General features: G+C 40.5%; 1 protein-coding gene and 1 long non-coding RNA gene across 6 annotated transcripts in view; both read left to right on the forward strand.

The window, feature by feature from the left end:
• The first annotated feature begins 8,613 nt into the window (after positions 1–8,613).
• Positions 8,614–43,977, forward strand: MPV17L (MPV17 mitochondrial inner membrane protein like). Of its 5 annotated transcripts, none has more exons than XM_039885400.1 (5): positions 8,614–8,989; positions 11,562–11,632; positions 14,501–14,530; positions 17,331–17,429; positions 38,557–43,977. In XM_039885400.1, the coding sequence occupies exons 1-5, from the start codon at positions 8,680–8,682 to the stop codon at positions 38,617–38,619; spliced, it is 573 nt and encodes a 190-aa protein (XP_039741334.1). In that variant the 5' UTR covers positions 8,614–8,679; the 3' UTR covers positions 38,620–43,977. The 5 variants fall into 5 exon arrangements, with proteins under 5 accessions (XP_039741334.1, XP_039741337.1, XP_039741336.1 ...); XM_039885403.1 differs by having other exon boundaries at positions 39,331–43,977; XM_039885402.1 differs by having other exon boundaries at positions 40,867–43,977.
• A 13,581-nt stretch (positions 43,978–57,558) lies between these two features.
• Positions 57,559–72,089, forward strand: part of LOC120620430 (uncharacterized) — a 69,383-nt gene continuing 54,852 nt past the window's right edge. The window contains exon 1 of the long non-coding RNA XR_005657862.1: positions 57,559–57,677. This is a non-coding gene — a long non-coding RNA (uncharacterized LOC120620430). The remainder of the gene's footprint in view (positions 57,678–72,089) is intronic.

The raw sequence follows: 72,089 nt of genomic DNA on the forward strand, positions 1-72,089 counted from the left end.
ATAAATCAGGAGGAAGAAGAAACCGAAGAATGAAAAATTATGAAAGAGAAATACAAGAACTAGCTGATTCCACCAGGAGAAGACACATAAGAATAATGGGCATTCTCAAAGGCAAGGAAAAGGAGAATTTCCCAAATCTAAGGAATGAGCTGGAGCTTGGAATTCAAGAAGTCAGCAGAACACCCAATTATCTCAACCCAAAAAGGCCTTCTCCAAGATACATTGTATTAAAATTATCAAAAATCAATGACAAAGAATTCTCAGGGCAGCCAGGGAAAAGAAGACGGTAACCTATAAAGGAAAACCCATTAGATTATCGTCGGACTTCTTGGTCTGGTAATGTTGACAAGTATTCTTATAGTACAGATACAGGTTCATTGCATAATAAACATAATGCTTTGCCATCTAATTTGATAATAAAATAATCCACACTTCATTATACCTTAAAAATGGAATATTCTAAGTCCACCTTTTTTTATTTGACAGGTATATTCTGGTAATAAAATAACAAAATGTCAAAAAAAAAAAAATAAATGAACATGTGCTAGTTATTTATCCTCTCCTGGCTCCAAAACCATTCTTTTTGCCTGCTCTGCGAAAATGGATCTGAGCCTTTAAAATATTTTTCCTATGCCAGGTGACAATGTTTTGTCAGTAGAGGGCGCGAGAGAGATTTCAGAAAGGATTTTGCTTCCAGCTTCTTGCTGGTGGGTTTCTCAAGTGCCCAGCTCCTGAAGCTTCCCCAGGATGTAAAGAAAAACTCACATTTCCTATGTGTCTCTTTTACTACCACAGTTTCACTCTGACACCAGATGTGTGGGTTTTCCACTCATCAAGTAATTCTGTGGCACTCGAGATACCATGATAACAAAACCTAGATGAATACCTGACCTAATTGCTGTTTCCACCTCCCCCAGAAACATATTTTAATCAACCAGTCTGGAATTTTATGGTCAAGCACCAGTAAAGTAATCTGGGCCCTTTCCATTCACCCCCGCTCCCCCACCATAGAAGAAGGGGCAATTTGCATAATAGAAACCCTCACCATTCCCTTCCCCCCAAAACAAGATTTCCTGGTCTGAAAATAATTCTTTTCTTTTAATAGCTTCCACACCCCACCTTTCTTCCTATAAAACCTTCCATTTGGTGCAGACCCTGGTAGGGCCCTTATAGTTGCTGGATGGGATGCTGCCCTATTCATGATCACTTACTAAACCCAATTAGATCTTCGAATTTCCTCAGTTGAATTTTGTTTTTTTAACACATCCACCTTGCACGTTCCCATCTGCAGTGGGACAAGGCAACACTGTCCTCTTGTTTCAGCTTTCATACTGTAAACAAGTAAGTATCTTTTTCACAGTCTATGTGCTGCCCCCCCTTTTCCACATTTTTGTGCCTTTTTTTTTTAGTGATATCACCGTTCAAAATGGCCCTCAAGCATTGTCCTATAGTGCTGCCTACATGCAAGAAGATTGTGATGTGCCTTATGTAGAAAATACCTGTGTTGGATAAGCTTTGGGCATAAGTTACAATGTTGGCTGAGAATGTGGTACCAGAGCAAAGGAGTCCATCTGCCCACGTGCCTCTCCTCTGTGCATGCTTCAGCGGCATGAGCTACGTTACAGGTTTTGCAGCAAAGGAAGTGAACGTTTATTTTAGAGAGCTGCAAGTCCTGGAGACACAGGTGAGATACTGCTCAACGGGATCGATCATACAAAGAAAAATCATTAGCCTTGGAAACTAAGGGATTTGGAGTCATGGGTGCTGCTGATTGGACAGGGCTGGGGCATTGGTCATTGGGTCCAATTCTGGAGTCAGCCATGGCCATCATTGCGTCTGGTCCTGTGGTCCGTCAGGCTGTTCAGGCTGTTCTGCCTCGATGGGGCTGGGGCTGAAACACCTAAAGCCAAGATATTGTCTTTAGTGTAACTGAAACTTGTTGTCCTCATGACCGATAGCCCTGAGGCTTAATTCTTTAAAGAGTTGACACTGGCTGGAACTTTATGTCCTAAGGCTTAATGATTAAGGGGCATAGGCATACAAAGACGGAAGGATAAGGCCAAAAAATGCAAGTGAGTCACAATGCCATTATGTTAGGCAAAGCTGGTTTGAATCAGAAAAACCTATCTTGACGAAGTCTGTGTGTAGTTACAAATGAAATGTTAATGAATCAACAGTATATATTTAATAAAGTATCCTTCTTTAGCAAACCAAAGTCTGTGTGCTTGACACTTCAAAAGGCCAAAACTCAAAATTGCAGAGTTTGGAGTAAGGGACGGTTTATTGGTCAAGAAGGTGTCAACTGAGAAGATGGGAGACCTAATGGTGCCTCAAATCCATCTTGCTCTCTGGAGTAGGTTAAGGGTTTTTAAGGGGTTGAGAGGACACTCATTCCAAAGTGCCACTTGGACAAGTTTTAATTGCAGGACTTTGGAACTTGGCCATTTGTGGTAAAGGGGAATCAACTCTGGATCTTCCTGGACAATGGACCCTTGGCTTCTGAAGGGGTTCCAGTGTTTACAGTACAGTTACATCCTGGTCTTTGGTTCTTTGGGAGTGGAGGTGGGGTGGATTTTGATTCCTGGTACAGCTGGAGGCCAAAGTTTTCTCCTGTGCATGCTTCAGCGTCGTGACGCACAGCCCTGGTTTGCTATCTTTGAAAAACTGCTCAGAACTTTGTCAAGCAGGATAGAACCATTTTGAGCTGACTCCATGCAAACACTTCACCAGAAACATCAAATAAGCTTATGCATTGAACCATTGATGAAAGTGTTGTGACCAAAAGCTCACAGGAATTTAACCCTGAATTTCCCCTAAAAGTAATGGTTCAATATTTGCTAATTCAGTGTTCACAGTGACTATATAGAACAGGACTGTTCAGAATAATAAGAATCAATTGTATTAAAACTTAGCCTGTTTCAAAGAAGCATAAATGAAAGAAAAAAAACCTCAGTGATTAATTCACTTTTTACATGGAAGTGTTCTTCACATTTGCATATTTGAATGTGCACTATTTTTAAAGCTACCGCTAATGTTGGGTTTTTCATAACTTCAGATTTAAAAATTTTATATCTTCTTTATGTATTTTAGTAGAATTTACAAAGGTATTTCTTTGCCCAAAGCTTAACAATGGAAAATGAATGAAATGAATTTATCTGACCGCTCTATCATCCCACAGCAATTGTGAGCAGACTAGTTACTTAAAGTTGGTGAAAACAGAGTTTCTGAACCAGAGAAAACTTCTGTTTCACATATTTCTTCCCAATTACACAATTTAAAAATACTATGTTGCAGGTAGAGTCTAAAGATCCCCTATTCCTGTTAAGAAATCTGTCGCCACATTTTAATATTCTATTGGGGGGCAACATGGAAGTATAGGGAATTCTTCCAAACCACTAACAAGAGCGAAGAACAGATAAAATGTTAGCCTCAGTACTTTATTTTGGCCCCAGCCAACATTAAAATGGTCTCAAAATGATCATATTAATCCAAGCACCTTAAGTTTGTTGTTGATGCCAAAGGTTTAAGAATTGCCTGGGTCCTAGAGGACCCAGACTTCTTGGGCGCGGTTTTTCCACATCAGAGCTGATTAATAGCATTTTTGCTCAAAGAAGAAATGAAGGTCCTGGTGGGAAGCAGGCTTATATCCCTCTTCCTTCTAACCTGCCCTTCTGACCATCTTCCCCAGCTAGAGCGCCTTCTGTTTTCTCTCTGTGTGCACATTCAAATAGGGAGCAAGCAGGGGCGGTACCCCATACTCCTATCCCAACCACCCACAGCCATCCAGATAAAAATAAGAATAATAAAATCATATCAATATCTACACAAAGCATAGCTATTTTTATTGATACGTATGCACAGTTTAAGCCAAGGCCTTCTGCTTCCCCAGTGTGCACCAGCTTCAAATCAAAGCATTCCCTTCCATTATAGATCACTGCTGGAGAAGTTAAGAATGGAGAGCTCTGGCATGTAGAGGCATTGGTGGGTGAGGATATCATGAAAGAGGATTAGACAAGATTTCTTTGCCAGCCTCCCTCGAGCCTCATTTCAGGTGACAAGAAAGAAGACAGTTGCTTCGAATTCTTGCTCTGTGCCCATACCCACAAATCCAACCCATGTCTCCAAAGTGATATTGGAGAGGTTTGAGGAACTTCAATGACCTTTTTTGAGGTGGTGGCCTTAGCTGATCTGCTTCACCATTCATTGGAAAACACACTTGTTGGTCTTGGAGCTTTGAAGCATAGTGGCCTTTTGTTTGTCAGTTGAAATTTCAGGATTAGCAAGAGAAGTTAGAAGGTTTTAGACACTGTGGCCCCCTTGGTGGTTCTTAAGCCCCAATTCATTTAAATAAGATGAAATAATAACAGTTACAATAAGCTTCATTGTAATTATCTTAATGTATTTTTAATGTGATCCTTCACTGTAAATTGAAGCTCAGTGCCTACATCAGTACTTATATCCTGCAGAGAGAGAGTTTCTAACAGAACTCCTCTTTTATGATTTAGCACAGCATTCAGTTCTCTAGTTATACCCTACCATTTAAGGTTATTAATGTCACACGCATGTGTTGCCTCATTATTGCTGGGGAGTGGGGCTCTAAATCCCAGCTTGCACAGATGATGACGCATCCATGTAATGAATTCATTTATCTCAGAGCATTTCCTCTTGTTTGAAGGCCATATGGGTTCTTACGTTTGCTTGAGTAATAGATTGTTTTTGTTTGTTTGTTTTGTTTTTGTTCTTTTTATTACTTTTAAGAGACCAGTATACAGTGTTAAATAGAAACTTCCATGGCTGGAAGCATGTCTGAAAGAAAGGGTTTATTGAGTCGCGTGCTAGCCAGCAAAGGACCAGGTCCTGGGACCTGCAGCCTGAACCTCCAGCAGTAGGGCAGAGGAGACAACAGGTCTGTTGTCTTGGAGCTGCGGGCTCTTTTGTGCATTATGTTCGAGGAAGAGAGATGAAAATTGTTCTGAAAGAATTCACTACTACAGACAAGGGGAAGGTGAAGGGAGGGCAGTTCTAGGATCGGGACACAGTCCGTAAGGGAGAAATATTTACTACTTTTGACTGGTTGTGGGTGACAGTCCTGAAAGTTCATGCGTAAGCAGGATGCGGTGGCCTCTGGTGGTCACGACAGAAGTTGATTCAAAGCTCCAACATAATGTTCAGGAATGTGAGCATTCTAGTTGGCCCACAGTAATTAACCAGTTAAATGGTTAATTACTCTCATCTCTCTCTTCCTCCACCTGCTGTAATTTAATTTAGGACATCTTGCAATTTTCTCTTGTCAACAACAATACATATAAATCCATCCAACCTTCCTAAGTATTTGTTTCTCTTTCTTTCAACTCCCATTAAATGAATAGATCCAGCTGCTTGGTAAAGATTACTATAGATTCTGGAGAAAATATGTCTCTACAGGTTGTTACCGATCCTTCACCTCCTTGGGTTTCTGTGAAGAGTATATGTGTTAGAGTGCCTAGGAGAGAACTGACATGCAGTGGGTTCTCCGCGAATGTCAGTCCCATGCCTTTGGGGTTGCCAGGTTTAGCAAAATAAATGTTAAAAATACAAGGTGTCCAGTTAACTTTGAATTTCAGATGAACAGTGAAAGGTTTTTAGTATAAGCATGTCCCAAACATTGCATGAGACATACGCTAAAAACATATTCATCATTCATCTGAATGATCAATCGGATGAATGAATGAAAGAGTGCCTGGACAAACAGATAGTTCTGTGCTGCCGGAGAGAAAATATTTTCTTCTACATTTCTAGGTTCTCCTGGCAGGTCTAATAATCAAATTGACATGAGACAGATTAGCAAGAGAAAAATGAATGAAAATTTATTAACGTGTAGACCCTGTATACATGGAGAGACTCTGGAAAATGGGCAGAAGCTGTCACTTTAAAATACCAGTTAGAGGAGATCAAAGGGATTACAGAGAAAGAAGACACAGAAGGAGGTGGTATAGTAGGCTGAGTAATGGCCCTCTGAAGGTGTCCACATCTTAATGACTAGAACCCATGACTATGTTATTTTACATAGCAAAGGGGGTTCTGTAGAGGATAAAAGAAACTTTGTAGGTGATCCTCAAAGTAAGGTCCTTGATATGTGGACATTATCCTGGATTATCCAGGTAGGCCAAATTGGGTCCTTCTAAGAGGAACACAGTGGGGTCAGAGTCTGAAAAAACTTTGCGACAATGGAATGACAGAGAGAGATTACAAGGTGCGATGCTGCTGACTTTGAAGATGGAGAAAGGGGTGAGACATACGGATGCTGAAAAGCTTTGCATTGTTCTTTTTTCATAAAGATTATGACTGAGACTTTAAGCTAACACAGGTCCATGGGAGGAGCCAGGGCTTGTGGGAGGAGTTCTCACACCCTATGTCATTATACAGGAAGAACTCTACACTTACAATAAAGCTCTATGATTGTAACTGTCCCTCCCCCTAACTTCCTTTTGTCTTCTATATATACTTTATCTCTGCACACTATGGTGTGTGCAGATGGCTCACCATGTTTGCATGCACTGGGCTGCAACTTTTTCTCTTTCCTGAACAAATCCTTTTGGGGACATAACACCTAGTCAATATTTTTCAGTTGACAGGGATCATCACAGGATTTAGGGAGCCTCTAGGAGCTGGAAAAGACGAGGAATTAGATTCTATTCTAGGGCTTATAGAGAGAATCCCTACCCAATTAGCGGTCACTTTGCCATTAGCAGCTCTGCAGACTCATTTTAGATTTCTGACCTCTGAAAGTCTAAGAAAACAATTTCATGTTGTTTTAAGTCACTAAATTTGTGGTAAGCGGTTACAGCAGCAATAGGAAAATAATAAGGGGGTCACAAATAATAAACAAAGAAACATGTTTCGGCGAGGTAGGAGCCTGCCTAACTGGGAGAAGTCTGATAGATTTGCATGGAACCATAAACAAGGACAAGGAGAGGAGGGGGATAGAAATAGAAAGGGTCGAAGAACACAGAAATTGGTGGATTCTCAAGAATTGAAGAGAATGGGTGTATTAGTCGGCTACAGCTGCCAGAACAAAATACTGCAGATTAGGTGGGTTAAAAAACATTTATTTTCTCACAGTTCTGGAGGCTAGAAATCCAAGATCAAGATGTCACCCAGATTGGTTTCTTCCGAAGCCTCTCTCCTTGGCTTGCAGGTGGCCACCTTCTCACTGTGTCCTCCCATGACCTTTTCTCTGTACATGCTCTGTCCAGGTGTCTCTGTGTCCAAATTTCCTCTGTTCAAAGGACCCCAGTCAGGTTGGATTAGGGTCCATCCTAAAGGCTTAGTTTTTAATTCAGTCACCTCTTTAAAGGCCCCATCTCCAAATAGTCACACTCTGAGGTACCAGGGATTAGGGCTTCAATATAGGAATTTTGTGGGGCCAGTTCAGCCCACAACAATGGGGTTGACAAATGGAGAAACATTCTACAAAATAACTGGTTAGTGAGTGACCCAGATTGGCGATTAAGGCGATATATGACAATTCAATGCAATAAAAAGTGATCCAGAATTGGATGCAAATTTGGAAAAAAGACTTTAGTGGGACAATTGGCAATTATTTGAATAAGGTATGTAGGTTAGGTAATAGTATTACATCAGTGCTTATTTCCTTGTTTTGATAATTGTACTATGGTTATGTAAGATGTCAGTACTCAAGGACACTTGAGTAAAGAGTATTTAAGAACTCTACTATTTTTGCAACTCTTTTCTAAGTCTGGAAATACTTCAAAATGAAAAGTTAAAAATTAAAAAATTAGGTAAAATAGGGAAACAAATAGGAGAGACAGAATGAGAATGGAATTGGAAGTTACAGTGAGGGAAGGAAAACAAGCAAGGAGAAACCGAGTTCCATGAGGTCAGAAGTCTGCTGTTTGGATCCCCAGTGACCTGCCTCTGGGACACTGCCCAGGAGCTTGGCACCTATACTGAGGCAACAGTCATTGAGTCATAAGCTCTGAAGAGAAGGCAGTAGGCCCATTGAGCCCCAGTTCCCACTCATGAAAATTTAAAAATTTGAATTTGTACCTGAAGTTAACAGTCAGTGCACTGCGTGTGTTGAAAGTGTGAATTCCCTGCATGTACCCATTTAAAATACACTGCCATCTTGGTAACTGAGTTTTGGTATCTATTCTCCGCTCCCGCTCACCCCCCGTAACTCCCCTTCCCGTTAACCTTTTTTGGAAGATATAATTCAGGTCCCATAGAAGTCGCCGTTTTAAAGTGTATTTAATGGTTTCGGTGCAACCATCACCACTATCTAATTACAGAACATTTTTTTGCCTCCTCCACACTCCCCACCCTGCCAAAAAAAATAGAATCCCTTTACTCAATTAGCAGTCACTTGCATTCCTCCCCCACCCCTACCCCGCTTCCCATCTCCCAGCCTCTGGCAACCACTAATCTGCTTTCCGTCTCCACGGCTTTTTCTATGTAGGACATCGCTTGCAAGTGGATAATGCATTCTGGAGACCAGCCACATTTCAAATGCTCAGCCCACACAGTGGCTGGTGGCTACAGGATTGGACGGCGCGGCTTGGGTGTGCAAGAGGCGCCCAATCGCTCTGGAGCATTTGGAGGAAGCAGGTGCAGGTATAGGGAGGAGGCGCCGGGAGCGCGGGGCATTGTTCGGTTGCAGGCGGGCGCCCACGGCGCGGTATGGCCAGCTGGTGGCGGGCGCTGGTACGCGCGGCACAGCGCCACCCATGGCCCACAAACGTGGTACTCTACACCACGCTCTTCTCTGCGGGAGACGCGCTGCAACAGCGGCTGCGGGGCGGCCCGGCCGACTGGCGGCAGACGGGGCGCGTGGCCACCGTGGCCGTGACCTTCCACGCCAACTTCAACTACGTGTGGCTGCGCCTGCTGGAGCGCGCGCTGCCTGGCCGCACGCCGCGCGCCATCCTGGCCAAGCTGGTGTGCGACCAGGCAGTCGGCGGGCCCGTGGCTGTCTCGGCCTTCTACACCGGTGAGGGGACCGGGCAGGGTCCAGGGGGCCAGAGGTGGGGGCCAGGGGCTGGACACGGTGAGGAGACCAGGGTTCAAGATTGGGGGACTGCGGGCAGGAGCCGGGGAGCGGGCTTGGTATTCATGGGGGGAAGGGCGGGATTCAGGGCTGGAGAGGGCGCGCTGCAGGTGCAAGGGCCAAGCAAGGGCCAAGATGTCTGGGGACCTGGGATTAAGTGGAGCTGAGGGAGAAAAGTTGAAGGGCAGTGAAGAGTCCAGGGCTTAGGGGCCAAAGTCAAGTGGTCACTTATGTGGATCCAGGGGAGGGCATGGGCAAACTCCAGGGGTTAGGACTCTGGGGCTGGTAATTAGTAATTGTTTGGGGGGGGTCAGTGCGGTGTGGAATTAAGCCAGAACTGGGGTGGAGGGAGCAAGGCTGGGAATCCATTTCCCCCAATAAAAGGTCCACAGGGATGCTAAGAGACCCCAGCTCGTTGCCATAGAAGCTATGACCCCTGTGACCTAGTTGCGGCATCCTGCTTCTGGGAAAATCACACCTGGGGACAAGGGGTCTCTTTTCCACTAGCGACATTACTTTCCAACACACCAACAAAATGTGAGGGACCGGGGATGTGAGAGCAGAGCTGATGGAACCTGAGGTCCGGTTTCCCTGAAAATTCACGCTCAGGGTCCTAGACCTGCTTTAGTAACCAGATTTTCAGCAAATGTGAGGGGACCTCAGACCCCTGCTGTAGAGGACTCTAACCTGTGAGGGTCTCTGGAGCCCCTCCTCAGACAATCCACCTTAGGGGTTGAGGGCCTGACTTTGGGAACCTTCTTCAGGGCCCTAAATATCAAAACCAATGGAAGAGGCCCCGTGGCCTCCATCCGCATTTCAACAGCTCGAAAGGGAGTGGGCTGGGGAGGGGCACCCATACCCTAAGAAAATCCAAGATTCCTGGGCCTGGCCTTGGTGTTGGGGATCACAGATCACCCCAAGAGGTTCTTGTTAGTGTCTGTCGGTACTGTATAAATGGGGTTGAGGTGGTCAAGTCACCACCTTGAAGAAACCTACACTGCCCCCATTGATCTTACTTTGGGGGACCAGATTTCGTTTCTTTTCTCACAAACCCCACAGGACACTTGAAGGACAGGTCTTTCTGATGCGGTCTCAGCCGCATAGGTCGGTGCATAGGTCGGTGAGACAAGGGGAAATAGGACCAGAGAGCAGGGCTGCCTGCTTTATCAGATCTGTGTCTGGTCCCTTGGGCATGACTTCCTGGCCAGATTTGCAAACTGGTTCAACAAGGCCTGTTACTACAGTGGCCTTGTACAGTGGGGCAGAGGCTAGGAGCTGGGGGCTGGGAGTTTGGGAATTAGATTCCCATTTAATTCTCAAACAACTCAGTGAGGCAGGTACTCTTATTATTCCCATGTTACAGATGAGACAACCGAGGCTCAGAGAGGTTTAAGTGATTTGCTGCCAGACAACACAACTCATGCCATGTTCTCAATGACTGTTGTCGATATGCCTGAAACCAGAAAGATGTTTCATAGAGGAGGCCTATGAAACAGAGGCCTGCCCAGTTGCTCCTTTGTTTTGCTTTTCATATTTCTGGCCCAGTGTCCTTCTCTTGTTAGAATGAAGGGGGAAGGCGGGAAGGGGTGGGTTGGGTGTTTTGTTCCACTTGGAAATTGCCAGTATCAGATGATGCTTTGTGCCTGGCCACCTTAGGGGATTAGAATAGTTGTAATTAAGAGGTCTGGCTCAGAATCCACACCTGGGTTGGTCTTGGACCCATACTAACCTCCCTGAGCTCTTTCCTCCTCCGAAACTCTTAACATCCTCAGCCAATGGTTAGGAGGGTCAAATGGAATAATGCATGTAAATTTGCACTTAATTAGTGCTGGGTAGGTGGACCAGGATACCAGTATTCTGGCTGAATTTTACTCTGAGTCCTGTTCTAAAAATCCCCTTCAGTTGGTTGAAAGGATCTTATTTCCCCTTCTCCCTAATTGGAGTTAAGATAGCATTTTTAAAGCACTCGTTCTTAAATCCTTCCTAAAATAGGAGGGTTCTGTCCTTGCTCCCTGAATATCCTTTCAGGGTTGTTGAACAATAGGCTGAATTGGTGTTCTGCTTTTCAATTCTGGTTAGAAAGCCTCTTTCTTTGATGGGAAACTTGTAGTCGCCAGAATACCCAGGCCGTCAGCCTTTATTAAAAAGGTAATTAAATTTAAGAAATTTTAAGCACATCACAAAAAGTTTGGAAGTGGGAGAAGATAAGTCACCAACAGTCTCACTATCTCAACACTGCTGTTTTTGTGAATTTTCTTAGTTTTTAAAGAAATGATCATTCCACTTTAACTTTTATACTCTGCTGGTCTCACTTCATGTTTATTATTCCTTTAAAATTTATCTAGTTTTAGAATAGAGGTTATATTCTATTTTCACTGTTGGGTCAGAAGGGACAGATGTAATGAGTGACAGTGGTGTTTACATGTTGAAATAGAAAACTTGAATACGAACTGTTATACAGTATTTTTCTTACTGAATCTTTTAAAATTGTTTTGGCGTGTGTTTTTGCAAATAGGTATGAGTATTCTCCAGAGAAAGGATGACATATTTGGGGACCTGAAAAAGAAATTCTGGAATACATACATGGTAAGACAGACTTTTGCAAATGCAACCAAGATCTTTTTGTACATTTTTAACATTAAAAACATTTTAATAAAAATATTTTCAAATAAGGGCTTCAGGTGGTTGGCACAAGGGTACAATATTTTGACAGATCTTAAATTTGTTTTGATAGATGAATAAAAAGAAGCTTTAGAGTGTCTATACATGTCTCTGAATTTTAGTCACAAAAATCACAGTGATTTTTGCAATATGGCAACTCAGATAGATATATTATTTCTTAGAAATATATCTAATATTACATCCTTGTCTTTGATATAGTTTTTAAAAACTTTAATATGGAAATAATTTCAAACTTACAGAAAAATAACAGGAACATTTCAAAAATACCCTTATACCCTTTGCCCAAGTTCACCTATTATTAACATTTTGCTCTATTTCTTTTATTATTTGCTTGCTCTATATGTCATCCCTCCATCTTTCTAATGTTTTTCTAAACCATTTTGGAGTTAGTTACACACAGAATTACGCTTTACGCTTAGATACTTAGCGATCTCTTTTTTTAGAATGAAGATGTTCTCATATAACCAGAGAATAGTTATCAACTTCGAAAAATATAACAGTGATGATAATCCTTTTTGCTCATCTACTACCCATATTTCATTTTTGTCATTTGACCATCTCATGGCCTTTATAGCGTTTCTTTACCTTCCAGTACAGGATCCAGTTCAAGATCAGGCAGTGCATTTAGTTCTCATGTATCTTTAGTGGCGATGTGTCCTCCTCAAGGTCATCACAGCAGAGGGGCGGGTGCAGGATATCCTTCTGCCTCTCATAGGTGACATCAATTTTCACCACCTGGTCAAGGTGTCTGATTTTTCCACTATGTAGTTACTGTTTTTTCTCTTGAAACTAATAAGCAGTCTGTAGGGAGGCTCTTTAAGACCATGCAAATAAATATCCTGCTCCCCATCAGAATATCTCCCCTCACCCTGGATTTGCTACTCACTGACGATTCTGCCTGAACCAGCCTTTGCTCTTGTAGTGGTTCCAAAAGATGGGTTTCCAGCTCCAGCACTGGTGCCACATTAACTGGATGGCTCTCAATGTTCTGTAAACAAGAGCCCGCTCTTCTCTCCCATTTATTTAGTTACTTATTTCTCTGTTTATTATCAGTATGGACTCAGGGATTCCCATGTTTTTCAATGGTTTACCATTCATTCCTGCGGTTAATTATTTTTGACGCTTAAGTGTCCTAGATTGGGCCAGTCGAGGGTCCCTTCGAGCTAGCTCCCACGTCCTTGTGACATCCCCCGTTATTTTAAAAATCACTCTTTCACAACAAGATGTTCCGGGCTCATCTTATACCTTGTGTTTGCCCTTCTCCAGGGCTGGAATCAGCCGTTTCTCTGAGGAGTCCTTTTTCCTTTTAGTGGGGAATAGTAGAGGAGACCAGGACCTGTGCATGATGTAATGATGTGTTTTGAAAGAAAAAAATTGCCATGAGAAGGAAAGCCATGTTTGCATGAGTTCACTCTCCTGATTGTTTTTCCTGAAGTGGTAATTTCTTAAATGAGTATATACTTTAAATAACTTTTATTGCAACAGTTTATTGTAGAAACTTTAAAAAATAAAGATTAGTAAAAACAAGAAAAGGAAATAATACCACCTTTATATTACTAGTGTAATACTCTTAAGGACTATTTTGAAATGATCTTCAATGAAGACATACAGGCTACCTTTTTTGGGTGTTCTGGACAAAACTGCCAGGATTTTTGGGGGGTGGGCTGGGAGGTATAATTTACATTACAAGACCTCTATCCGTGAGGAAAAAAATCCATAATGATGACCTTTTTGTGAGAATGTACAGGTTAAAGCCTGTTAAAATAAATCTATCTTGAAATATTTTGTAATGCACCAAAATGCCAGCTAAACTTAATTCTACAGCATGAAATAGCAGACTATATTATTAGCAAGTCATTCCACAAAGAATAGTTTAGTATATAGTTTCTAATTTTTATTGAGATATACCAGGATTTGATTAGCAGCTGCATCTCCCACCAGGTTGGGGCCGTGCCAGCTCCTCCCCGCCCCCAACCCCAACGCTGGTGCTGTCGGCCATCCCCTGCCCGGCCGTAACCACGTGCCACCGAGAAGCCGTGCTCAAAAATACCCATATGTCAGAGAAGAGGCAACAGGACCCAGGGGCAGGGGGTGGCTGCTGAGGAGTTGAGGAAATATAACATTGGGTCCCTTTCTTAAGAAGGAATTTGACAAGAAGTACACCTGATGCTGTGTCGTGGGGAGGAACTTCAGTAGTTATGTGACACGTGAAAGGGAACACTTCATCTACTTCCACCTGGGCCAAATGGCCTTCCTTCTGTTCAAATCTAGTTAAAAACAGATTAGCGATCCATCCAAAAACAAGGACTGCAGCCTAAATTCCAAATATCAGAGACTGAAATCTTCAGCCTCGCCTGAAGGGAACACCTTGATCTTGAACCTCTGCGTTGTTTTGTACAGGGCATTCTCTGTACCCATTTGTTGTGGATATTGAACGATTAGCAAAACCAAAACATTTTATTGATGATCCTTTTTATCAGTATGTTCCTGTATCATTTGCTTGGAGTAAACAGGAAAATTGCGATTGATATATGACTGCAAAGTCTGGATCTGTGAATATAACTACTAAAAATGTCTTGAACCCAAAAGGTTTTGTCACAACTCCCCACGACCTTAAGTGGTCTAATTTAATCGGCTTAGTCTGAAATATCATACCACGTCCGCATTCTTTCGGCCTGGTATTTTGCAATCTTTTGTAGAATAAACTGAAGGCTTGTGTTGTGTGATTAAAAAGGCATTCTAATAAAGCTTTCGTGTTTTGTCTAATTCCAGACTGGTCTGATGTACTGGCCTTTTGTACAGGTGAGTTTCAAACTACTCAGAATGCTCACTCCTGGCTTTGGTTTACGTGGAGCCCTAACGTATTTTCTTTCCGTTACAGCTGGTCAACTTTAGCTTTGTTCCTATTCAGTGGAGAACAGCTTGCTCTGGACTCTATGGTCTTCTGTGGGCCACCTTTCTGTGTTATTCACAACAGAGTGGTGATGGCACACTGAGGTCAGTTTTCACCTTTCTTCATTTAAAAGAGGCCAATGCAGTTGAAAGGCCCCGGGAGAAGTGAGACGTCAAGGACTCCCTGAAAGTGACAATTTTTTTTCTTAAATGCAGTTATGTGCTCTACTTGAGAGAATTGCTATTCCATAGACTCATTTGTTTCTTAATTATCAATAAGTAAAATAAGAGGAAAGTATAACCTTTCTAATATTTTCACTTCTTTAATACTTTGCTTAATACCAATAACAGTGCCAAAATGGCATTTTACGATTACTACTATTTCTATCCTAATATTTAAATGCCATTGAATTATATTTAATGCATTTAAATATTAATGCCATTTAAGTAACCTGTTTTGATTGTATACATCTCTCTTCTAATATCTCAGGTGATTCCTAAACACTTTTGAATCAGATTACCTTTCATACCAAAAATAGTTCTTATAGTGAATTTCTGTTTACTCAATCAAGGACAAGATTGAATAACCAGTTTCCCCACACACACACCAAAAAAAAAAAAAAAAAAATTCTATATAATCATTTTATGCTGATATTAAAGTTCTGTAAGTATATTTTATATATAAAAAATGGTGTGTGATCAGGGTGTCCTGTATAGAATATATTTTTTCGATGTCTTCTATTTTCATAGTTTCTAAGTTAGTACTTTTTAATGTTTTTTAGCTTTGGGCATATTCATTACCCCATTTCCCAGACATAGGAAATATACAAAATATTTGACTTCTTAAAGAAATATATTGAGTGAAGTTTCAGGAAAAAAAAAAGAACAATTTTTATTCCTTTGGAAAGAAGAACTCTATTCCACCGCTTTGCAGGGAAAATAGTGACCGCAAATTTCACACCGATGTCATATTTTTAAATATCAATGCTTTAAACTAAATTTTTTTATTTTTTATTTTTCATAGTAACATTGGTTAATGAAATCCAATAAGTTTCAGCTGTACACTTTAACAGCAAAGCACATATATGTTTACCCTGCGTGTTCACCTCCCATAGTTAGAGTTCTTTCCGTCACCACGTATTTGACCCCCTTTACCTCATCCCCTGACCCCCACGCCCTACCCTCTGGTAACCACTAGTCTATAGTCCATGTCCATGAGTCTCTGTTTGTTTGTCCTGTTCATCTGTTGCTTTTAGGTTTATATCCCATATATAAGTGATATCATGTGATTTTTCAACTTTTTTCTGTCTGGCTTATTTCGCTTAGCATAATTATCTCGAGGTCCATCCATGTTTAAACTAAATTTTTATAGGTAGTCTTTAAGGTAAACGTGAGAAACTTGATCCAGTCTTTCACATTTATTCAGTCTGTCTCAAAGTTAGCGGGTTTAAAAATTATATGACTCAAGAAGTTTCAGCAAATTTCACCTAAGAATTTTACCACAATTCTGTTGCTTCCAGTGGAGTATTGCACAAATTTAAAGATGTGAAGCACTGAAATGTTGATAAATTTATCTTGAGAATTTATATTTAAGATTAAGAATTTATTCTTTAAAATTTTAAAGCATATACTTTATGTAATTTGAAATACAAATTTATATAAGTCATAGTATATAACTTCTAAGTATACAATTTGAATTTTATTTTACATTATTGGGACAATGGTAAGGAAATTTCTAGATAGTTTAATTCTGAAATGATGTGTTATGTTCATCGCTTTAAAAGTAGTTAATACAACAGAAAAGCTATTTCACAATATTTAAAACACATTTTGTCATTAAAAAAGTATATTTAGAGTAAGTACTCCTTGATGAGCTTCAGCATTACTTTTATGATGAAAGAATAGTGTTTACATTTGTATAAAAGTAATTGAGGAAACAGACCTTGTTTATACTGTCAAGAGGAAAACTCATTATTCATGAAAAAGTATGATAATCTTTATTCAATAATGTATTACTATGTACCATAGAGGAAATATAGCATGTGTGCTCTGAATTTTTGCAAATAATACACTTTCAGTTTTTAATGCAAGAGTACTTCTGTGTTTCAGTGTGAGCTCACTCCAAATAATGCAATGTTTGTTTTAAAATGCTGCCATCCTGGGTCCAACATACTCTAGATCTCACAGGGTTTAGAACCAAGCAGGCGGCCTTTTTCCCCCAGACTTTCCTCCAACACTAAGGTGTTGCTGTACCATGTTCTTCTGGCCCTATTTTGCTCAGGCAAAGGTGAAATGTATAATTCATTTCCTTTAGCAGAGTTGAGGTAGACTGGATTTTCAAACAACTTTACCTAACGTGTCGAAAACAAAAGGGAAATTTGGAGGATGTCAAAATCATTTCTCAAAAAAGTCTACAGAATACCAATTTCTGATCCTTTCATGGTTAGCTTGAACTCCGGGATCACAGATCCTGTCCTTGGTCTAAGCATTTGGGGTATTTACCCTGTAGCTCTAATGACACCTTCCCAGCATTATTTTCTGACTTCCTGGTTGTCACCATATGATAATGCCATTGGCCACCACCACCAGGGAGCTTTATTCTTGGTCCTGCCACTATTAAAATCGAGAGTGTCTTTTTGGACTCCTAGTTTCCATTTCCAGTCTCAGAAGCTTCTTTGCCAAATAACTGAAAAATGACTTCTTAATTCAGGGGAGAAGTTTTCCTCCTATGCAAATGGATGCCATCACCCTTATAACAAATGCCATTAAGTGGCCAGTGTGGGGATGTAAAGAGATAAACAACATGGCGGTAAGTATTAAACGAAGTTCATGGTCTAGTTGAGAGTATAAGTAAAAAAAAAAAAAGATAATCTGATTCTCAGGACATCTATACCAATTCATCATTCAGTGCTCGAACAGCATCTGTGACAAGTGGTCAATATAAAGCTTGACTGTTACTCAAGGAATGCAGTAGGTTAGTGGCAGAAGCAGAAGGCACTTTGAAGACATGGTGCCCTGGGTAATCTGGGAAGGCTTCATGGGGGAGATGCCTGAGCTGGATCTTAAAGGATGGAAAGTCACAAGACTCTAACGGTCTGTGAACTGGGGTGGTAACGGTAGGATCAGATCGGATCAGATGAGATCTTGAGAATAGAGCAAAGAGAAAAGAAAGGCATTTAAGTTTTCACATAAGGGGGAATTTTTATAGCCCATTCCTCAACTTTAAATAATGGAGATGCTTCTATTCAGCTTAGTTGTAATTAAAAATGCATAATTTGCAACTTATCTGTCTTTTTCACTTGTAGGAAAATTAATAAAAGCTATTCTCTTTTATCTATATCGTAGTTGGTTTGGTAAGAGAATTAAAACAATGTGAGAGTTTGCATGTATTTAAAATTTTCTCATACCAACTTTGAGAGTGGCATGTGAAAATATTGTCATCAAAATTTGTTCAGTGAGGTGATTCAGTGTACAAAGTAATCGATTATTTACCCACTATGCAGTCAGTGAAATTTGGCATTTAGGGGTTCCTACAAATGAAGGATGATTTAGGAAAACTTTATCTTATAAAGTATTGATATTCCGTGTGCCAGAATAAGAAAACTAATGAATGAAAGTAATTTCAACTACTAAAAGATATAGTTCACAGAGGAAACCATTTTTACATTCTAGTACTCCATTAGCAGTTGTAATTTTGGTTTGTAATGCTTTGAAGAAAAATTTGTTTTATTACCTCACAATGAAGTCTATAAAGAGATTTAATTTTGGTATTTCAGGTTGTATCTAAATAGGGCCTCCAGATCAACTCTGTTAATCAAAGTAAATGTAGATAATCTCTTCAATTGAGGTAAATTACAGAACCACAATTTCTAACTCATCCACCATTACTGTATACTTTCTTAGTACTGTTTTTCTTCCGAGGAGTGTCTTTGTTTAGGATTTGAAGTTATTGAAAATATTTTTTGCTCTGTGGGCAATTTACTTTTAGTTCAGTGAAATTTTGTGTGAATTTTTACAGCATGTTTGCCAAAACGGATTGTATCCAGAACATGCTTAATGTATTCTGCAGGCAGCTTTCATTTGAAATTAAGTTCATCTTCTGAAAATATTAGAAAGTTAATGGATTTTTGTGCCTGAAGATTTTAGCCTTGCATTGGCTACGTTTAATCCAGTTTTACCCATAATGTTTAGAATTTAAAGAAACCAAATCACTCAAAATGCAATTAAACAATTGAAAAAATTTTCTTCTAACACTCTCGATGGCCAATAATAGAAAAGAGAAATCTGAAGTTTAAAGATAAGGAACGGATAAAGATCTGTGAATAGTGGCCAACCAAGTATCTAGAAGGAAATAGTAACTGAGTAACATTTTGGGCATGTATCAATTATAATTTATCCTTTTCTAGTTCTGTTTTCCTTCGTAACTCTGTTTTTCCTTAAATTAATCTTTATTCATCCATATCTTCCTTCTTCTTTTTCTGTCGAATGGCTCTATCAAACCCCCTTCTCCTGTTCTTTATCCCTCCTCCCGCAACCATGACCACCCAAACACTCCAGGAAAGCAGAATAATTGTGATGGGGTTACGAACCAGAGCATTTAAGTGATATGACAGCCATGCTTACAGAGATGGTGGCAGAGATCCCTCACTGGAGAGAAAAGGAGGAAGGATCAGAGAATTTTGAAGTGAGTAAACATTCTGGAGGCAGTTTCCATTTGAAATTAGGTTCATTTGGAAGTATTAGAATTCTAATGGATTCTTGTGCCTGAAAATTTCGAGTTTCTTTTTTCCTTTTCAGAGATCCTCTCCTTTCTCTATGTGCCCTTTCCCTGCATTCCCTCTGGTTATAATGTGCTGTCTTCCAAATTAGTTCTTGTTTCTTTTCCTCGCCTCTTAAAACTCCCATTCTTTCCATGTAGGTGATTTTTACTAGATGTAGAAAAGTAGGTTTATTAAGCTAATTTACTGAGATGTGGATGACAACCTTTCTAGCTGTTTTGGTTTTTTTAAAATTTTTTTAATTGTTAACACAAATCTGGATGGAATTTCAGGAACTCTTGCTGTTGCAGGAGGGGGTTGAGAGAACAGGGTATATTTTAGGAAGAAGACTCTGATATACTTCACGGCGTGCTTTCCATGCTCCTTGGCATTCAAACTAGCTTGGCAAAGATCATTGCCATGTGTTGTGAACTTTCCACCTTGGGCGGTCGTTATCTGTTTGCATATTTTTATTTCCTACCACACTGTGACCTTCTAGAGGGAAGAATATATTTCTAATTTATATTTGTACCTGAAACATCCAGCACTGTGTCCAACACATGGCAGAAACTCTGCAACACTGTCGAATGAATTATGTAGTTAGTGAATGTTTTACCTATTGCTTTTTACCTATTAACTGGTGCTGAGAAGTCTGGACTGATTGCTCTTCCATTTTCATGCCCACATGCAGACAGCTGTCCTGGGCACAGTCTAGAACTTCACCTATTCCAGCCCTAGGCTCAGAAAATTATGTTTTCTTGGGGGGTGGTTATGATCTGTGGGCTTCGATTCCCCTGGCCCAACTTGCACATATCCCTCAGAAAACCATCTGTTCACACCTCTCCCCAACTCTACAAGACTGGATTGTTTGTCTTTGAGAACTAGGTAAAATCATGGTAGTTGGGCCTTTGATGGTTAATTTTATGTGACAACCTGACTGGGCCATGAAGTGCCTAGATATTCAGTCAGACATTATAGGTGTTTCTCAGAAGTCGTTTTTGGATGAGATTAACATTTGAATGGATAGACTGAGTCAAGCAGATTGCTCTCCCTGCTGTGGGTGGGCCACATCCAATCAGTTGAAGGCTTAAATAGAACAAAAAGGCCAACCCTCTCCCAAGGAAGAGGATTCTTTCTGCTCCCAAACTGGGATATTGGCTTTTTTTCTCCCTTCAGACTTGAACTGAAACATCGGCTTTTTCTGAGTCTCAGATGGGAACTACACTGTCAGCTCCCCTGGATCTCAGGCCTTCAGACACAGGCTGGAAATAAACCATTGGCTCTCCTGGGTCTCTAGCTTGCAATTCACCCTGCAGATCTTGGGATTTGCCTTCATAGTCACATGAGCCAATTCCTTACTATAAATCTCCTATATATGCATCCTCTTGGTTCTCTTTCTCTGGAGAACTAATAAACCCTTGTTCATTCATGTATGTTAATATTTCATAGTTTGTGGTTCATGCAGTGTGGTTGTCTGTGGGCAGTGACCACCAGCTCACAACCATCAACAGATCATTACTTTCTAGTACCCCTGTAGGCTGTCACCCACTCCTACTCCACAGCCTCTCTGTGGGACCACAAATCTATCTAACTGGAAAATGGAAATTCAGCCAGGTAGCCAGATAATTGCCACATAACAAAAGTGACTACATTCTCACTTTAGGTCGACAGTGGATGGGATATGTATGTTGTGAATTCTGTGCATGTTAAGGGTTGAGGATTGATTCCGGTTAGATTGCAAACCTTGTTGGAGCTGAGATATTACAGTGCTTGATTATGCTTCTTAGTGAAGGATATGATCAATGTGATTGATACTCGACCTCTATACAGAGGTCAAATAGTTGGTCAGACAGCTGCCATGTTAAATATTGCCTTTTTAGTGACGAAAAGCTGTATTGGTTCATTTTCTTATATTTACGTCAAGGTCCTATTTTTCGGAGCCATGGGGCCCAAATGATCTTTTCATATTTGGAGGTGGAAAGTGTTGTAAGAGCAACACTAGTTGGTTCATTTTCAAGTTTAAATTTTATGTATAAAATATGTATATTAAATTTTTGATAAAATGTGATTTAGTGTATATGAAAAATAAATGAGTTTTAGTTAAGTACATCAAATGACTGTCTGTTTGTGTTGGTGGTGGTATGAATATTCTGAGAAATGTGTAAAGGAAATGAGTTTTGCATCCTGTAATCTTTTCTAATCATCTTTATTGCAAGTACAAGATTTATGCCTTTACTTTGGATTGAGATAAAAGTTGTCCTTATCTGTTTATACATGTTCTTTGTTACTTATTGAATTCTTCCCAATGTTTGGCCTATTTCCTATGTCTCTATGTACTCATAGAGCTGAAAATTTAGAACTGAAATTGTTCCCAAGTGATTTCCCAAGAAAACATTCTTTTTGAGCATAAACAGGAAAAAGATGCAGCGTTAAGATCCTCTTATTAATACCGAAGAGGCAAACTTGAACTTCAGCTTCAAGTCACAGAATCTGCTCTTTCCACCGTCTTGTGTCCACGTGGCTCCTTTGGTCTGGAGTCCACTAATTTCTTCATTCACGATTTAAGTTCTTTTCTACTGTATAGACTGGAATAGATTTCCCCAAATGTATGCAATGAAAGAACTGAGGTTATATACTCGAAAGGCATGTTGGATTGTTCTGGAGCTGAGTTCAGCGAACATTCATACATTTATCCTGCTTAGGAATGTATACATACACGGGCCTCAAGGTCTCCTTAGATCTTTCCGTGGTTATCTTCTCCCTACAGCATCTTCATTTTAGGTCTCTCTCTGTTGTTTCAACATTATAATCAAACTATTGTGGAGGTAATGAGAATAGTAAGTAGGGGTCAGAAAGTTAATTTGGAGTGTGAGAAATGGGATTCCCTTCCTTGTACAGAACACTTCGCTTTTAGTTTTCTAATTTGACAGGGATAGAACAGATGAAATAAATTATGTGTAGGGCTCAGGTTTCGAGTTTGTTAAACTTTCACGCATCATTCTGAGTGTCTTCTGTGTAAGGATTGCAAATTAGAAAATTAAAATCGAAACTACTAAACCAAAGTGAAAAGATTCTCCGTTCACGTGATTTCTTCAACGGCATGCCTCTAAATTGAAGATTAGGAGAATGCTTTTAGGGGGAAAATGTGTGTCAGTAAAGGTTCTTGTATATTTGGGCCATTTTATTTTATTGCTACTAAAAGTGGGAAAAATTAGTTTGTGCATGGGTTGAATGCCGGTGAGAATGCTTAATAATATTTAGAGGACTTAGTAAAGGGACGCAAAGATATAAACCCACCAGATAGAAACGATAATCTGTCGAATTTTTGCAGACAGACTGTTTTTGCTCCTTAGTGATAAATAATACTAAAGTGAATCATAATTTCCAGGCCTTTGGCCAATAAAGAATAGTATTAGAGAATTTCCTGCAGGTGATGTGTGAAATTTTTGCATAGAGTTAATGATTGCGAGCAGTTTATTTTTCCCTCTGGGAGAAATTATAAAGAGCAATATATATATATATATATATATATATATATATATATATATATATATATATATATATCTTGAGTCACTTCTCAACAGTTTGGAGCAATTAGGCTTTTACCTGAAGAAATGAAAACTTTGCACTATTTTAAAACAAAGTATATAAAAGTCAATTGTAAGGCTAAGGCTAACAAAAAGTGTAGAAAGAATGATGAAAGGTACAGACAGATGGTAAAAATGAAAATCACCAATTTATTAATTACTCCTCACTATGCTTCTTCTGCCGTAGACTGGTTTCTTCGTTGTCCCTTCAGAGTCTGACATTTGCTAGTGTGTCCCCTTCTAAGATATTGTGACCTTTCCTCCTTTTTATTCAAATTTTACTCTTTCAACTTTTGTTGGGGATATAGGGCTAGGTTAGTATTTCATCCCTGTGCTGGGTCCAGTTTGTATGGGCTCCAACCTTCCCCCCAGGGGTTAAGGAAAATAGGATTTATCTACACAGGGCAATCTAGAGGGCTGGGTTGCGCCTGAGCCACAGATGTGTGTCTGTCTTGCTGGGAAGTGAACATGCAGGCAATGAGAACTGTCATCCACGAAGCTTTTGGACATAGACCGAGGCTGGTGTTGGCTTAGGCAGTGACTCAGGAGATCAGTGAGCCTTGACCTAGCTCCCCATTTCAGGAGAGGTCCAGTGTTCACTCTGCAGAAACTGGGGGGCCTTTAGGTGCCGACTCATCTCTTTGTCCAGGTGATCCCTTGCTTGCATTTCACCTCCCTCTGTTAAAGAATCTATGTCCCAGGGCAAGATAATCTGACTCTTCATTTATTTTTATCAAATCTAGTAATCATTGCAGAAATTTTATGCCCGGAGCCCTATGGGACTTGACTTTAGATACTCAGAACTAAGTTTCTGGACTGTCAGAACTATTTATAAGTCATTCTTCTTTGGTAGGTTTCCAAAGCCTGTTTTGAAATCCAAAAAGCTAATAATTGACTGACTTCTGGGTTATCTTTTTTTTTTTTTTTTAACTGTATCTTACTTACCATGAGCCACTGGGGCTGGGAAAGGGCCATGTATACAATAGATGGTGGTGGGAAACTCAAGTTACTAATTCACTATAAGACCTACTGCTCATTCATTCATTTACTCATTTATTCAACAAAAATTTATCAAATCGAGGACCTACTCTATATTTTAAAGTTGGCTTGCAAAGCCCAGCATCAGCCCCTTTGCCATTAAGCCATTCCTTCCTGCTCTGGTTTTTATTACAGTTCTTTCCTCCTGATTCTTAGAGCATTTGTAATCTGTACCACACAATTTAGCCGTTAATTATATATTATTTGGCATTGTAAGCCATCTCATTTATGTTATCTTTCCTCCTGCTAAATTGAAGGTCATTGAAATGAAGGACTATGTTTTATATTTCTTCTCTATCCCTCCTACCCAACGCCTTGCTCAAAGGAATTCAAGAAATACTTGTCGGTTGATTTCTCTGTAAATGACTACTGACATTGGCATGAATTGCATTCATGCATAGAAACCTCTGGAAACTGAAGAAAGTAGGTTTCTTTGACTTTGCTAGCTAGTGAAATCAGTGATATGCCATTAAACTTCAAGTTTATGGAGAGAGAAAGGGGAGGGGAGGTAGAGGGGTGACTAAGATTGAAGGCAGAGGTTCTCAACTGAGATGCCCTCTGGGTAGGCTTGCCAGATTTAGTAAATAAAAATACAGGACACCAACAATGAGTAACTTCTTAGTATAAGTCCATTCCAAATATTGCATTTGGAGCATGTGAATAAAATTTATTTGTTGTTTATATGAAATTCAAATTTAACTGAAAGTTCTATATTTTTTCTAACAGCCCTACACCCAGGAGATATTCAGCAGTATCTGGAGACGTTTTTGGTTGTCACAGCCTTGTGGGGAGGTGCTACTGGCAACTAGTAGGTAGAGGCTATGGATGCTGCTAAACACTCTACAGTGCATAGGACAGCCCCCACAACAGAGAACGATCTGTTCCAAAATGTCAATCATACCAAGTTGAGAAACTCTGTTCTATAGGATCTAAAGAACCTAGTTCTAGGATATCTTACATTTTGGGCACCATGAGTACACTGCTTACGGTGACCTTTCTAAGGATTTATAAAATCATTTGAAGCTTTAAGTGTTTATACACACATACACACACAGAAGTATAGCTTCGAAATACCAAAAAAAAAAAAAAATCTCAGGAAATCAAAACGAATAAGTTTAAATGCCTTTAGAACAGAATATAATGTTGGCCAGTCATCTACAGCTCAATGCATATAATTACATCATCTATATTAAATATAATGTGGGATGTGGGTGCATTTTAATATGTTTGATACTATGTAGGGTAATCCTTTAAAAGAAAGAGTGTCTGGGTTTTGCAAAGGTTTAAAAATAGTCCTGCTGAAGTCAGTCAGCATCTGAAGTATTGTTTCTGGATTAGTGCACGGAGGGAGAGGGTGAGGTTTCAAGATATGGAGGATGCAAGAATGTAAAAATTTCTCAAAGATCATAGTTGAAATATCCAAGGAAGACTTGGGCGGAAACACAAGGCTAACAGGGTAACTGAGGACAGAAATTAGAGGCAAGGGAGAAAAAAAGAAAAAGTGTTTTTGAATGATCATGAATACAAAATAATTTGTTATAAAGTGCTAAAAATCTTCCCTTCTTTTTCAGTTGTCAGATCTGTAAGTCATCTCATGTCAGTGCTCTGAGAATAAACCCTTGCAATAGCTCTCCATCTCACTCCAAGGAAAAGCCGAGATTCTTACGGTGGTCTAAAGGTCCCATCTACTGCCTTGACCTTTGGCCCTGAGTTCCTACCACTTCCAAGCATACTCTTGCTTTAGGGTCTGTATTAGTTATCTATTGCCGAATAACAAGTTATCCCAAAATGTTATTAAAACAGCAAGCATTTTTTTATCTCAAAAGAGTTTCTATCGGTCAGAAATCCAGGAGCAGCTTAGCTGGGTGGTTCTCACTCGGGGTCTCTCAAGAGGTTACAGTCAAGATGGCAGCTGGGGAGGATCTGCTTCCAGACTCCCCTACGTGGCTGTTGGCTGACGGCCTCAGTTTTTTAGCACGTTGAACTGTTCCATAGGGCAGCTCTCAGCATGGCTTCCCCAGAGTGAGAGATCCAAGAGAGAGAAAGAGCACTCGAGAGAACACCAACACATGCCTTTTTTGCCCTAGTCTTCAAGTCACATATTTTCACTTCTGTCACATTTACTCTATTCTCTTCTGAATCCAGCCCTCGAGGGCATGGATTCCAGGAGGCAGGATCATTAGGGGCCATCTTAGAGGCTGGGTACCACAGGATCTTTGCACTGTCTCTTCCCTGTGATACCCTCATGGCCAACTCCCTCAACATTTATTATCTCCTTCAATTCTTTGCTCGAATGTATCTTCTCAATCAGGTTTACCCCTACAGCTAAAATTGTCATCAGCTCCCATTCCCTGTAAACTCCACCAGGCCCCTTTGCTCTATTTTATTTTTCTATAACACATCTTTTACTATCCCAGTTTACTTATTACATTAAGTGCTTACTTTATGTCTCTACCATTCTCTTCCCCCGAGCTCCAGGAGGGCAGGAGTCTTTGTTTTGCTCACTGATATATCCCAAACTCCCAGAAAAGCATCTGGCATATAATAGGTACTCAATAGGTATTTTTGATTGATTGACTGAATGAAGGAATGAACGAAGACTGTGAAGCAAAACTAGTTTATTTAAAAATTGCTTGAAAAATTTCTGACATCTCAAATAGACAACTATTGCATGTATCGGAGGCCCTTGTCTCAAAAGGAAAACTAGAACCTAAACTAAGCAAGTTCAGCCTTCCACAGGATGGAAGGTAGATAGAAGAGACAAAGCAGAAGTCTTTAACAGATGCATGCGGGTGAGAATGTGGTGAGACTAATATACTTACATGCTGCTGATGGGCGAATAAACTGAATCATCCCCTTTTGGGAAAGTAGTACATGTCACCAGCTATAAAGTGAGTATAGCTTCTAGCACAGTAATTAGTCTCCTGGGAATTTATTCCAAAGAAATAAAAAGAAAAAAGGCACAAAGAGAAGTTTATTATATTATAACAATGAAAATATGAAGATAACATGTCCAGATCTAGGCAAATGGTACATTAACCCAATGAAATGTCATGTCCCATAGAAAATGACAAGTAGGAAGGATTAAAGAACCGTGGGAGGGAAAGCCTACCTGGTCATATAAAATGTTGCCAAACTAGACCTAAGCCTAGGAATGAGAATGGAGCTTTGTCCTTTTCCATCCTCAGCTGTAAGACATTCAGTGGCCTATGCCCAATTCTTCTCCAGCAGGAATTATTTGGACAGGTGGGAGAGGTGGGGTGGGACACCAGGACCTGGAAAGTGAAGTTGGCGGGTAGCAGAAAGGAGTGTGTTCATCTTTCATTACAGTAGTCTTTGATTTGGGTTATCTTTGACTTTTTTCCCCCCTAGTTTCATGCTATTGTGGTGGGAAAAGATGCTTGATACAATTTTAATCTTCTTGAATTTATTGAGGCTTGTTGTGTGGCCTAATGTGTGATCTACCCTGGAGAATGTTCCATGTGCACTTGAAAAAAAAAATGCGTATGCTGCAGTTTCTGAATGAAATGTTCTTTAAATGTCTATTTTATTATTTTTTGTATTTTTATTTTTTTTCTGGTGTGTTGATATTGTGCCTGCCTCCTTACCAGGCTTTCTCATTAGTTGCAATAGCATATAAATATCTATTAAGTAGATCTCGTCTAATGTGACATTTAAGGCCATTATTTCCTTATTAATTTTCTGTCTGGATGATCTGTGCATTGATGTAAGTGGGGTATTAAAAATCCCCTATTATTTATTGTATTACTGTGGAATTCTTCTTTTATGTCCATTAGTAACTGCTTTATATATTTAAGGTGCTCCAATGTTGGGTGCTTAGGTATTTACAATTGGATTGACCCCTTTATAATGATATAACGCCCTTGTCTTTTTTTTACATTTTTTGTTTTGGAGTCTATTTTGTCTGATATGAGTATGGCTACTCCAGCTTTCTTTTCATTTCCATTTGCATGGTATATCTTTTTCTATACCTTCACTTTCAGTCTATATGTGTCCTTTGATTTGAAGTGAGTCTCTTGTAAGGAGCCTATAGGTGGGTCATGTATTTTAAACCATTTAGCCACCCTTTGTCTTTTATTGGAGCATTTAATCCACTTATATTTAAGGTAATTATTGATAAGTATGTACTTATTGACATTTTGTTAATTGTTTTTATAGCTGTCCTTGTTTTGAGGTTTATGTATGTTATTCTTTATCTATCGTGGTCCTTTTTAATCTGATAGGTGTTTAAGTTCGAAAGTATTCTGTAAGGACTATATTTTTACTGACCCCTCCACACTTTGTTACTGATACCATGTTTTAGATCTTTTTGTGTTGTACATCCTCTGCTTATTACAGTTTGAGTTTGATACTTCTTAATAACCTTTGTAGTAGCTTTTCACATGTCTGATTTGCTGTATTTATTGAATATTTGATTTTTCCCGTTCTCATATTTTCTTATTTCTGGTTATGGCCTTTCCGTTTCCTTTTAAAGACCCTTTAACATTTTTTGTAAAGCTGATTTAATGGTGATGAACTCCTTTAGTTTCAGCTCGTCTGGGGAAACTCTTTGTCCCCTTCATTTCTGAATGATAGTCTTGCTGGGTAATTATTCTAAGTTGTGGATTTCTTTCTTTCAACACTTTAAAAATGTCTTTCCACTCCCTTCTGGTCTGTAAAGTTGCTGATGAGACGTCAGCTGATAGCCTTAAAGGGTTTCTTTTGTATGAAACTCTTATTTTCTTCAAGATGGTCTCTTTAACTTTTGCCATTTTAATTACAGTATATCTTGGTGTGGGTCTCTTTGGGTTCACCTTATTTGAAACTCTTTGTGCTTCCTGGACCTGGATGTCTGTTTCCCTTCCCAGGTTAGGAAAACTTTCAGCTATTATTTCTTTAAATAAAGTATCTGTTCCTTTCTCTTTCTTCTCTTTCTGGGGTTCCTATAATGAGAATGTTTGATAGTTTGATGTTATCCCAGAGAGGTTCATTAAACTATCCTCATTTTTTCAAACTCCTTTTTTCTTTCTGCTGTTCTGATTAATAGATTTCTACTAGGCTCTTTCAAGACATTGTTCTTTGTTAACTACTCTGTTGATTCCTTATAGTGTTTTTTTTTTAATCTCAGTTGTATTCTTCAGTTCTGCTTGGTTCTTTCTTATACTTTCTCTTCGTTGAAGTTCTCTCTCAGGTCTTGTATTCCACTCTTAAGTTTGGTGAGCATCCTTGTCAGGCAAATTACTCATTTCCGTTTCCCCAGGGTGTTTTTTTCCCCCGCCTCTGGGGATCTTTCTTTTTCCTTCATTTGAGATATTCTTCTGTCTTCATTTTATGTGACTTTATGTGTTTATTTATATAAATTAGACAAAATAGCTGTCTCTTTCAGTCTTGGAAAAGCGGGCTCTGTGCCGGCGGTGTGTGCCCTCTGGTTTTGGAGGGCCAGTAGGAGTAGAGCAGGTATCTAAAGTGTCCAGGGCACTGGCCTACCCAGCTACAGCATTTCCAGGCGGGGAGGCCACATGCATGTAGTAATGCCCCCTTAACCTCCCCTTGTTCCCTTTATTCTGGCTGAAATGGGCTTGGGCAGTGTGTCCAGAAATGCACTATGGTGACCTTGCAGATAGGCCAGAGCACTTGGGTGGAGTTCCCACCCACCCTATGGAGGTGGAGGGTGATGTAAACAATGATGCTCACCGGCCGCTCCCATCCTGGGGGGGTTCCCGCAGACCCCAGCGAGCTCCCAGGGCTCCCCCAGCCTTCTCGGTACAGTCTCTCTTTCGTTTGTTGTGCCAAAAGTGGTCCTGCGTAGAAGCGACCTCTGTGCAGACTCCGTGTGCGCGTGGTTTGGGGTAGCGCCTTGGAGCCGAGCATGCGCTCAAAGCACCTGGCGCACTGCCTGCCGGGAAGAGCTGCTCTGGCCAGGGCGCCCAGGTGTGTGCGGTGACGCTCTGCTGTTCCTGCTTGCTCCCTTCGTTCGGAGGCACAAGGTTCCAGGAATTATAGCTGGGGATGTGCAGCAGTGAGCCCACAGGTAGGCTAAAGCTCCCCCGTGAAGCTCCCGCCCGCCCTGTGGAAGTGAAGGGGGCTGTGGACCAAGACGGTCACCCCCTCCTCCGGCCTGGAAAGAAGCTCCCAGAGGGCTTCCCCGACTCCCCAGCCTTCGCTCTGCAATCTCTTTCTCTTGTTAGTTGTCATACGCTGTTCACTGGGCTCAGTTGTCTCTCAGGAGTAATTGCCCTCCATATACGTATATATTTGAGTTTCCTCATGGGAGGAGGCTCCTTCAGCATCCTCCTATGCTGCTGCCACCTTGGGCCTCTCTCTGACCTTTAAAAAAAAATTTTTAAGTAAGACTCCAGAATATTCCAGCATAAAGCGAGACGGATATTTTTGTCATTGCCTAGTTAAACTGGTTGATATAGACAACACATCTGGGGAATCCCAGTTGTAAAGTAAAATTTTGGACATGAAGCAATCGTTTGTCATAATTGTGATGTTTGTTCTTTCACTATAGGTTGTGTTGGCAGGGTGGCCTTTCAGAACCTGTCGATTTTCTTCCAGATTCTACATCTTCCATAGAGGTCACATTAGCAAATTTTATGCTAAGTATAAACATCAGAGAAATGTGGCAGGGGTGGAAGCAGAGAGTTAAAAGTCTACACAAATGATAGTAGTCAGGGAGATTCTGAGCTGGGAGGGTAAGGTGTCTGGAGAGAACATGGAAACTCCATGCCCCTGACCCCATGCTTTACCCTATGCCTCTCTTGCATCTGGCTGTTCCTGAGTTGTATCTTTTATAATGAACTGGTAACAGTAAGTAAAGTGCCTTCCTGAGTTCCATGAGCCATTCTAACAAATTATCAAATTTGAGGAGGAAGTCATGGGAATCCTTGATTGATAGCCAATTGGTCAGAAATATAGGTGGACAGGGACTTGTAATTAGAATCTGAAGTGGGGGTGGCTTATAAGACTGAGCTTGTGGGGTCTGTGCGAACTCCAGGTAGTCAGTGTCAGAATTGAACTGAATTGTTGAACACTCAATTGGTGTCTGAGTTGAAGAAATGGTCTCAGGAAGAAAAAAAAAATCCTTCTCATTTGATGTCAGACGTGTTATCAGGGAAAAAAAACCCCTCAGATATCATTTACCATTTCACATTAAAAATATCAAATACTTAGGAGTAAATCTAATCAAAGGTTTGTATAATGAAAAGTACAAAACAAAGATAGTAAAGAATGTTCATAAATTGGAAAAAAAAGTCTATACAGTCGTAGAACAAGTGACAGGTGATAGTGGCTTGGACTAAATATTTGTTGAATAGTTAGTTAAATAATAAGCACTCCCAAAATTTGTGTTGAAGAAGTAAGTGAGTGACATTTCCAGGCTTTTAGGAGGTTTTTAAAGAAATAGTCATGCTGGGTCTGCCATATTTTCAGCATTGCATAGTAAACATTTATAATGTGCCCCCACAAGCTTTCAGCCAAAGAAACGCAGATCGTATTTCTTGCCTTAGTTTGATTAGTTAAGTATTAGGTAAGTATTACTTAACACATGCAATAGGGAGACAAGTCTTTCAAAACAGGCCTTTCATTGGGTAAAATGGCAAAAGCAGTCCAAGGATTGGAAACTCCTGGGCTAAGAAGATGCTACTCAAATTAACTTTTTTAAAGATGTCGTTTATTTTTTTCCATATAGACTCAAGGAGCAGGTGCTATTTAAAAAGTGTTTTTCTCTACTATGCTGGGTGTGAGGCCATAAGCGGTGTGAGGATAAACACTTTCATAAAGTCTAATGTCGTTCTGGATATAATTTTAGATGCCAGTTAGAATGAAGATCTCAGTATCCAGATGAAGTTAACAGTTGCTTATTCAATAATAAACTAGGTGTGGTTCCTTTCCTTTTTTTAATCACATCCTCCCCTCAGCCCCCAACCCCAGTGACAAAAATGATGAAATTGCTTTGACTTTCTGGATTGGCATTTACAAACTAATGGCCAAATCTTGCCCACAGAGTGCTTTTGATAGCATCCACAAGGTTCAAAGACTTGGGAAATTTTATATTAAAAATCTGGCTTTCTGGCCTCTATTGAAAAGGCAGATGATCTGGTCACATGGTTGCTACCCATTAAGCAGCGTACTGCAGTCATGTGCCTCCATCAGATAGTTCACTATAGGCTTCACTCCCTGCCATCTTACAACCTGCCCAGTGTACTCATTTCCATTTCTTGCCTGGCTTCCATAGGCATTTGAGTTTGCAACCCCTGTTTCTGATGGTACACTGTGCTTGTGACATTGACCAGGTGGCCACACTTTAATTATAAACTTAGTGGATAATGAAAATAATACGAGGAAGTAACATAGCACCGTGACAATATTTCTTGCGTCTGCCTGTTGGTGTAATGATGACAGAGATGGTCTAATTCCATCCTGCTCACTATTTAGCTCGTTATGTTAATAGCGGTAACATTTTATGTGGTACAGTGTGATTCAGCCTTTCTGTTCCACTCCTCGTGGTGACAACAAATATCCTTCTGAGTCAGCATTACCTAGATGCTACTGCTGACCAAAATTAGACCATATATTTTCAACCCCATGAATATGAGCAGTTAAAATTTTTCTTAATATCGATCGCGTAGGTAGGCCATATAATTAGCCCATGCTTTTAGTTCTGTGATCTGTGTGTGGCTGCTACAGAGCCCGAGGGGGAAACACAACAGCATATTCTTTGTATGCAAGAATCATTACATTGTAATGAATAGGTAATATTAAATTGGGCTGATGAGTCATATTACAGTAACCCAATATTTCCCTTGTGAAGTCTCTGAGGTTTATACAAGGAAATCTTTTCTAATAACAAGAAGAGTGATTCTGAGGCATATGCCTCTCAGCATCTCAGTTTTTATTTACTAGCTCTGTGATCCCGGATAAAGAGCTTAACCTTTCATGACCTCATTTATTCAGGATTAAAGGATCACATATGTGTGAGTGTGAAAGACAGTGCCTGGCACATAGTGGGATCAATCAATGTTAGTATCTTTTTAATTGAGGTTGATTCTTAAGGTCCACAAGATGATAGATCAGCCTTTCTCTTGGAATTTATTTTTCCATATAATAAGGGATCACATAGTGTATGCACAGCTGATACTTCTTGAATAAATTTAAGGATGGGGGAAGATTGATCATCTTCCCTTCCACTCTGAAGCCAGACAAAGCAGACCATGGCGCTTTATTTAGCATTTCTTTTCTGAATTGACCAAATATAGCAGACCCCTAAAATATGCCCTGGATTAGATCTCGATTTTAACCCCAGTCTATAATTCAGCTATTTCCAGCTTGTTTATCATATTAATGCTGTGGACCAGCAACAGTTTGTTTTCATGTTCCATTATGTCATGCAATCCTTTTTTGTTCTTGTTGAAATAATTTCTATAACTTTATCACTGTACGTTTCATTCTAATCATTAACATTAATTCAATGAATATTTCAGCTTTGTCCTGGGTGTTATGCTAGGCACAAAGAATGCCCGGGGGTGAGTAAGAGAAGGACCCTGCTCTCAGTTGGTTTATAGTCTAGTAGACAGATGGGCCGACTTATAAGCAGATTTCAGCTGTCGCTTATTGTGCACCCACAAACAGCAGACAAGGTTTGCACTATGTATGCCAGGTCTGTGCTATGCCCTTTACAGCATGTGATGCACTAATGGGCATGGTGTAGTGAATAGCTGTTGGATCCATTCCACCCTTCTTTCCGAGGGCTCTCAGCTTCTGTTCGGGGAACCTCAGGGAAGGGATTCCACTCCTCCCTCAAGTGCAAAGGCACATGACCAAGGTTCACCCAATCAGTGCATTTCCTGCCCCTGGCTGCAGTGATTGGTTCAGAGATGGCCATGTGACATGTGGCGGTCCAATCAGAGTGAATCTCCTAACTTTTGCTGAGCAAACCAGGACAAAGGCATTCTCTCATTTTATGTTTGGGGTGACCAATCTATGCCCAAAGCCTGCCTTCCCTCTTACCTTACAGTAGCTGGTAGATTATTGCTTAAATTGCTGTGAGTTAGTTTTCCTGTTACTTGAAGGAAAGCATCTTAAAGGATACACGTGACCTCACAGTAGATGTCAACCTCGTTTTCATAGCAGTGGAAACAAAGGTGCTAGTCCCTTATCATCAAGCCACTACATGGCAGAGCTATGATTTGAACCAAAGTTCAATTGACTCCAAACCCCACACTCTTTCTATGACTGTGCTTTCAGCAATTCCAATGCAGTATGATAAGAGGTATATGAAAGATACAATAGTGACTCAAAGGAAGGCGTGTGTGTGGTGTGGGCACGGAGATATTCCAGGAGAAGGAATAACGTACAGATGCATGGAGTGACAGGCTCATGGTATATACCAAATAAATGTTTTCTATTCCATTTTACCTTATGCTTCTGTAAAATTTATATCGTCACAAAATCTTAACCAGAGAGTCCCAATAATTCTCTGGGTCCTTGAAAATAACATAGAGACTGGAGTTACTTTCAAAAGCTACCATTCTTTTCTTTCCCTACTGTATTCCAGCACTTTGTTTGCTTTGCCTTTTTTAAAATTAAGGTATAATTGACATATAACATTGTATTAGTTTCAAGTGTACAACATAATGATTCGAGATTTGTATATATTGTGAAATGATCATGTTAAGTCTAGTTAACATCCATCACCACAGTTATAATTTTTTTTCTTGTGTTGAGGACTTTTAAAAGCTACTCTCTTAGTAACTTTCAAATATGAAAAACAGTATTAACAAGTCACCATTACATCCCCAGGACTTATTTATTTTAGAACTGAAAGTTTGTACCTTGCGACCCCCCCTTTATTGATTTCCTTATCCCTCACCCCCCACCTCTGGCAACTGTCAATCTGCTCTGTGTAGCTAAGAGAAAAAGCTATCATTCTAAAGCAGAGTTGCACAGGTTAATTCAAACATCCCATCTTCAGCATTCACAGGACCGGTGTCAACTCAATGTGACTATGTCATGATGCATGATCAATAAGGTCTGTTTCTTCAATATTTCTTTAGTCTGTCCCCTCCTTTTGATTCCACTGCCATTGCTTATTTCAAGCCTTCATTGATTCTCATGTAAAAGCCTTGCTACTCAAAATGTGGTCCGTGGACCAGTGGCCTTGACATTACTTGGGAACATCTAAGGATCTCAGCTCCTCTTTCCCCAGATCATCTGGATCAGAATGTCTGTTTAACACATTAAACTTTAAGAAACCTGTATTTCACCACTAGAGCCTCCCAACGAATGTCCCTGTCTCTAGTTTTATGTCACTTCCACCCCTCCACTCTGTTCTCTCCCATCCATCGTACACTCTTTCAGAATTACTGACTGTATCTCTTCCCTGCTTAAAAGTCAGTGATTAAAATCAGTGGCTCCTTCAGTGGTTCTCTGTGGCATTCTGGATAATGTCCAAATTCCTTTGACCTAAAAGGCGTGTGTGGCTCTGTCTGCCTAGCCTGCCTCATCTCTTGCTGGCCTTTGACTTGCACCTATATTGCAGCTTAATTGTAGAATACTCAGTGGTGGGCCTTAGTGTCCTATAGACTTGTGTTCAGCATCCAGCACCAATATGACTTTGGAAATTTTACTTAACCTCACTGAGACTGTGTATCTTCACCTGTTAAGAAAAAAAGAGTTTGTGTTTGAGGAAGTGGATAATAGAAGCTGTCTCATAGGCTTGTGATGTGCAGAGACCTTAGCACAGAACCTGGCATGGAGCTAGCTCTCAATGTAATAGCCATTTTTACTGGATTTCCCCAAACTTATTAAACTCACACATTCGTGCCTTTGCACCTGCTATTCCACCTGCCTGGAAACCTCTCATGCTTCACCTGATTATCTCTTATTTATCCCTCAAAATTTAGCCCAGATGTCACCTCTTTCAGGAAGTCTCATTTGTCACCTCTTCATCTAAATCAGTGCTTCTTGGCATTTGTTGCTTAACTCAATCACAGCACTATTCGCCAATGTTGAATTACATACATACTTGATTAATAAAATGAGAAAATCACATATTAACAAATGTGGCTTCTTTATAGACAGAACCTAGCAAAACAGGGTATCCTGGAGAAATAAGCAAAACAAGTTCTTGGTTGAACGCTTTATATTCCTTCTCATGAGGATTTCCCAATCCTTTCCCAATGCTTTGTGAGATAAAGTTTTGAGAACCTAATAGCTGTTATCTGACAAGATGGTTCTTTGTTTAAAGAAGTGTGGGAAACATGGATACACAAAGCTGAACAGTCCTCAGAGCTTCTAAGATGCTAATATTCATAACGAATCTCCAAGAGGGTGATATATTATGCAGTGACTACCTGCATCAGTCTACAGTTTCTGCCAGCTACTGAACATGCTTCTTCATGGCTGAGCCCTGGCATCTAGCACAGATAACCCATACATACCTGGAACAGAATAGGTGCTAACAAATATCTTTTGAAAGAGTAAATGTTAAATGAGTGTTGCATTGTCTAGAGGAGAGATCATTTAAGCCCCAGTTAGTTCAATGGTAGTAGAAATAGAGAGATAGATGATAGGTTAATAAATTTAGATTTACCTAGGTGATATCAGTAAGATTTGTAAGTTGAAATACAGGTTTTCTGTCTTGAATGGCCGACTGAAGCAAAAGTGTCAACAGCCGTGGTAGGGAATACAGAAGACAGGTTTTGGAAGGAAGATATTGAATCTGAGGTACCTCTGAGACCTTTACTTTTGTGGAGCTGTCCAACAGAGAGCTGCCTATACACATCTGGAAATAGAGATTTGTGAACATTTAGCACCTCTTTGCTCATTTTACTATTTAGTTTGGCGAGCCCTTTTACAGAGAGGCCCTGACTTGTACAGGTGATGATAGAAAATTGAAGAGTCTAAGACTGAGTCTGTTTATACATAGTAAATCTGGATAAGATGTGAGGGTTTTGCTCCCTGGATGGAGCATCCAGAAATCTTGCCCTGTGTGTAAAGGGATTCTATTAAATCAATTCCACATGAAACAGTTGGGTGATATAGACATAGCATATAGCAGTTGTGCTATGTGATTATTTAAGTTAGGTGCAAATCAGGGATCATTTACTGAACTTCTGTTTTCTCGGTTCATTCATTCATTCATTCGTTCAGCAAACATTACTGAGTCTCTACCATGTGCCATTTGATATTCCAGCTCCGATGATTTGAAAGTGTATAGAACACCTTTCTACTCCACAGGTATACTCCAGTCAATATGTAAATTACAGTAATAAGTTGTAGTGCACACTTCTGGTGAGTATAACTTGGCATGACATTTCTGGAGAATGGCTTAGTAATAGGCACCAAATGCCTTTAACAATGTGCATAGCCTTTGATTCAGCTCTACTAAGGAATTTATCCTAATGAAATAAAGGACATCTCCAAAGCTTTAACTGCAAGACATTCCTCACCGTTTTGTTTGTTTGTTTGTTTGTTTGTTTGTTTTTGATAATCTCAACAAGTTGGTGGTAATCTGATTGTCCCTCGAACCAAGAAGATTGGTTATGTAAATTATTCTGCCGGCAGCAGGAAAGTAGAGAGTATTTTTTTTTTTTTTTTTTAGCACAAAAGTGGCATTGGATGTGCATGTGTGTGTAATTTTAGAAATAGTGTGGAGAATTGTCTCTAGTGGGGTAAAAACTAGAAAATACGTTTTTTGCAATACTCCAGAACAAAGATGATGCAATCTAGCGAGGGCAAGGTAGTGGGAATGGGAGAGATTTCCAAGGTCGAATCAATAGGATTTGCTGACTGACTATGTGTGGGGGAGAATGTGAAATATTGGAGAGTAAGGTACTGAGGATAAATCTGAGATTTTGAACTTAAGAGGAGCAGATTTGGGGAGAAATACAAGGAGTCTGATTTTGAGCATGTTCAGCCTGAGGTTATAAATCCTCATGGCGATTGCCATGGTGATCCTGCGAAGAAAGGAAAGCTTTGAGAAGAGATGTGGATTGTGGTTAAGTGTTTGGGCTGTGAGACTGGCTGGTTGAGACTCAATGCAGGTTCTGCCACTTAGGAGCAAACAATTTACTCAACCTCTCTCAGCTACAAGCCCAGATCTCATAGGATATTATTTATTTAGAGTATAAAGTTAAGTAGGATGAGTCTTGCAAAGTGCCTGGTACATAGTAACCACTCAGTAAATGTCAGCTTTAAGAAACAGAAAGCACCATAATAGAGGGAGATCCCCACATGCTTTGGAGATTTTTCTCAGACTCCCTTCCCACCCTGTGCAGGCACATATGCTTGGCTCCACTCAAAATAACATCTTCTCCAGCACGACCAAAGCATCTGATCCCACTCCTTGAGGACTTTGTGCAGAAGTACCAGCTCCCCGCTCTTACAGATGCAGGATTTCAAGTCCTAAGGCTTGAGCATATATTTTCTCAGCTTCGTTTCTCTCTCCCTAAGCCTTCTTGAAGAGCAATATGCAGTGTGCTTTCTGAAACTCTCTTTAACTTTATTTTGTCCTCTTAATCCATTTCCCTCTTTTGTCAATTTTCCCAAGGCTGCTGGATATTTCCAAGAAGTAGGTGGAAATACACAGGAGAGGGACCGGGCGTGGAGATGAAAAACCATTGATGCTGAGACCACAACAAAAGATAGGCTTAATTAAGAAGGGGTGATGCATGAGAAGAGAAGATGAAAGGGTATAAACACTAGAGAAACATAACTGAACGGGGAGTGAGCGATGGAGAACGAGCTCACGGAGGAGATGAAGAAGGGAGGGCTGGAGCAACAGGTGTAAAAACCAGCAGAACCGGAGGAGAGGGCACTGTCCTGGAGTCGAGCTGGGGTAGGAGTTTAGAGTAGGGTCTGGCCCACAATGTTATATCACTACGGAGAAATTAAAGAGGATGCCAACTGAAAAGAAGCTATAGAATATGGCGGTAAATAGGCCATCAGCGATGTGAGAGCAGTTTTAGTAGAATGGAAAGAAATGACTTGTCCGAGGTCATGCCACTAATGTAAGTGGCAGAGCTAGGGCAACAAAGCTAGAGAGCCCCTGTCCTCCGTCACTCTGCTCTGCAGGTGGCAGCTTTTGCATGCCTACTAAAATGTTAATAGTGCATCTTGTGTGTTTGCGGGGTTGGAAACAAATGCTATGTCATTTCACTGTGACAGAAATGAAACACTAAAACCCAAACTTCATACTTAACATGCTAAATTCCATGCTCAAGTCTCCCGCAGGCAGGAGGTTTATCGACACGTTTGGTCTGTGGTACCCGTCCATATTTATTCGAGGTGCTTAAGAAACCCATTCGTATTTGTTTTACGAAAGCTGGGCCCTCCTTGAGACACTGATCACAAGCTTTACAAACAGAGAAGACGAAGAACAGACCCCAGTTCTGATGGAAGAAGAGAGCTGTGGAAATCCCAGCTCTGCACGATCATGGTGTATGGTTCTACTTCAGTGTCCGCCTTGCTTACGTAAAGGACAGCTACTTTGCAAACACAGCTGACATGGGGTAGGCTCCTGGACCGTGCATGACCCATGCTACCTGGTCCAATTCTTGAGTTTTCTAGCCCTTTGTGAGTCGCCTTCACTGCTCCCAGAGACTCATCATCTGTAAAACTACAAGACAGCTGCTAACCGTCAGCTTAGGAAAGTGTTAATGCTGAATGACCTCCGTCTGCATCAGAGGAGCCTGTAAAAAATCGGAATATTATCATGACAAATGCCATGACTACACAGAGTTAAATATTTTAGAATTTACGTAAGGCTGATCTTGATATTTTGGTGATTACAGCACAGCACTTAAGCCAACTTTTGAATTCAAGTTTTGATGACAATTATAATAATAAATGACATTTGTTGAATATGTGTTCTGTGCTAAGCATGTTACACATGGATGACCCCATTTCACAGGAAAGGACACTGCTCCATGGAAGGCTCTAGTAGTTGATGTTTAGTGCTGCAGCTACTGAGCATGGAGTCAAGACCTTCCCTGAGGCAGCCTGGCTGAGCACGCTGGTCCTACCCTCCAGAACTTTATCTTCCAAATCTTAAAATTAATATTTCTGCTTATACAAATCATGGTTTCCAGAATTCTCCCTTTCTAACAGCAATACATCTTATGTTTCTTTTGAGTCACTGGAAGAAACGCAGATAAATTTTCATTGCAACGCAGGTAAATTCCTCTTTGGAGGCTCCACTTTTTCTGTAATCACCATGCCTGACTGACAGGCTGTGATTCAGCCAAAATGCAAGGCATCGCACTATACCGATTGTGGGGGGAAGTTCATTTACATGGCTAGCCACTTTGTTCCCTCAAACGTTTTTGAGTTTCTAAATGTTTCCCAGGAATCAAAGAGTGACAAAACCAATAAATGATATGCTTTTATGAAAGAATGATCTATTAGGAGAAATTGGAGTTATTAGGAGAGAAGCCCATTTTATGAGCATAAAAAGAGTTTGGACAATATGAATGCATATCTACGCCGTCATTTTTTCCTTTCCCCATAATTTAAAACAGAACAAAAGACACACCATGGGAACAGGAAATGGTCTTTCTGATATTTTTTTCATGAGTACATTTGTATAATTTAAACCTTTACTATCACTGCCAGATACAGAAGTATAAATATAGTCCTACAACAGATAGTCTATTTGCTAGTCACAAAATGGCTAATTCAGTAAAACTCCATGATAATGCTGGACAAAGTACATATTCAGTGGGAGACAGAGGGTGGGTGAGGTGGGATGATGGGTGGAAGGTGTTCTCCCAGCCTAATTTTTTTTCTGAATTGGGACAATGCAATGGAGCAACTAATTGGGGGATTCCTGGAATCACTGTCACTTTTCTGGAAATTCCAGTCAGCCATAGACCTTGAATGATCCACATCAACACACAAGCTTGAATGGACCACCAGCGTCAGGTGGCACCAGACCACGGCCAAGACCAAGACAAGTTTGGATTATGTGGCCAGACTTCTGAGATTTCCTGTGGGCTAGCTGCACGGGTTGGCCCCAGTCACTTCGTTAACCTCATGATAATGTGTTGTGATTTAAATGTTTAAACTCCACTCAATGTCATTGGTTTTTTTTTTTTTTATAACAGCTTTATTGAGATATAATTCACATGCCATACAAATCACCCTTTTAAAGGGTACAATTCAATGGTTTTTAGTATATTCCTAGAGCTTAGACAACCATCATTGCAATCAATTTTAGAACATCTTCACCATCCCCAAAAGAAATCCTGTACCTGTCACCCCCTTTCCCACACCTTCCATCACCCCCAGCCAACCACTAACCTTTATAGATACAGATTCTAGGCATTTCATATGAATGGAATCGTATCATATTTGGTCTATGACCAGCATCTTTCACTTGTAGCATTTTCAAGATTTATCCATGTTGTAGCATGTACTGGTACGTCATTCCTTTTTATTACTAAATATCAGTTCTTTGTAAGGATGCACCACATTTTATTTGTTCATTCATCAGTTAACGGACATTTAGGTTGTTTCCACTTTTCTGGCTATTGTGAATAATGCTGCTACGAACATTTTGTGTGAATGTATTTTTCATTTCTCTTGGATAGATACCCAGGAGTGGAATTGCTTGACTGTCTCCCAAAGTGGGTGAACCATTATACATTTCCATCAGCAGAGTATGAGGATTCCAGTTTCTCTACTCAGTGTTATTTCCATAGGCTTCTGTTTTTGTTTTGGAGACTTCATTTGGTATATTTCTGAAAGGTCAGAACTCATAAAACATCAGCCAGAATAACGTAATCATCATCATCATCATCATCATCATCATCATCATCATCATCATCTTGTATATCCTGTTGAGGCCTTTTATGTGCTATCACGCATTATCTCATTTAATCAACATTCCTCTGGGATAGGTAGTGCCATTCAAATTTTAGGGATGAAAAAGGTGAGGCTTAGAGAGAGAGTGACATGTCACACAGCTGACAGGTAGCAGAGTCAGGACTCGAACTCAAGTCCTCCAGATTTCAAAGCCTGTATATTTGAAAACCGTGCTATTCTGATGAGCTCAGTGTCAGGTACATTTGAAATTATCTACATGCTGGATGAAGTAGGAAATTATCAAGATGTTATTGCATTATTTTCCCTTTCAGTCAACCAAAATGACAGTTATAAACGTGTCTTATGTTGGCCCCTGCTGTCCTGGCTCTTTGTGATCGTCCAGCATCCCTCTGAGTCCTTGGCATTCCCAGCAGAGCGAGGCACTGAGCCAGGATGAGAAGCCAGGGTTGGAAGAGCCACTTAATCATTCCACACAGACGATTACTTTAGCCGATTATTGAATGTGAAGCATTTTCACCCTCAACTAATGCAAACAGATAGGGTTCTCGGCACCACTGTAGCAGGAATGGTTTTGTCCTCCAAGATTACAGAATTGTATTACTCACACATCATTTTTAGAAACCAAATTTATTCATTTTTGAAAGATAAAGCAACATGCGCTTGGTATAGATGTTGGAAAGTTTAGAAAACTTAAAAAGTTCCCCCTCAAATCTCAACTCTTAGAAACAACCAGTTAATATTTTCATGTACTTACTCCTTCCTAGTCTTTTCCATGCATTAAAAATGTTGATTTTTTTTTCCCGACTACAAAAGTAATACATATACCTTGTAGGAACATTGGAGAATTCAAATAAAACATTACTTATTATCTCAACATTCATAGATAGTCAATATCAATATTTTGGTGTATGTCACTTCAGTGTTTTATTGGATATGTGTACATATGTAAACATACAATGAAAAATGGATCACAGTATTTTTTATTTAATTTCATTATCATTCTATGAAGTCATTAATATGACTGAGGTTACAGTGTACACTTGACCTTAACCAGAAGATCAAGAACAATAGCCCATACTTTATATTACAATTTGTATCCTACTTTTCCTCTTATGTTTTGATTAACATTGTGTTACAATGTTTTTCCATGGCATTTCCAACTCTTTGGAAACATTTTAAATAATCATACAGTGTTATATTGTATGCATACCATAATTTAGCCATTTACCTTTTGCAAGATAGTAGATTTTTCCTAGTTGCCCCACACTTAACATAAATTATAGGAAATACTTTGTGTGTAAGTATTTTTTAGTATTTCAAATATATCTTAGGATAGATTCCCAAGAGTTGAATTATTAGATCCAATAGATCAGGCTATTTTTTCTTTTATTCCTTATTTTGAAATCACCAAATATTTCAAATATACAGGAAAGTAAAGAGAATAACATGACAAAGACCTCTGAATCCAGCAACCATCTTTTATTTTTTGGGTTATACACAATTTTATTTAGTTTTTTAAATACAATTTCTATATGGTAAAAGGCATACATCTTAAGTGGCTATCTCAATGAATAATTATATATATACCTATATGTCTCTTTCCATATATATATTTATATATTTATATATATTTATATATAATATATATCTATACAAACACATATCCCAGTATGTCATCAATCAGACTATACATTTCTAGCATTTCAATAACCAACCCCTATGCTGTTTTGCATTCAGTAACCCCCTAATAGTAATAATAATTCTGACATTTATCGCAGATAAGTTTTACCTGTTTTTGAACTTTATATGAACAGAATTATTATGTACTCTTCTGCATCTGGCTGCATCTGTTTAAGACTCTGTAAGATTCATCCATTTTGTCGGTCTTTTCCATTACTGTGGCTGTAATCCCAGAAACAAAATACATCAAGTGTTAGAGACGATGTGGAGAAATTGGATCTCTTGTACATTGCTGATAGGAATGTAAAATGGAAAACAGTTTGATGGGTTCTCAAAAAGTTAAACATAGAATTGCCCTATGACCCAGCAACTTTACGCTTAGGTGTGTACGCCAAAGAATTTAAAACAGGCACTCAAACAAATACTTGCATACAAATGTTCACAGCAGCACTCTTCACAATAGCTAAAAGGTAGAAATGACCCACATGTCTATAAATGGATGAATGAGTAAACAAAATGTAGTGTATTTACACAATGGAATCATATTCAGCCATGAAAAGGAGTGAAGTACTGATACATGCTACAGAGTGGGCGAACCTTGAAAACAGTATACTAGGCGAACCTTAAAACAGTATACTATGTGACCGCAAAAGGTCACATACTGTATGATTCCATTTATGTGAAATAGCCAGAATAGGTAACTCCATAGAGAAAAGATGGGTGGTTGCCAAGGGCTTGAGGGAGTGGGGAATGTGGGAGGACTGCTTAAGGGGTCTGGGGTTTTCCTAAATGGGTGAGGAAGTGTTTTGGAACTAGATAGAGGTGATGGTTGTACAACTTTGTGAAAGTATAGTGCCACCAAGCCATCTGCTTTAAAACAGTTCATTTTATGTTGTATGAATTTCGCCTCAATAAAAAATTTAATGTAGTCACACACATTAATATTTTTCTTTTAATATTTTGTATTTTCTGGGTCTTAACCTTCCACCGCAAAACAACAAAGGTGTTTTTCCATATTATCTTACAAATTTTTTAAATTTCGCTTTTCTCATTTACATCTTTAATCCACCTGGAATTTGTATGTATGTGTATGATAGAAAGTATAAAGGTGTAATTTTTATTTTGGTTTTCCATTTGGTTAGGCAAATATCTTAGCACCATTTATTGAATAGTCCATCCTTTCTGTACTGATTTGCAATGCTTCCTTTGTCATACATCAACTTTCCAAATGTGTGTGGGTCTTATTTTGGGGCTCTCATTTTTTCCTCATGTCTTAAGGTTTTAATATCTGGTAGTTAAGTTCTCCCTATATTGTTTATTTTCTTCACCACTGTCTTGTGTATTCCTAGCCTTTGTTCTTCCACATAATTTTAGGATCAGTTTGTTAAAAAAAAAATTGTTTAAGTTGTTTACATTTTGATATTTATTAAGAAAAATGGTCTGGAAAAGGATTGGGTCAAAATTACAAAGTGATAGAGGTTAAAATAAAACAAGTTTTTCATTGTATTGTTTCTAGGACACTGTAGACAGTCTAGAAGGCAAAGTTTATTTGAAAATCCTGTCCTCTACTGAGATTTCAACTGAAATTACACTGAAGAGCGCTGTAATCTTTATGATACTGATTCTTTTTACCCTTGAACATGGCATATTTATCTCTTTATTTCTTCAGTTCAGTTTTTGTATTTCAGTTATTTTTTATTTCTTCAAATTTATTATTAGGAGTGACTGAAATAAAAAATATAATTGAGTCCCACAATTCATTTTTTATGTTGCATAATAGTACAACATAAAAAATAATTAATTCATTGTCCCAGATGACAGAAAATTTCTCCTCCAAGTTTTTTTTTTTCTTTTTTTGCCGTTATATTTTAAATTTAATCATGTACTATTTAAATCTAGTTTTGATATCAAGGTCACACTGTCCTTATAAAATGAGCTCTGAAACAATTTTTATAAAATAAGAATTGTCTGTTTTTTGGTTAGACTCGCCTATAAAACTGTTTGGGCCTGTTGCCTCTGTGGGACTGAGGAGGAAAATAAACTTCTATATTAACAGTTCAGTTTTTGTGATGGTTATTCGGTTTGCTTTTTTATTTCTTAAATATATTTTAATAGTTTACTTTTTAAAGAAAATGATTCAATTCCACTAAATTTTAAAAATCTTCCAGTATTTGTATTGTCTCCTTTCCATTCTCAGTTTCACTCATGACTGCCTATTTTGATGAGTTTTGAGAGGTTTGCCTTCTTTATTAGTTTTTTCCCCACCAAGCCATCAGCTTCTGGTTTTGTTGATCTTCTCTGTTGCTTCTTGGTTTTTTATTTTCTTAATTTATGCTTTTAATGTTATTGTTTTTTTCTACTTTACTTAGGTTTTATTCTTCTGTTCTTAAAGTCTTTTGAGTTGAACACTGAACCCATTTTAAACTATTTTAACCATTTTTAAATATACATTTTAAGTATAAATTCACATTGTCATGCAGCCATCACCACCATGCACCCCCATAACTCTTTTCATCTTGTAAAACTACAAACAATAACTCTCCATTCTCCTTCCAGCCCCCGGCAACCACCATTCCACTTTCTGTCTCTATGAATTTAACTACTCTAAATACCTCATATAAGTGGAATCATACAGTATTTACCCTTTTATTACTGGCTTATTTCACTTAGCATATTGTCTTCAAGTTTCATTCATGTGGTAGCATATTGCAGAATTTCCTTCTTTTTAAAGGCTGAATAATACTCCATTGTATGATTAGACCACATTTTTCTTATCCATTCATCCTAACCCATTTATTTTGTCTTACAATATTTTTTTAACACATGCGTTTAAGACTATACATTTACTTACATTAAAACTTACAAGGTTTGGTATATAATACTCTCATGGTTCTCCAGGTCTAAATATTTTATGATTTTCATTGTTATTTCCTTTTTCTCTCATGAGCTATTTAGAAGTTCATTATTGATAATAACTTTTAAGACTCTTGCTACCAGTTGCTAAATCACTTACTTAAAGTGCTGGGCCATTTTACACTTCACAAGCCATGTGGATACCAAAAATTGCCCCAGCTGACATCTTAAAAACAACAAATGAACAACACATGACCTATAGAAGCTCCTACCACCCCCACTCCACATACAAAATACCATACCTGTCCAGTCTAAGGAGTCAATATAATAAAGAGATTAAGTCTGGATTCAAGTGCTGAACAGGCCACTTGGTAACTGTGGAAATTTAGGTAACTACTTCTTTTGTGCCCTCTGTAAAACAAGGCCAACAAAACAGTACCTGTTTCACAGTTATTCAAAAATGTTTAGTGCCTAGCTGTCATGCAATAAATGTTACTAATTTTTATCAATTAAGCTTCTGATTTTACTTTGTATTTTTAATGCTGCCATGCTTCGTTAGTAAGATAAACCCCTGGGTTCCTGGACAGTAAAGACCCAAGTTCCAATCAACTTTGTTATACTTGTGTCCAAAATATTTTCATGTTTCTCTTAAGTTCATTCAAACACATACAGTGTTGACAAAGGCAACCGCAGACAAGACTGTTCCATTTCATATTTAAAGTACACAGATAGACGCAAATGACAGAGCTGCTCACAAAAAAGCACTCAGCCAAGCACAGAACCTAGAGATCCGGGGTCCGCATTCATGCTTTTGCACACTCCCCACAAAGATGGATCCATCGCCCACAGATTGAGATGTGCTCACAATTCCCACTCAAAACGTAGCAGCCCGTTGACATATCACAAGCTACACGCAGTGCCATTGCCATGCACAATAGCGACACCAGTTCTGGTATGGGTAGGGACCTTGTTCTTACTTCCTTTGGGTTGGTTCTATTTTAGTTGTTGTTTTTGTTTTTCTTAGAGTTATCATCTGCCCTCTATTCTATCTACCCAGGCCCCCCCCACGCCTCCTTTGCGCATGCGCTCTGCATCCCTCCCCTCCCCACTCCTGGGTACCAGTTGGTACTCCCTGGCCCAGGCGGCGGAAGAGATGGAGCAGCGTCACGAGCGCCCAGCCCCTTAAAACACTGCTGGCTGGAGCCGCCTCCCTCCCTGCAGCCCGCGGCGGGGATGGAGTAAGGGGAGACCTGTAGACCTGCCCGCGAGGACCAGCGATGGAGTTAAAACAATCTTTGTCTACCCATCTGGAAGCCGAGAAGCCTCTGAGGCGCTATGGGGCGGTGGAGGAGACGGCGTGGAAAGCGGAGGGACTGGGGAGAAGTGAGTACTTCCGAGGAGGGAGGATACAGTCGGGGATCCGTGCGCTGGAGCCGGGAGTCTCGGGAACGGGTGATCCTAGAGAGCGGACGGAGGGAAGCGCCCCCGCGCCGGGGCTTTCAGCGCGGGGGGATGCGCAGGGCCGCGACGCGCTCTCCCGCGAACAAAAGGGGGACTTCGGGCTGGGCTGCACCCAGAGGCTCCGGAAACCTCAGGCCGGGAGCCTGGGTGAACTCGGGAGTCCGGATCCGCACACTGGCACCTGGTGCTGGAAGAAAGTAGGGTCTTTCTCTCAGCAGCGGGGAGAGGAGGGTCCATTCTCCGCCGGTGATGGGCTAGGACGCTGGAGCCGTTGGACCATCCTGGAAAGCACGCACGTCCCCGGAGAAAGGGGAGTGTCCGCTGGGCTTCCGCTGTGTCTCTCTCCCTGCACGAGGTTCAGGGCACACCTGAAATGGCCAGTGTTTCTTCTCTGCCTTCTGCTGGGGCGCAGGTGGGAGGGAAAGGGTTAGGGGAAGGTTAACTCTGTGCACACCCTCTCCCTTCTCCCTTGACCCAGTCAAAGTCTGGTTTCGGTACAATCCTCGCAGGCGGCTCTGAAACCCACCGACTGTGTCTGCCGGCGCTCTCTACATATTTTGGGGTCAACAACATTTCCAAATAAACCGAAGGTTTTTGTTTTTCATTAATAGGACACAGTAGTTGAAACTCCTGCCCTCGGATTATAGAGGCAGCCTCAGGAGTCCTAAGGTCATCAGCTGTCCTCTGCAAACCCGGGTGCCTCCCAACGTCCCTGCCTTTGCGTTGCTGGCTCTAGACCCAGGCCTCTTCCTGGGCTGGGAAAGGCCCTCTGGCCTTTGTCGGGGACCCTCAGCTTCCGGGCTTAGCGCTGGGTAACAGTGCTCAGCACCAATTTCAGAGCTATGCTGGACTAAAGTATTGCAAATGTGCTCTTTTCCTGTCTTTGGCTGGTAGAAGATAGTGTGTGCGTGCGTGCGTGTGTGTGTGTGTGTGTGTGCGCGCGCGCGCGTGTGCACGCACTTTCTCCATACCTGTAATTACAAATTCAGAAAATCTTCCTAGAATGGCTCAGCTGTATTCTGGTTCTCATGGGTTCAAGTTGAAACCATAATCAACTATCTTAGTTCTGCACCTGGATCCCATAGGGCTCCCAACCTCTCTCCTTCTTTTATTTTTTTTCTCCTTTTCAAACCTGGGTCTTTCCTCCTCTTTCATCCTTTCAAAGTCGTTTGGCTTATGGTACTTTGGCATGACAGCATGGCTGAGGGGCTCTGCTTCCTACGAGCTCAAAATAATACCTACAATGGCTGCCTTTTATTGATAGATTGTCATGAACTTTAAATAAATCATCTCATTCAATCCCACACAGCAACCTCCTGAGGTGACTATTATGACTGCCTTACATAGACAGAAATAGATGGAAAAACTAGGGCTTGCTAGGTGATGGGACTGAAGTGGCAGAGCCAGGATTTGATCCCCAGTTCATTGGACCCCAGAACCCCCTTCTGCTTTTAATGTGAAGGTTTATTGCTTTCGTGTTTTGGGGGAGCTTTCTAAGTCTGTTGAGAGAGTCCCACAGCACATTCAGTGATCTCGTGAGTATATGGCAGGTCTGTTGATCCCTGGGGCTCACAGTGGCCCTGCAAGAATTCTGGGTCCATGCAGTGTGAGAGCTATATTCTAATAAGCCCTGGATTTGAATCCTGTCTCTGTCCCTTGATGCCTACGTGATGACTTTAGGCACATTTCTAAGCCTCACTTTGCCTCTGTTCTCTGAAATGGAGATAATAATAGATACCTGCCTTATAGCTTAATTGCGAATATGCAATAAGATGATGTATGCAGAGCTCAAGGTAAATGCTCAGTACATATTGGCTGCTTCGATTATTTCATTACTGCATCTGTAGAAGGAACCTGCTTTTATCCTTTGCAAGGAATTACATAAAGCAACACCCCGGACTAAAACTGCAATGTCGGTCAGTCTCCTAATAATTTTCCTTAGAGCTTTTTATTCTATTACCATTTTATTAGGAAAATTGTCAAACATACAGAAAAATTTCAGCCAACACCCAATTTATAGCATTCGAGCTCCTGAAATTTTTATACTTCTAAGTCTTAGGCTGCAAATTATTAAAAGCCTGACAGAAAGGCTTTCTCACCCTCTATGTTCCAAACCGTGGATGACTCTGACTCCTGCTTCCTATTCAAATGCAGGACCGCAGTTTCTGATCTGCTTTTCCACGGATTCCCCAATCTGCTTTTTTTTTTTTTCCTTTTTACATATTCAAACTTGAAATCTTCTTAAAGCACTGATCTAGAGTCCCACTTTTGAATTTCAAATCTGGGATCGTTACCTCTAACGAACACGTTTTTCTCTCCAGACTCTGCAGCTTGGCATTTTTCGATGAGAGTGGCTTTACTGGAACTCCCTCTCAACTCCCAGAGGGTCTGGGGATCCATCTCATACCATCTGGGGCCTCCATTTATTTATTAATGACATGTGAAAATTAGTACTATTGATTCTATGGCATCACAATTGTCAAGTCAACGTCGCAGTGCCTGAAATGCTGGAGAAAAAGAGAGGCCATTAAAAAGAAGACATGCTCTGTTTAACTTCTACACATTTTAAAATATTTTATGTTGAGCACCAACTAAGCGTTACTTAAAAAGAATTGAAAAGGGGGAAAAGATTGTGGAACCGGTCATTTTTAGTTGAGGTTGTATTAACTGCTTTCTTTAACTGTAGTTTTTAGATAAAAGATATGTGTAGAGGAGTAGCAAAGAATGGGAGTTTCGAAATCAGGTGAAATGGGTCCAAACCAGCTCTAACACTTTGTCACCCTGGGAAAATTGCTGAACCTCTCTGTGCATCAGTTACATCATCTGTAAAATGGAAATAATGTTGTTTTGAAACCTTGGGAGCTTCCTAGGTAAAATCTGAAACTGGCCTCAGTACACGGAAGACGAAGAGAGACCGAAGCAAAGGGCAGACCACTCCAGATTGGTAGGTGGCAGGTTTAATCAGCAAGGGAACTTAGTCAGGGCTTGTCTTGGGGGCCACAAGATGAGCAGATCTCTGTACCCACCCGCCAGTACCTTAAAAGTTTATATAGAGGTCTTAATGGGATTTAGTCACTTATACCATCCAGATGGTAGAACAACATCTTACTCTCTCGAGGCTGCATCCTTGAAACCACTTTAGTGCAGGAAGAGCACGGGCAGAGTGCCCATTCCAAGGACGGGCGAGGTGAGGAGCCTCTGATAGTCTGAGTCCAGCTCTCTGGTCAGCCAGTGGTCACATCTTCTCGATGACCTCTTCCAACAGGATAATAATAATAATGATCACTTTGGGCCATTGGGAGTATTAAAGGAGATAACGTATATAATGCATTTAGCACAGTGCCTGGCACCACGTAAGCGCTCCATCAGTGCTGAATGGCTTATGTCATAATAAGACATAAGAGGATGGTACCCAACACAATTAGATTATTCCAAGCTCGCCAGTCAGTTTTTCCTTGCATGCTTTTTTTTTTTTTTTTTTTGGTAAATTCCAGATAATGATTTGCATATATACCCTTGTCTTCCTCATGGGAATGTGAGGGGGATGAGTTTTTGAACCCTCGAAAACTACCTGGTATTTTCTCATTTGAGAAAGAGTCTAAGCAATTGCTCCCATCTGCCATTGACTACATTTTTCTGCTAGCAGTGATTTTTTTTTTTTTTTTACTCAGTTGGAAAATGTATAGTGACATTTCAGTGTGGTTAGATATATAAAAATATCGCTTCCAACCAACTGTAATTAATTGAGGGAGACACAAAGACAAGGTGCCTTTTGACAAAACACAGAGCTTTTAAAAAGCATAGTTGTCAGTGGTCATGCCATTTCTTGATGGATTTGAATGTGCCTTAAAGGATGCTCAAGATTTTGGACAGGGGACATGAGGGCGGTCACTTCCATCAATGCCATGAGAGGTCACAGCACTGGCAAAGGCACAGAGGTAGAAATATACGTGCTGCGAGTAGGAGATTGTTATTAAGTGGAAAGCTCAAACAGCAATCTTACTATGAGCCCAGAAGACATGACTAGTACTTAAAAGTCCCGGGTTGTGTACTGATTTGCAAGCAGATCATTAAACTGGCCACTGTTTCAGGTTTAATAAACAATGTGGCGACTGAACTAATATGAATTGTTGGCAATCTATATAATAAGATTCTTGAGAAAGGTTTTGTGTTACTTTCATCTGTTTGATTAAATATGCTAATTTTATTATTTCAGTTTTATTTCATTTTGGCATTATTTCTCTTGTTATTGAAGTAGTACATGTACTTTATAAAAAATTCAAATTCATCTGAAATATAAATATAAAACATGAAAAATAACTGTAATCTGCTCCCCTACCCCCATTTATCCATCCAATAAATAGATATTGAGTGCTTTCTAAGTGCCAGGCAGTATTCTAGAGGCTGCAGGGTATGAAGCAAGACAAAACAAGACAAGACAAGACAAGGTTCCTGTCCTCATGGAGAAAGTGAGAATTGGCCGGGAGCGAAGGTATCACATAAGCAAACAAATAATGTAGTTCAGATAATAAGTGTTACATGGACATTAATGGGGTGGGGCATTATTTTTACCACACATCCGGTGGTCAAGAAATGCTTTCCTAAGGAGGTGACGTTTTGCCATGTAAATGTCAGGGATCCAGGCAGCAAATATGAAGGCTCTTTCTTGGTGTATTAGAGGAAGAGACAGAAGGCCAAGATGATTGGGACCCAGAGAGTCAAGGAAGAGAGAGGAGATGAATCAGAGAGGACTCAGACTGAGTAGGGTCTTATAGGTCATGTTAAAAAAAAAAATAAATGTATGTGTTTTATTAACATTTCAGGAGAGGCTGCCGACGATTGTTAAGCTCAAGACTAACGTGAGCAGTTTTTTTGTTTTAAAAAGATCATACGGGCTTTTGAATGAAGAATAAGGCCGTGGAGGGCAAGTGGTGATCATTGTAACTGACCCTTTGCTGTAGTTCCTGGTTCCTTCCCAATTGATCTCATTCTGGATTGGTGATAGGAATTTCCTTGAGTGGAAAAAGTGTGACAAGGAGGAGAAGTAGTGCGGGCTATCTTCTGGGAGACCGAGCACTGGGATGTGATGTAGGAGATGTGACAGTCTCTGCACTGGGCCTGGAGAGGCACTGACTGTGTGACTTATTGTAGGAATTATAATAGCAGGAATGTGAAGATGATGAATATGATAGTATCTACTATGTACTTTGAACAAACCCAAATATTTACGTTTCTCTGTGCTTGTTCACAACTTTAAGTTTCATTTTTTTAAAAAATTAAGTTTCATTTTTCAAAGCATTTCTTTCTTATGTGTTAATTGAAGGAAAAGTCCGTTGTGCGTATTCTTGGTCTCTGATTAATTATTAAACACTTATTAATAATAATAGTAACTAATGACTTCTGGCTGTGAACTTGAGCTTATTAAATTCTCATAACAAGTCTATTAGGCCAGCGGAATTCTTATTCTCCTTTTATGGATGAGAAAACTGAGGCCTCGGGAGGTTAAGAAACTTTCTGAAGGTCACAAAGTTGGAGTGAGTGGCAGAGCTGGAGCCTGACCCTGGCCCTCTCTGACTCTAAATGTTCCTCAACAGTGTCTGCTACTCCTGGCACAATGCTGGATGCTGCAGAGATTAGAGATGAAATATGACCCGACCCCTATTCTCAAGGAGTTTACAGATCTGGGGACACAGATGTAAAGAGCACCATAATTTATAATACCAGTGCAATGAAGCAAACACTAAATGAAGGTACAGGTGGGCAACGAGAAGAAGAGATTGTTTTTTCCTGGGGGACTCCAGTGGGACAGCAAGGAGGAGTATTTGCTGTGGTCCTGAAGGCTATGCAGGATTTCAGCAGGTGAAGACAGGAGGGAAGGGCATTTCAGGTGAGCTGCCAGCCCAAAGGCTGGGGTCCATGGACTAGCTTTTTTTCCCCTCTGTTTCTTTCCCCTCGGCTCTCATGTCAGGGGACTTGGGATCTGTTTGGTTCACTCGTATGAGTCACCCGTTACCTGGGTGAGCCTGCAGGTTGGAGGTCAGCACAGGGGGAGACTCTTTTAGTGTTGCCCCTTGGGAAGTGCCCCTCACAAAGCTCCTCCAAGGATGCATATGATCCAGTCCATTCATTTCTTCACTATTTATATATACAACGTGCTTGAGCCCCTGCTATATGCCAGCTTCAGAGGTACAGGGATGTCTTAAAAAGACCCAGACCCCATCCTTGAAGGGTTCTCTGTCTCTGTTCCAGTCCTCCCTCTGCTGCTTCCTAGCCAGTTGCCTAATATCCTTAGACCTCAGTTTCCTCATGTGAAAAATGGAAATATACTTAATACTGCTGAACTGTACTCTTAGAAATGGCTAAGATGGCCAATTTTATGATACATGTATTTCGCCACAATAAAAAGTGTGTTGTTGAATTATTTTTAAAAGGTAGAATTAAAAAAAAGAAATCTTTAAAATACAGGTAAAATTCATATAAAATTCTGAGGTCTGGGAGAAAAAGTGGCCTAGAAGTCGCTTGAGAAGGTTAATGGTAGTTCATCACTGATTGGGGGGAACAGCATGCCAGGCAGAGGGAGCAGCACCTGTGAAGACAGACATGAAACAGCACATTTGACCTGGGAACTGCACGTGGATCATCCTTTCAATACGTATTTACTGATGGGCTCTTATATGCCAGGTATTGTGCTAAGCTCTTGAGAATACAGGGTCACTTTGAGTAAGATGTATCCAGTGCCTGCCTTCAGGGGGTTTAAGATCTACTAGTAAAATTAGAACTATCGTATGATCTAGCAGTCCACTTGTGGGTGTACATCCAAAGGAAATAAAAACAGAATATCGAAGAGACATCTGCACCCTCATGTTCATTGCAGGATTATTCACAATAGCCAAGACATGGAAACAACCTAAGTGCTCACCAATGGATGAGTGGATAAACATGTGCTACTTATATAAAATGGAATATTATTCAATCATGAAAAAGAAGGAAATCTGGCCATTTGCGACAACATAGATGGATCTTAAAGCCACTATGCTCAGTGAAATGAAGACAGATACCGCATGGTACCACTTACATGTGGAATCTAGGGGAAAAAAATAAAAAGTCAAACTCACAGGAACAGAGTAGAGAAGTGGTTGCCAGGGTCTGGAGGGCGAGGGATATAAGGAGAGTTTGGTAGAACAGGTACAAACTATCAATTACCAGACAAATAAGGCCTGAGGACCTAATATATGACATGGCGATAACACTGCATTGATATAGTTGATAACACTATAGTTGATAACACTGTGTTGTATAATTGAAATTTGCTAAAAGAGTAAGACGTAAATGTCATTGTCACACACACAAAAAGATAAATAGGTGAGGTGATGGGTGTGTTATTAACTAGATAGGGGAAACCTTTCACAATACACATGTCAAATCATCACAATGTACACTTTAAATATCTCACAATTTTATTTGTCAATTATATGTCAATAAAGCTAAAAAAAAAAAAAAAAAGAAGATCTACTGGGAGAATAATGCAAAACCAAAGAACCAAGAGAGGATGCTGCCCCTCCCAGCTCTTCAGAAACAGAATCCAAGTCAGTTTGCTGACCCTAATGCCCTCTCAGCTAAATATTGTCCAGAGATTAACCCAGTTATTTGGCTACAGGTGTGTTTTTGCTGGCCCCTTAGATGAGTCCTCCTAATAGGGTCAAACCAAGTATTATGGGCTAACTTGAGGACAGAGATTTGATTCTGTGTTCCCGCGAGTGCCATGACCACAGAAACCCTGTGGATCATATTCACCGCCGAATGCTAGAGGCCTGGTGTCTACCGCAATGCCCAGCACTTCGAAGCCTCTCATCAATCCGTGCTTGCCGAAGGTGGCAACTATTCATCCACAAAGACCACAGCGCAGATGATTTAATCATGTTTCATAAACCTTTGAAATCGTCAAAAGTTGAGTCTTGGTCTCAATCGCCTGCCCATCTCTTGGTTTAGACAATTGGTTCCTGATGCCGCCGTGTGATTAGCATTCTCGCTTTCCTGCTTTGAGGAAAGGACTTGAGATTTTCAGATCAGACACGAAGCAACGGGAATAGGTACAATTATTGCGCACTTGGCAGTTCACCGAGAATGCCGTGATGGGTGTAGGCTGGCCTCGGTGCTTTACCTCTACCATATCTCCTCGCTTCTTAGATGTCAGCCAAGCTGGAGTGAATCATTCACGGCCGATCACACCTTTCCAAAATGACAGAAACAAGAAACAGCACGACCACATTAAACGTACTGGTCCATGAAAAAAGCCTTTTAATTTCATGCAGAGAACAGAGTCATCTCAGACACTGCTGGTGGAACTGTTGAGTGTTCCACCCTTTGGGGAAAAAAATTAGATAGCATCTATTAAAATTTAAAATACTCATATGCTTTGACCAGCAGTTCGACTCCTAGGCCTCTATCCAATAGAAATAAAAACACCAGTATACGAAGACATATGTGCCAGAAAAAAAGAAAAAAAAAAATAGACACAAAGCGAAGGCCCATCAGTAGAAGAATAGTTGAATAAATTATTGTTCGTCTACTATGAAATGTTATGGGGCCATTGAAAAAGAATAAATTAGAACAATAACAGTCTTAGAGGTATTATTGAGGGAGGAACATGAGATCCAGGAAAATGTATGTAGCGAGATCTCATTTCTGTAAAACAAAATTCTCTCTGTCTCTCTAGTGCATATATCAATGAGTGTGTGTGTGTGTGTGTAAATCCAGGAGCAGAAAGATGAAAATCTTGCCCCATTAATCAATAGAGAAAGGGTTTAAATCTAGGACAGTCTGGTTAAAAAGTTCATATCTTTCCCTCTAGAATTATTTGTAAGCTCCCAACTATATTCTATCCCATTGGTATTCCATATGTTTAAAAGGGAAAGACATCTGAAATAGTAGAGCCCTGTTTTAAAGATCTCGGTGATCACGGTGCTGACCATTCTCATTCAGACTTTGTCTCACTGCGGTTCCCACTTGACAGCTTTTTCCTGGTGGTCCCCAGGGTAGAAGAATGGGACAATGCAGCCTCCATAATCTGAGTCTCAGAAATAAATTTGGGAAATAGGCAAACAATGAGCAGAGGAAGGTACAAACCAGTCTTTTCTTAACTCACGTTTTTCTCCCCGTGTTTGTACCCCTTTGCCTTAGTCAGTTCAAGCTGCTATAGCAGAAGACCACAGACTGGGTGGCTTGTAAATGACAAGAATTTATTTCTCACAGTTCTGAAGGCTGTGTGTGCCGCCAGATTCGGTGCCTGGCGAAGGCTTCCTGGTTCATGGACTGTCTTGCAGCTGTGTCCTCACCTGGAGGAAAATGTGAGGGAGCTTTTTGGGAGTCTGTGTTTATAAGAGCTCTAACTCCATTCACGAGGGCTCTACCCTTATGACCTAATCACTTCCTAAAGGCCCCATCTCCTAATGCCATCACATTGGGGATTAGATTTTAATGTATGAATTTAGGGAGGGAATATAAACATTTAATCTTTAGCCCCCTCCTCAGTCCAGGAAGGCATTAAAGACAGCTGCAAGCTGGAGATTTGCCCAGTCTCTACTCCAGGGGTGAAATGCTTTTTAAGCAGGTGGCTCTTAAAAGTGGCTATCATTTTGACAAGACACAAAAAGTGCTTATTTATGTCCCTTTTGGTTCCATTTGGTTCTTCACACCCAGCAGGCCAAGCGAGACCATTTCACCCACACTGTGTTTGCAGCATATATGAGCGCTGGAGATGTGCCACCCACCACTGCAGGATCCGTCCATCTTCATCCCGTTCAGAGAGACATAGAGAAGGCATCCCCAGAACACAGCTTGGTGGTTACTGAGGTAAAATTCACCCACCATCAAATTTTAATATGTGCAGTTTAGTGGCATTTAGTACCTGTGGGGCTGGAAGGACGTTTGGAGTTCATCTCAACCTTGGCATTACTGACATTGGCATTTGGGGCTGGATCATTCTGTGTTGGAGGGGGAGGGGCCGTCCTGTGCACTGTAGGATGTTTAGCAGCATCCCTGGCCTCTCCCCACTGGATGACAATAGCGCCACCACCTTACCTCCCACCCCTGCCTAGCAGTGACAACCAAAATTATCTCCAGACATTGCCAAATGTCCCGTAGAGGGGCAAAATTGTCCACAGTTGAGAACCACTGATCAGGTCTAATCCTATTTTGATACAGATACTCTAGTTTTATGATATGGATGAGTCCAAATAATTTTTCTATTTCACCTCTTCATTTTGGTCCCTAGGTTTTCTTCTCTCTCTGTCTCTCTCTGTCTCTCTGTCTCTCTGTCTCTGTCTCTCTCTGTCTCTCTTGTCTCTCTCTCTCTCTCTCTGTTTCTCCTCTCTCTCTCTCTCTCTCTCTCTCTCACGCCTTTTACACACACACACACACACACACACACACACACACAAAGCCCTGGCAATAAAAACTGTGTTGGGAGTGCTCAGGAGTAAGCCAAGAGAAACACAATTATGAGTTTCCTGAAGCATAAAGAAATCTCCCCATGCAAAATGGATTTAGTTTTCTTCAAGGCCTTCCTGCCTGGGAAGATTTCTACTTAACTACGAACTAAAGTGAAGAAGAAATTGTCACTTTCCCTCATAACAAAGCAAATGCTTCGGGTGGATGACTAGAAATACTTTTCCAACAATAGCCCTTACTTAACTCTGCTACCAAAACAAGAGGAATCTATGCTGGCCCAAAGAACGTCGACTCTAAGTTTTCTCTGGACCATTACCTGTGTCCAGGGACTGACCATTTCTGCTTTATTGCCACCTCGAAGAGTGCACAGACAATAATGAAAAGGACCAAGAAAGTAGAGCACACCAGGTGACAGATGACATCTCAACTTTTGCAAACCAAAGTGAGCATTTTTAGGTGTGTGTATGGCGGGATAGAATGCCTAGTTCTTTTAATGTTCTTAGATGAATTTTTTAGTATAGACACGTACTAAGAAATCAGGTGTTCCTGATGATTCAGGTGCCTCTTCCTCCTCCTCCTGTGTGTGTGTACGTCTGTCTGTGTTTATGTTCAGTTACTTCTATTGGAGCTATAGGGCATAGGATAAAAAATTATTATTGCTGGGGATGGTCTAGTCTTGTGCAATTCCCAACTTTGGCTGCACATTAGAATCCCCTAAAGAGCTTTTAACACCATTAGCCCACCCACCCCATCTCCCTTCTGAATGGATTCTGAAACCATCACCCAGAGGGAAGTTGATGTTCCCAAGTGCTCAAGCTGGGCAAGAGCGAAAGTAGAACTTGAACCCATTTATCCTGTATATTCAAAAGCCACTAAGTAAATAGAGTACTCATCCTAATAAAGGATTCTCTCTACCAGGCCATGATGGCCAACACCTGAAAGCTCTCAGTAAAATAAATTATTAAATCCTCAATTGTAAATCTGTCATTGCTCTTTGGAAAACAATTCAACCCATGGGTCCTGTTGCCTTAGATCAGTCACCCATTTCTGAATACAAAAGACACTATTGCTATTATTATTAGCAACCATTATTCAAAAATTTGTCATGGATGGGGAGATGCATAAATAACCTGTATTTGGTGGACCAGCTGCTCCATTAATTTAGCTCCTTTACAGAAGAAAGGAAACACAATGCACTGTATTTAGAAAAGATAATTATCCATTAGCTAATGCGTTTCTCAAAGAAACAGCCTACTACTATATGACGACGTGTCAGCTGAAGTAGAATTTCACCTATAATTCTAATAGGGTAGGAGCAGGAGACAAAGGTATATTCGAGGGAATATGGGAAAAGAAATACTGTATCTTCCTATGTTGCTATTTAAAGGTAATTTTCATATAAAAGGCAAAATTATGACTCACAGAGATATAACAATGAATGCGTGTTAAAAATTTTATTCTACTCAATGAAGGAAGAAGGTAGGTAGAACCGATTCAAAAAAATCTGAAGAATAGACTGATTTATAGATCAGGATTATTGAAATAAGGGGGCAAATGAAAATAAAATTGTGTTTTTCATAAAGGAGAGTGAAGTCAATTGGATCTCTATTAGATAGGAGAGGATTTGCACATGTATAAGAATTATTTTTGCATTGCCGGTTACCTACTCTTACAGAGTCAAAAAACACCATAGACGGTGAAAGACCAGAATCAGATAAGCTGGGGAGGAGACCTCTAGACTATGCACAGTTTTCCCTTGAAGCACTTTTCCTCCCTACATTAGCTACCCGCTCTTCTGAAGAATTTTCAAACACAAAGAAAGCTGCCAAGTTTTCAAAAGTTACAGTTAAGAAAATTACCTTTTAGGGAAGAAAAATGACTTCACATGAAACCTGGTCCATTGAAAGAAAAAGCCTGGGCTTGAAAACATGGAACTCAGAGAGGAGACTGAAAAATGATAGAAAACTCAGCTCATTAATTATTCAGATGTTTGTGCCTTGATGCCAAATGTCGGATACTTTATTGACTTTTTAAAGCATCATCCAGATGTTCAGCTTGATTGAAACCGAGAGCGGGTAAATCCAGCATTTGCTGGTTACCCATGTAGCTGCTCTGCAAACTAAAAATATCATTTATCTACCATATCTATTTATATATTATACTTTTATAATATTTATATTATGTGTATGTATATGTATATGTGTATGTATATATACATATGTATACATATATATGTATATATATACACATATACATATATATACATATATATACACATACATATATATACATATACATATATATACATACATATACATATACATACACATACATATACATACATACATATACATACATATACATACATACATATACATACATATATATGTACATATATATGTATATATGTATACATATACATATATATGTGTATATATGTATGTATGTATATGTATGTATGTATATGTATGTGTATATATACATATATATATATGTATATATATGTATATATATATATATATATAAAGGTCAGAGTCATAATATCATCCTGTGGCTGATAACTACCAACCCTGCCTATTTAACCGATCTGCCTTTCAAATAATGGGCTGTTAACACTCGGAATGACTGGTACACACTAGAAATTCAACACGTATTTGCCAGTCACATAAAGGCATTTGATTCCTAAGCAACTGAAGAACATTGCTTCACTTCCTAGGCAGGTAGGGATACAGGGCAAGCAGCTAACGAGCTTCTGAAAATGGTGTTGAAAGAGAAATTACTTTGGCCTCTCTGGGATTGGAATCAGGTATCTCGATTTACAGTTATTTACTCAGCTGCCATTTCTATTATCTAAAAATAAAGCAAAGCAGCTTGAAGTTGACTCGTGAGTCTAAACCCCTCCGGTGTTTGAGTCCTTCCTAGCTTGGCGCATGCTGCCGCTCGGTGTTTGAAGATCTGGCGACTCCACAAAGGAGCACATCAGAGTCAGGATTTAAAGATAGAAATCCATGCAGTCATTTGCCTTTTTGCCGCATTTATAAAATCAGCCATCTGGATGCTCAGTGTCCAATAAAATGATCTCTCCTATGACTAGCAGGCCTTTTCTCAAAGGCAGCGTTTTCTAAATCACGTTCTGAGAAATAGCAGCTGTTAATAGGTTTTCTAAGAAAAAGAGAGGGGTGTGGTCAGTAAATTTGGAAATTACTAGGTGAAAATTAGTGATGTGGATTTCTAGAGTGTAGTAGGAGTCTTTAATAGGCTGATGCATATCGTGAATCTCCATGGGTACGTGACACCTGCCTCCTGCTTCACCTCTGCCTGCTCTGCTGTTGACCAGTGTATTTCTCTATCCCTTTAGCCCATCACTGCCTTTCACTCTGATGCCAATGACCAACTCCTCTGCTGTATTCCTCTGGTTGTTTGTTTTTAGTTGGAGTAGCATGTACTCTGCCTAGACTTCCCCACTCTCCATAATCCCACACCTTCCTTCCCTCCCAACTGAACCTTATTTCCCTCCATGTTCTAAAATGCACCCCTGGTGCAGTTAGATTGCTGTCCTTCACATCCTCATTCGTAGAATGCGGAGAGTATGGATAACATGCACATACCACATACAGTTATTGAGAGCATTCGATGAGTTAACATCTACAGGGCTTGGAACTCAGTGCCCAGTGCACGATAAGGACCTGATAAATGTTAGCTGCTATCATCAGATGTCATTATTTTCATTCCTTTCTTGTGCCATTCCGCCCTTCTTTCTTCCTTTCTACTTAAGCTTGATCCTACCTCTCCTCTGTGGCAGGTCCATTTGTCTCCCTGCTTCCCTAACTCCCTTAATTTGATATCACAATTGATCCCCTGCCCCCACCCCCCTCCCCCCAATGTAAAGGAAAGTGCAAATGTAGCCTCAAGTGCCGAGCCCGATTGCTGTCCCCCAGCCCCTTGTCCATAGAAACTCAGTTATTGGCAAAGGGTTTCGCTTCACCTCCTCGGGGAAGCCCGACACCTTCCACTGCACCTCTTTTTTTTGCAGAATTCCTTCCGTTTCTAACTGGTTACACTTCCTCCATCCCGTGCAGTGTCATGCTAGGTTGTCTGTGATTTATTTCAGTCACACGGGGGCCCGTCTCATCCCGCAGCTGATTATTGGTTCCTTTAGAGTGGAGACCAAGCCTTTATTTTCAATTTCCTTCTAGTGCTTAGGCCAAGGTCGACAAATTTTTTTCTACACAGGGCTAGGTAGTAAATATTGTAGGCTTTTCATGCCGTATGGTCCCTGTCGAAACTACTCAATCTACCACAGTAGCCCCAGAGCTGCCATAGATGAATACCGGAATGAATTGGTCTGTTTTAACTTTATTTAAGGATGCTGAAATTTGAACTTCATATAATTCTGCATCATGAAATATTATTTTTCTTTTGATTCCCCGCCCCCAACCATTTAGAAATGTAGAGGCCATTCTTAGCTCACGGGCCCTATAAAAACTGGGGATGGGCAGGTTTGGCCTGCAGGCTTGTTGGTCCCTGGCCTAGACAAATGATAGGCATGTATAAGGTGGTCAGGTCACAAATGACTTTTGGATCGTGGTAGGAGGAGAACGTTCTGGCTGTGTCTGGCTTTGCTCTGGATGCTTGGCTCCTCCCAACCACCACTTGCTGGCATTTTGCTCACGGAGTTTGTCCTGTAGCCAAGGGAGAATGTACTGCCCAGGAGAAAAGTTTGTAGGGTTCGTAGGTACTCATTTTGGGGGTTTTCACGCATAAGAGATAGGATTACTTGCAAGAAACAGAAGTTGACTCTGGATAACTTAGAGGCTTTCCAAGTGTGAGGTAACTCTTTGCTGAGACTTCAAGTCATTTTAAGGGATTGGTTGCAACCAGAATGTAAAAAATGAAACAGAAGAGAATAGAAAATATGAAGATACAGCTAAGGTACTAAGGGTATATATTATTTTGTGCAAGTTTTATTTCACTTATGCCTATGTGTGATTGTAGATACCGGGCCACTCTGCGTATGTCTTACTGTAGATCACATTTAAATAAGTCTGCAAAGCACAGGAGCTTAAGGAGAAAAAAGGAATTTACTGGAAGCTTGTGGGAATCCTTCCAGAATCAAGCAAAAACTCTACACAGCCAGTCCTTAAAAAGAAGAGGAACCGTGTAAACTATAAAGTTCCACGTGGCAGAGAGTCCAGGGTTGTCACAAACTGAATCGGCCCCACTGGTTTGCATCCGTGGGATACTGTGCTCAAGATTAAAATACCTAGGAGAGGACAGAATGAAAATCTGTGAGTTAATCAGAGTCCGTTTCTGTTGCTTGCTTCCTATGTGTAAACAAATCCTACTTCCTATGTGTAAAACCACCCCCAAATGAGAACCTGCGAAAGGCAAGCTGAACCCTACAAGCTTTTCCTACATCCTGGTGCCTTCTCCCAGGATTGACCTTTGCGACTGACTACTCTTGGGTAGTAGACTCTCCCGGTCACAGGACAAGCTCTGTGAGCAAAAAGTGGCTGAATGGTGGTTGGAGGGAGCCAAACATAAACATAAACATAAAGCCAAACATAAGCAAAACGTAGCAAGTGTACGTTGGCCCAGCTAGATCAGCACCCAACCCTTGGCTGGGTGTAGGCTCCCACGGAAATATAGTGGGGATGCTGTGACCTGAGAAATCCCTCTGCAGATGACCATGAAGGCGTGAAATTGGTTTTTCCTCTCCAATAAAACTAACTAGTGTTCTTATTTCTGATCATAAGAATTAGCGCTCATCATTTTTAATGCTTAAGATTATAAAAGAGAGCAAATGTCATGTAAAAGAATCCTGCCAAGCTCAGACAACCACTGAGAACATCCTTTCAGATGTTCCTTTGTCTTTCTTCCTCTCCTTTCCTCTCTCTTTTTTTTCTCCTCTCCTCCCCACCTTCTCCTCCTCTGAATCATGCTTATCAACAAGAGACAAAACACACTTTGGAATCTGGTTCCTTTTCTCACCGGTCTCTACCATCTTAGGGTCCACCTCCCTCCCTATGGACTGAAGAGCGAGTTCTTTTAGAGTTTGAATGGAGGAAGCTTGGCAAACGGGATGTAAGTCCTATAAGTCGGAGCTACAGTTACGACGATAGGACGTAAGGGAAAGTCTAATTTGATTCAACAAACACACGTTTTGATTCATTTTGTGCAAAAGGCTCTGCTAGGCACTGAGGAAAGGAAGGAAACTGAGACAAATGAGGCAGAGGTGCTTCCTTCAAGGAGCTCGCTGTCTCGTGGGGGAGGGAGTTACAAAGATATCTAACTGGTCAATGCATGAATCAAGTGCATTGGAGACACAGAGGAAAAAGCAGTTGATACGCAGTTATCTATCAGTGTGTTCTGATACATTTTCATTTCACAAATAAGAGGGCATCTTGTCTGTCTTCCATTCCAGCCCCGCCTGGGTCCCCGCCCACTGGCTTGCTTTACTTTGTGTTCTTAGGAAGGGGGAAGCTGTTCTTCTGAGTCTTTTTGCTGGATTCTCACCTTGCTCAGCTGGTGAACTCCTCCTTCTCACACTTTTAGGTTTCAAATGCCCATGCCTCAAAAAGACTTCCCCCGATCTCTTCTCCCAGGCTCATTGCCCTGGTCTCTTAGCACACTCTTCTCTTTTCCATTTCATCATGACTGCCTGTTTTCCCTCAATTCCTTTGGAGTAGAGATCACGGCTGTTTTGTTTGCCCAGCACATGGCAAGTGCTCAATTAATATCCGTTGAATGAATGAGAAAGTAAATGTGTTCGATGAGAGGATATATTTGTTAAAAAACAAAATTCAACTGAGTAAATTTTAAAGCTGTTACTGGCTTTATTTAATAATCCATGAATCAGGTAGGATCCAATTTAGCAGATAGAAAGGAGCTCCAAAGAGCTGTACAGGGCAAGAGATTTTACAGGCAGAAGGGAGCTGGAACAAAGTTTTGCTCTGCAGAGAAGTGGTTTGGTTGTTGCAAGGTTACTTTCCTTACAGGGAGTGGCTGGCATTGATCAGGCAGGTGACCTAACTAAAGCTGATAAGATGATTCCTGATTCACTGGTTTAAGGTTCCATTTCTGGAGCGGACACCATGATTAAGTTAAATCTGGGCTTGGTGATGTGGAGCTTAGCATAAGCAACTCCATCTCAGGCCTGTTGTCTCATTTAAAACACACTCTAATGAGAAAAGGGAGCCGAGGCTGGTTATTCTGATTATGATAGGTTAGGCGCTGGCTACTTAACAAAGGGAAATGCTAACGGCAATGTGGGATGTTAGACAGGATTCTGGAAGAAAAAAAGGATATTAGCGGGAAAAACTGGTGAATTCAAATTCAGCCTGTGGTTTGTGAACAGTATTGTACCAACATTAAATAATTAATTTCGACAAACATACCACGATTTTTGTAAGATGGTAACTTTGGGGGAAATTGGGTGGAGGGTACATGAGAACTCTCTGTACCATTTTGTAACTTTTCTGTAAATCTGAAATTATCCCAAAATAAAAATTTCATTTTAAAAAAGGAAGGAGATAAGAAAAGGCAAACAATTCAGCTAGTAGACCCAGTCGGTGCCGAAGCTCTTTGATCAAAAATGTGACTATTAAACTCTTTTTTAACCTTTGTTTAGAACGCCTTCCAGAATGCTGTCATAGCTGTGACTTGTTTTCTTTCTTTTCCTCCCTCCCCCCCGCCGCCCCTACCTTTTTCTTTCTCCTTTTGGCTCTATGATCTTCAATCCAGAAAGGATTTTCTGTGGATAGTAGACTCATTCATGTTTTGTAGGTGTGGCGTAACACAGTCAAAAAGCCAGAGGTACCACAGTGAACATTCTGTTCCCTGTCAGGCTGTCCAGTATGAGGCGTCACTCACTTTCATGGCTGGAAATGAATGCATGAAAAAGTTCGCCCCATCCAAAAACAAGAGGAAAACTATTAAAAGGGTTTTTCCCCGCCTCTCAACCTACCGAGTTCTATTACTTGATTCAACTCGAGCGTATTTTGTATTTTCAAGAGAAATATCAGCCCCCACCCCATTTTTAATCGCAATGTCAAAAAAAGAGAAATATGAAATTCTCTAACTCCTGAAGCCTGGCTTGATATTAATTGAATAATGGCTAACCTTGTTTCTGCAACACTCTCAGGGTAGCTTAATTAGGTCTAGGACATAGACTAACATTCTGCTGAGTGTATGGTGTGGTTCCAACAACAGTGGAGGTAGTCTAAAATACGTGAAATCTTGCATCTAGGATCAAAAAACCTTCAGTCTCCTGGAAGAAGATCTTTCGTGATCTTAACAATGTTTTAAAAATCTCAAAAAAAAAAAAAAAAGTGGGGTGGAAGGGGGCTTTCAAAACTAATTTCCATTCCTTTTTGTTGAAATAATAAAGGCATGTTTAAACGTATTTTACAAAGTCAAGCTATACCAAAATGAGACCAGTATCAAAACTTATGACTCATTCTGCTAATATCTGACATTTTTCCTTCTATTTTCTAACTTGTAATCATTATAAGCCTAGCCATGGCCTCTGATTAAATATTAACTGCTTTGGTACAGAGCACTAAGCCCAAAAGTACTAACCATCATTTCTTGAACCAGCCTTTGCAAAAGACCAAGAAGAACTGAACCAGCCCTACCTGTCTCCATTGGATCAGTATCTTTCCCCTGGCACGTATTAAAATTACCTGTGCTTGGACACCACCCCAAATCCAATGAGCAATTCTGATCTCTGGGGATAGGCATTACTGTAAATGACTTTGTGTTAAGCTAAGGTTGCTGCTCTGTTATACTGCGAACTTGCTGAAGGACTGAGCAGGGGGAAGTGGTGATCGACACTCAGGAAATCCCATTTCAAAGGCCTCCTTTGAACGTAGAAACAGTTCAGTTGGTGGAATTTGGTTATAACGAGTATTTTGAAGAAATCACTCCTGTAACATTAACAATCCCTTGCAACAACGAACAGGGAAGAGTAGAAAAATGTCATCGGAAAAAATATGCAACAATGGCCACTACTAGGGTGTCCAGCCGTCCTGGTTTGCCTTGGACTATCTCGAGTTTAGCATTGAAAAGTTCCATGTCCCAGGAAACTACCCATTACTTATTTCATGGAGATTTCAAGGATGGAGAAGGCATTTGCTACCCAACGATGAAGGATACCGCTGGTCAACCCCTCATTTTCCATGGCCAGGGATTGTGATGGTGGGAGTGACTGTTGCAAGAACACGGCCCCAGAAGAGAAAAATATTTGTATGGAGTGAGTTGCTGTATTGGATACATGACAACCAAATCAACGAAGCAGTGCTGATGTTAACTAGATATTAAGACAAGAAATAGCTTTGTTTTAAGGAATGCTCCTTTGAAATGGTATTCGCCGTCAAGGCATTTAACTTGTATAATGAAGCCAGGAAGCCTCTGGCCTGACTTTGCCACTGTGTGCTCTGAAAGGGATATAGTTAATGTCTGACGGTTCTTTGTAGCAATTTCTGGCTAATCAAGTTGACATTTTTCTTTCTCTTTAGATGGCTGAGACTTAAGAGACTGAAGTAATATGTTAGCATTTATTGAATAGATACTGTCAGTAAGCTTTTTAAAAAGTCTTCTTAAAGCCATACTCATTATAAATACTCAAACAATACAGAAATGTAGATAGGAGAAAGTAAAACTCATTTCCCATCCTCAAACTGCCATCAGATTGGGGGTGTATCTTTCCAGTCTTTTATTGGACATATATTAACATGTATTGTTTAGTAAAGGGGATTATATTATGTGTACTAAACATAGCCTGTTTTTTCACTCAAATAATAATATATCATGGCCATCTTTCTATGTCAATAATACAGAAAACTACCTCATCCTTTTTGAGGACTGCATAATTTTCCGATTTCTCACACTATACCCAACCAATTCCCTATGGGTGGACATTTAGGTCATTTAACATTTTTGCTCTTATAAATAATGCTACCATAAATATCTCTTCACTTTTGCACATCTGTCCCATTATTTCCTCTGGATAAATTCTTTAAAGCAGAATTGCTGAGTTAAAGGCATGCAGCTAGATTTGGAATATGGGAGAAACATAAATCTGAATTTACTTTATGGGGTTGTTTTGAGACTAAATTAAACCTTCTAAACTTTGGTCAGAAAGAAAATATCATTTTTTTGATGGCTACATGGTGTAGCAGAAAGAGCTGCAGCAGATCAGAAATCAGTACACCTTGATTCTAATCCTTGTTCATCCCTAAACTATTTGGTCTTCAGCAATCCGCTTAACCTTTGCGACTCTCGCCTCCCATTGTATCTTGTTTCTTGGATCTTCTAAATAATTGCCAGTCATTTCCCACAATTCATGTATGACCCCCTGCTTAAATCCATCAGGAGTTCACTATTGCCTTTAGGATGAAGCTAAAATTCCTTAGCTGATCACATAGCCTATCTTGTTAGCTTCCTCTACCTTCACATGCCCCATGGGACATTTGATCCAGCTGCCCTCACTCCTTGCCTTAAGGCTCACAGTTTGTCATGCCTCTCGGCTTTGGTTCAGGTTTTTGCCTCCTTCTGGAACACCTGTTGCCACTTCTATGACCAGCCGAGTCCTACTTGTTCTTCGATAAATAGCTCAGGCTTCTTGCTTTCTTGGAAGCATTTCCTGACCCCTACAGGTTGAGTGGATACCTCTCCTTTTGGCTGTTGTGAACATAACACGTTACCCCACATGTCCTCTGTCATGTAGCACTAATCACACTGCACGATGACAGCTGACTTTCTTGTCTGCGCCACTCTCCTTTTTCCAGTGCAGAAGCCATGACCTGTTGTTCTTCACTGAGTCTCCAGTATCTACCACAGTGTGACATAGGTAGGTGTTTGATAAACCTTTGTGGAACAAAACAATGGCTCTGTCAACTAGTGATTAGATTCTGTAATACAAAATTTTGATGATATAAATACCAGTTCTCTCCTCCTTTCTCATCCTTATCCATAATTCACCTATCAGAGTTCATTTCATACCCTTTGTGCCCAAAGCTTGGTGGTACAAGCCAGGAATAAAACAGGCCAGAAACAAACCTATTCATTGCCCTCATAGGGCTAATCACACAAATAAAAATTTAATTTCCATCTGTGGCAAGTGCTCTAAAGAAGTCAAGGTAAGGTTGCCAGATAAAAATGCGAGTTTCAGATAAGCAACGAATAACTAGTTTAAGTCTAAGTATATCCCATTGAATATTTGGGATATACTTATACTAAAATTTTTGTTTGTCTGAAATTAGAGTGAACTGGATTTTCTGTATTTTTATTTGTTCAGCCTGGCAACTGTAAGTCCAAGTTGCCATGAGATCACATGAATGGGGTGCCCGGTCTGGGGTACAGGAGGGGAGAGTGTTTGGAGAAACTATGAGATCTATAGAACAGAAGGCTTTACCTGGGAGAGGAGTTGGGGAGAGGAAGGTGTTCCAGGAGAAGGAAACAGCATGAATCGAAGCAGAAAGCAGCCTGGACAGAGCACTGGAGAGAAGGCCCCTGAGGCTTGAGCACAGACATTTAACTCACTGGGATACGGAGACAGGAGAAGCAATTGGAAAATGAATAAACATATCACGTTTTTGAGAAGGGTGCTGTACAAGTAAATGTCAGGTACAGTGACTCAGGTTATTGATTCTAAAAGATTAGTCAGGGGAGATGTGCGCTGGACTCACTCGGGCCTTCTGTTGCTGGAAGTCAAGTAATTCAGACGTGGAGGCCGATACCCTGGGCCACACAAGATGCTTAAACCACACGCAGTCATCCCCAGATGAGTCTGAGTTTCCCTGTAAACAGGAAACCGCAGAGAGTTTCAAAAACTGGAAAGGGATCTGGGAGGCCAGTTTGTTTCCTTTTAAATATAAAGCGCAGAATAACTACTCTGTTGGAGAGGAACCATTGGGGAATCTTTCAGTAAACTACGAAGGCTTTGCTTGCGACGTGAGTGGAAAGGCGTGGTGAAAAGGACAGGACCTGCTTCTGAAACCAAAGGACGTCAGGCCGGTTGCCTGGAGCAGTGGTTCTCAGTCAGGGGTGATTTGGCTCCCAGGGGACATTTAAAAACATCAGGGGACATTCTTAACTATCACAACTACGTTTGTGAGGTCGCTCCTGGCATCTAGTGGGTACAGGCTGGGATGCTGCTAAACCTCCTACAGTGCATAAGATACCCTTCCTTCTTCCCAACAAAGATTTATTTGGCCCCAAATGCCAATAGTGTCCAGGGTGAGAAATCCTGGGGTGGGGGGGAAATGTCATTCTGAACCCAGTGACAGGAGCAAGGTCCTGTGCTTCCAATAGTATTATGGGCGGCAGGGCCTTTGGAACACCCTTGAAGGCACCCTTCAAGCCACGGTTACAGCAGAAGCAAAGCGGGTGCTAGTAAGAAGCATGAATGAGGCTGGAAGCCTGTCAGGAGGCTGTGCAAAGCTGGAGAGGGCGCATAAAAAGGTACTTTAACCATCTTTTCTCGCCTGGTCATTGAACCACTGCACAGCCTGACCTTCGCTATCACACAGCCTCCTCTAATGTATTTCCATCATAGCCTTAACTAAGATCACAGTGACATCCCTTAAATATTCCCTAAAAGATGGCACTTCTAAGTGTCTCCTTATCCGAGGTTTCATTTTCTGCCGCTTCCGTTACCTGTGGCCAACCGCGGTCCGAAAATATGAAGTGGAAAATTCCAGACATAAGTAAATAATCCGTAAGTGTTAAGTGGCACGCTGCTCTGCATAGCCTGATGAAATCTCGCGCTGTCTCACCTGTGACGTGAGTCACGTCTCCACGCCGCTCCCCGACCGTTTGTCACTGCGTAGCCATCTTGGTTATCAAACCGGTCGCGGTATCGCAGTGCTTGTGCTCAAGTCACCCTTATTTTACTGAATAATGGCCCCAAAGCAAGAGAAGAAACGCCGACAATTTGGATAAAACCAAAGAGGAGCTCTAAAGTCCTTCTTTTCAGTGAAAAGGTGAGTACAGCACAATAAGATACCGTGAGAGAGTCAACATTCACACAACTTTTATTCAGTCTGTTACGATAATTGTTCTGTTTTACTATCGGTTATTGTGGTTAATCTCTTGCTGTGCCTAATTTATAAATTAAACTTTACATGGGCATGTATGTCCAGGAAAAAACATAGAACCTATAGGGATTTGTACTATCCTCCATTTCGGGCGTCCACTGGGGAGCCTTGGAAGGAGTCCTCCACAGAGAAGGGGGACTACTGTGTACAGGGAAAGCCACCACACCGCTTCCCCTTCCTCGCCTGCCTCTCCTACCCCCAACCTCCACTTCAGCTCCTATTCCTAGTGATGCAACTGACTTAGCAGTGAGACTGTTTCATCCTAGAGCTGCGTCTTCCAAATGCAGGGATGCCCCAGCCTCGCGGAGCAGACTCGGGGTTCTTTCTGTGTGCCCTTTTATGTATTTATATATTTTTAATTTCAGGCATAAGACTAGTATAGATCTTTTCTTCAAGTCAGTGGTAACATTTTCCATGACTATAGTACAACACCACAAGCTGAAAACTCTTTGGTATAAACCACGGACATCATTCAGACGTCCCCAGATTTATGTGCACTTGCGTGTGTTTAGTTCTACAAAATTTTATCATATGTTTAGATTTGTGTGACCACACCACAGTCAAGATACAGAACAGTTCCATCACAGGGGTCCTTCAGGCCACTTTAATAACCACATCACCTCCCACCGCTCAATCTCTGGCAACTTCTAATCAGTTCTCCATTCCCACACTTTTGTCATCTCAAGAATCTTACATAAATGCAATCAGACAGTAT

This window comes from Pteropus medius, unplaced genomic scaffold, assembly GCF_902729225.1.
Source record: "Pteropus medius unplaced genomic scaffold, Ma_sr-lr_union100, whole genome shotgun sequence".
In the NCBI taxonomy this organism is placed as follows: Eukaryota; Metazoa; Chordata; class Mammalia; order Chiroptera; family Pteropodidae; genus Pteropus; species Pteropus medius.

Bases quoted from the DNA above. Each gene is read 5' to 3' on its own strand.
- MPV17L (XM_039885398.1), top strand. From the start codon at position 8,680: ATGGCCAGCTGGTGGCGGGCGCTGGTACGCGCGGCACAGCGCCACCCA. The intron at 11,633-14,500 runs GTAAGACAGACT...GTCTAATTCCAG, and splicing joins AATTCTGGAATACATACATG to ACTGGTCTGATGTACTGGCC. The intron at 14,531-14,609 runs GTGAGTTTCAAA...TTTCCGTTACAG, and splicing joins TGTACTGGCCTTTTGTACAG to CTGGTCAACTTTAGCTTTGT.